Source organism: Enoplosus armatus, chromosome 7 (genome assembly GCF_043641665.1).
Source record: "Enoplosus armatus isolate fEnoArm2 chromosome 7, fEnoArm2.hap1, whole genome shotgun sequence".
In the NCBI taxonomy this organism is placed as follows: Eukaryota; Metazoa; Chordata; class Actinopteri; order Centrarchiformes; family Enoplosidae; genus Enoplosus; species Enoplosus armatus.
Window position 1 is genome coordinate 7,451,888 of NC_092186.1, and position 72,089 is coordinate 7,523,976.

Sequence of the window (72,089 nt, forward strand, 5' to 3'; positions counted from 1 at the left end):
TTGATCCCTCACAGAGCAGAGCGGTTTTCAGTTGCGGTCTGACAAACACTTGACATCAGAGTCTCACTGTATCACTCCTCAGTTCCTCCTTGTGTTCTCAACCTTTCAAACCCGATTACACGTGATTGTTCTGTTATCCTCTGAGCATGCTCGAGCCACCTGTCATCCTTCTTGCCACTTAGCTAAATGTGGTTTTCATCTCTCTAACATGGTTTAGATTTCTCCTCTGAGCTGAACCGCATTCTCCTCTTTCCATGACTGTGAGCTGGCCCACTGTGAACTGGATTATGGTGTTCAGACGCCCATTGGCTTGCAGTGGGACTGTTTATTTGGAGAACTGGCGCTCACACTGTCTCAACAACCTCCCAGTCAAGTGCACCGCAAGCTTTAATTACTGGAGTTTGAAATGAGGCTCCATTAAAATGAATGACCTTCATTAAAGTGGTATTAAGGGACAGATGCCTTAGCTGGTGGGGTGAACATGCACCGGGGGGGGGCACTTGACCAGACGTACAAGTGCCTGAATAAACAGCTCGGCAGGGTTTTTCTTTCTTTTGCTCTCTTTGAGCGAAGCCCCACTGCGACCGCCATCGAGATTACAACCACCTGGCTGTGCGTCCTGCTCGCCCCCTACCCCAAACATTTTAATCATGGATGAAATTCATTTATATGTTGCGATAATTGTGCCTAATTGTTTCTTTGAAGGGGACTGAGGCCAGCAGCATCTGGCTGACATATGGCTCGATGCTTGTGAGAGTAACTTTGTGCCCAGCAGGAAACCGTGGGCCTGATCGGCCTTCTATCGTCCATTTACCCTGAATGAGGCTGAATCCAAGCCGTGCTTCTGAGGTAATGATGCCGACCTGGTGGCTGAGTTGGACGAGGTACCTAAGCACTCAGCCTTCCTCCACATGTGTTTGAACCCCACTAAAGGTGTGTCATCGCCAGGATTGGCTGGAAAATGTTCTTCTCTTTAGGAATTCGGCAGCCTCGACTTCCCCAGCTGGGCTTCCCCTTTCTGGTTGTACTGTACATTCCATATGGCCGACAGACCTAGTGATGGTATGCACAAACACACATACTGCGCTTTAGTGTATCCGTGCAGTAATGAACACACAAAGATGCATGCATTCAACAGACATCTACCCTTACATGCCAGAATCCTTGGAATTACCTTCATTATGGATGATTCTGCACCTCACGGTTTACATCCATTGCCAACGTTCAGTGCAGGAAGTGACGTGCCCTTTATGTAGCAAGGTGGAAACTAAGAGAGTGAAGGTCAAGGCTGTGGATGAACGTGTAGCACGTCCAACTTTCATACAGGAAACTGTATGAGAATGTATGAGTTTGCCTCCCGTCACAGGCCTGCAATCAAAGGTGTAATCCTCATGGCTTCAGTCCTGAAAAGGGTACATGTGTCTGTTTACACTGCAGCCAAACGTCCATGTCTTTGTTTTGGCGCATTTTGATGAAGATCAGTGCTAACCACAGTGACAAATACACTGCAATTCCTGTGACTACTTCACAATAAAAGCCACCCTCTGTGTTTCACCAGTTGAATGCTTTTAATGTGAACTAGCCGCAGTAGGAAATGTTCTGTTAGAATTAGAAGTGACTTCATACGGCTACGATATGGTTGAAAGGAATGAATGGTAAACAGTGAGGCTGTTATTGCTGAGATAAAACAGTAACACTGGATTACATGCAATTTGAATTGATAACCACGCTTTTCCTAACGTTAACCATACACATTGGACATAAAAATAGTTGGCATTGAACACAACACAGGGTTTTACAGTACCAATGTTGATGTTCTAGTTGGCTCTCAACACAGCACAGGCAAGCTCATAAATGCACTGCTCTTCCGAGATTAAATGATCCATATGTGTGTGTGTGTGTGTGTGTGTGTGTGTGTGTGTGTGTTTCTCTCTCTCTCTCTCTCTTTCTTTCTCACAGACCCACTTTCATGTTGGCTACAAGGCACATGTTGTCACCGAAAAATGCACACAAACCTGAGCCATTCCCGTGTAAACTTAGCCTTCCCCAAAATCGTCCAGAGATACAAACACAGGTTGCCATTGAAGAGATGATTATTTTTCTCTTTCTCTCCTTGAGTGATATTCTCATTCACGCTGAGAGCCTGTCAGTCAGTCAACCCCCCCATCCCCACCCCCACCCATCCCCACCTCGTCATTCAGTGTCGTTGATGCTGACATGTCACATCTGGAAGCTCTTCCCTACATGTGCTGCATAGACATTTCTCTACTCACTTTCACTTTCCCAGGAGGCCTGATTGTGAAGCTCCTGTAATGATGTGAAAAAGGAGACTGAGATTTCTACACAACAGCTCTGGACTAATGAATGCATTCTGGACATTCACCCCCCCCCCCCCCCCCCCCCCCCCGATGGTACTGGGATCAGTTTCCTCAGTAGGTGGAGTATGAAGGGAGATCAAAATGGTAGCAATTTGCTGCGAGTCTCAGAGTCTTTAGCACCTCGTTTGTTCTGAGGGGCTCTTTGTGTAAGGCCAGAAAAGTGAAACCTATCTTAAGTTGGCAAGGATGAGACGCTTTGTGGCATGTGTGTTACCATACTAGCATCTGTAAACAAAGCATGAAATCTCAAAAAGTTTGCTGGACACTTGACACTTGTTGGCTTAGCAGGCGGCAACAGAGCCACCGTTTCCTGTGGAAAATCTATGCTAAGTGTGCTGCTGTGCTCTGTAACAGGCGAGGGTGTTCACTTGGCAGCAGGAGAGAATGAAATAATCATTAAAACGTCTGAAGGGTGAATGATGTCATACACAGCGAATAAATGTTGCTGTCAGGCCATATGAGACGTTTGCAGAGAGAGTGACACTTTAGGCTATAGTGTTTCACAAGCACAGATATGTTAGACACTGTAACATACACTGCACACAACAACATAGGTGTGTACCCACACAACACACGCACTCAAACACACATACACATGTAGCCCAGTCCATTGATGAAGGGTAGGATGATCTGCTTCCAGTTAGGTTGCACACTGTTCCTGTTCGGCGGGTGTACAAAGAGATGGATCCAATTTCAGGACATGCTTTTAATGAAACTCAAACTGAAACACGTTTCTGATTGGAGAACAAAGAAGGAGAATCAAAAGCTGTTGCAGAGGTGACCTGGGCGAGAGCGTGCCCAGAGCTCCAAACACCAGCTCCCCACAAAAAGCCAACTCCAAACAAGGCCCCTCCGAAGCATCCTGTTCCCGCAACAATGCAAAGCAGCCTGACAAACGTAGCCAGACTTTATACCTTTGCTATCTAGAATTACAATTTGTTTTGAAAACTCTATGACATATGGATAAACTACAATTTAGGTTGCTTATGACTTCCAGAGATGTAAAGGCTAAAAGCTGAGGCTACTGAAACCTTGGAAAGCTTTGAAGACGACAAAACTTATCGCAAACATATGTCGTCTTACGCAGCACACTCATGAATGAAAGAAAACGTTATTTCTCTGATGAGAAATTGTTTAACCATTTTGTGCATGATTGTATTACTGTGGAGGTTATGAAGTGAAAGATTTCGATGTTTAATCTAGCTATGTCTTAAGCAAGTTCATCATTTAGGGAAATGTGTTTATTTGCTTTAGCTTAGCATGAAGACTGTAAATAAGGGCTCGCCTGGCTTTGTGCAAAGGTAACAAAATAAGCATACCAGCACCTCCAAAGCTTACTAATTGACACATTATATTTAATTAGTTAAATGCACTTAAAAATTGTATAGTGTAAAGTGTAAAGTGTAATAATAGTAATAGTAGCATTTTTTATAGAAACTTCCTGAAGTCGTGTCATCTTGTACATAACCCCCCATAAAACAGCAGCTAGCTGTTTGCTTGTTTCCAGTCTTTATGCTAAGCTAAGCTAGCCGGCTACTAGCTGTAGAGTTGTATCTACCAGATGGATATGAGAGTGGTGTCAGTCTTCTCACCTAACTCTCAGCAAGAAGGCAAAAAATGTGTATTTCCCAAAATGTAAACGTTGATATCACAAATATATGAGTATTATGCTAATGTTGAAAGAGCAAGATCTGTCAGAGTCAACCTAAAAATGCTCCTTCCAACAGTCTAATGCTGCCATTTATGGAATTAAAACCATTTTTGAAAATTGCTTCATCCTTTGTACCTCAACCCAGATTACACTGAGAGCACAAATCCCTTTGAAATGGTCCGTATCAACGTCCCAGAGGTGATCTGAAGTCCATTCTCCCGGTCAGACCAGGAGGAAGGTTCATTACTTTCTCCACAGAGACTGCTGTGTTTGGTGGTCCGCTGCCCCGAGGTCCCCGAGCTCAGCCTGCACCTGTGGCCGGCCACGTCCAGAGCTGAAGAAAAGAAAACAAATGCAGTAAATAACTGCCCTTCTGCTTAATGGAGCTTAAGAGTGGCCTCGCTCATTTGCCGTGAAGAACACAGGGTTTGAAGTGACTTATAGCACAATGGCTCTCAGATAGCGCTTCATAGTGTGAGCGGTCTCCAGTTGTGGTGTGCATGAATAACCTTGCGATGGTATCAGTTTAAACTGTGTGCTGGATTTAAAAAAAAAAAGGGGGAGGGGGTGTGAGAGAAAAGACTGTAAAGGTTTGGTGCAGAGGTTAAATATACGGGTTGCCCACATTTGCCAGGAGAAACAAGCGGAAAAGTCCTACACAAACATCATTGTCTGCTACTGAGGCACAAAGACTGAGGGTTAGTGCATCAAAGACTCATTCAAGGACATGGAGGTAAACTGTCTCAGATCAGACACAAGCTGAAACTTGAGAATGTAAATAAGGTCTTTCTACGTTCACTATCTGGTTCATTTTAAAGAAAGGAAAGCAGCTTTTCTCTCTTTTCTTTTATTTGGTATTGTCTTGAAAAGTCAACACAACTGCACTGTATTTGCAGACAAAACATTATTTTCTGTACTAGTTGAGAAGGAGGATGTGAGGATGGACTTCACCACTTCTTCTCCCTGTTTCGCTCTGTGGACTGGGATTTTATTTATAACAAGGGTGTAATTTATGAGAATCTGACGGCCCTGACTACTCCATAACCCGGGTCAGACTCACTCATTCTTCAGCGTGACAGGGCTGGGCTCCTGGAGTTATGGGATCAAGGCTGATGTCTTACAGAACACCGCTCGGGGGAGCAGGTATCCGCACTTCCGTATTTTATCAGCTCTCCAACAAGTGAACATGAACACGGGCCCCTATAAATCATTTGCTTCTGATGACAGCCCAGAGGCAGCAAGGCAGAGCATCGTCTGATGTCGTACATGTGTGCCATCTTTCTTTTTTTTTTTCTCCTTAGAACAAATGTAGCATGACAGACGGAGCTCTCCTCACGCCTCTGTGTGGCTATAGTACACCTGCAGAGTGTGACGACTACATGACTGCAGTTGTGCTACAATTAGTGGCCATTTTAGCTTTAGTATCTGTCACCACCTTGTACTGTATTAGCAGGACTGCGAGCAAATGGAAAGAGAGTAGGGTCTCCAGAACAAATGTATTATAAGAACTAGACACTCAAAGATGGTACCCACTCACTTGAATGAAAATTGCTTCCCAGGTGCATAAGCTAAAAAAGTGTTCTAGCTTCTGGGGTTGCTTCCGTGTTGTGTCTCCGCTGGCCCCGCCCAATAATAGTTTGCCTAGTTTGTAGTTCAAGGTGTCCTGTCAACACGTTTTCAGATGGGTCTTTATAATTGTGGTCTATGATGTTTTTTGGGCCGCAGGGGATTTTTTTCATTGGGGGGGACAAACTGGCAGCCGCGGTATGGGACGCGTCACTCCATTTAGGGTCCCCAGAAGTGAGGTGTGTCACGTTAGCAGTCTTTTTTTTTCGTCTTCTTTTATGAAACCAGATTTGAAAACGTTCTTGCTCAAGATTTTAAGTGGTGTAAACATAATGTTTTTTGTCAGGCAAAAAAAGGCTAAATATTCCATCTTCTATTGTCTGTTGTTTGGTGTAAAAAAAAAAAAATGCTACTAAATTACCTTAAAAATACAACATGGCTGACGTTTTATAAAGTGCAGGTGAAATCAGCCTGTTGGAGAAGCTGACATTTATGTTAGCCCTATAAAACCATGAGCAGCAGATTCTTACATAAAACATCCTCTGGAATAAAACTGAAAACATAAACCTCTCTTGTGTTGTTTGTGTCAGAGTTGGATGTAAAATAGAGACAAATATTTTCCAGAATATTTTAACTCATGTCATTGACAAACACAAAATCATCATAACACATTATTTGGACCCTACTGTATTTTTTCCACACTTTGCTAATGTTAAAATGTTAATGTTACAAACATTAAAAAAAGAAAGAAGCTATATTTGCCCTGTAATACTTTTTATTTTTATTTCACTTAACCGCTGAAACCAAATGGGTGTGGGAGTGAACCAGCCGTCTTTCATGCAAGAGGTCCATGACCTTGATTCTCTTTCCACTCTTTCTGTGTGATGAAGAGAAAGTGAGAACACAAACACGCACGCTTGTTTTTCAGTGTATGTATATCGTGTGGGCTGTGTGTGTTGTGTGTGTGTGTGTGTGTGAGGAGGAGACAGATATGGCCACAGTCAACAAGACAAGAACAACAGATTCATTACATTTGTTTGACCAATAACTTCCTGTGGAAGATAGATGTGTTTTGGCCCGAGCAGCTGTTCGCTCTGACAACAGTCTCTCCCCTCACATGATGTTCCTGTATGGCAGGGGAATTATCATTCAGTGCACGTACATATGTATGTGTCTGCCTCTGTGTGTGTGTGTGGTCTGGGTTAACAGGTTCAGCGTGGCTAATTCAGAGGGCCCAGACAGAAAACCCAGTCCCACCTTACACTTTTCAGAAGGGCCACAGACACTGGAGGCCTTTCTCCACGAAGTTAGCGTCCTTGTGCATGTTCAGCTGTGTGCGTCTCAATGTGTGTGTGTGTGTGTGTTTGACTGTTCGCTGGACCGAAACCTAAATCAGCACATGAAAGGTGTGTATCTCAGTGTTGCTTCTCCTGCTTCTCTGACAGGAAACAGACCCTCGCTGCAGTATTTGGTTTCTCCAAACTCACACAGGGACTCCATTTCAAACATGGTACAAAATTCAAAACAGAAATGTAGCATGAGTGGGGACAATAAGGCCAATGGTATGTCACTAGTTAAATTTAATTACACACACACACACACACACTCACTGCTGTTCTAAATCCATCAATTTACCATGAATGAAAAAAATGAAAATATTTTGATTGTGTTGAAATTGTCTTTTTCATTCATCCAACACACCGATGTTTCAAATTTACTTCAAAAAGTTCTTAAGCAGAGTTTAATCACTGAATTTCACTCTGCTTCAGTCTATGCAGAGTGAATCCTCCTCTTAGTGTTGTCTCTGTGTGTGTTCTTGCAGTCATTACCACTGGTTCTCCAGCCCAGCAGGAGTTTTGGTGTTATTTGCGCTGGGCAACTCCGGTTTCCCGAAAACGGCGAGATTATGGGGGCTGACACAATAACAGCGCAGGGAAGGGAGGGAGGAGGATGAGCAACAGTCCGACCAAAGAGAAAAGAGAGGAATTATGGCGTATCCATCATCACGTTGGCACAAATGTTTTGGCTAGACCGGTTGAGTCTTCTCTGTCATCGCTAATCACCTAACAATAAATCCCAGAGCAGCACTCGGTGGGAAGGAGAGAACCAGAAAGACGAGTCTGGTGGTAGGAGAGGCAGCCTTTTACACAGCATTTAAACAGACACAGACCAATAAAAAAGAATGGGTTGAATTTGGTTCCTGGCAGCTCATCATAGACATTTTCCCCATTGCGGGTCACATTGAACCTTGGCAAAGGTCAAAATCTTATTGGATTTGCCGTTTTGTTGTATGGTTCCTGCCAAGTTGAATTTCTGCTCCGACAGCTGAACTTGAGCACAACTTGGGCATTGTTTCTTTTTACCCCTGCAGGCGGCTGTTGTGGTGGATTTTGTAAGATCGCACATTGTAAATGACCAACCTTGTCTGACTTTTGTATCTGCTCTGTTGTTACAATGCAAAGCCATGAAAAGAGACACGAGACACACTAGCCCAGTGTGTTTGAAGTGAGGACAGCACTGTACTTCCTAATGAGGCTGGGGAGTGATGGCACACAGCAACAACGTGCTGACAGAACTGACCAACACTGAAGCTCCAGAGGTGGACCGGCACACTGACGGATGTCTCTAAACCTCCAGCCGTTCAGAATGAGCCCCTATGTCCTGTAGCTCACTGCGGGGCCTTTCATCTCCTCTATTTCTTCAGTTAGAAAAAGCCAACATTCTTGTTTATTGGAATTAGCAGCTATACTTGGCATAGCACAGGGTTTAACCTCCAAAAGAGGAACAAAACTGGGAAAAGGAGACAATTCTCCATCATTCTTCTGGAGCGTTTCCTGGCCAGCTTTAAGCCTCTGTATATCGCTGAGTTCTCGTCTTTCTCACGAGTCTGTGTCCAAGGCACCATTGTGCTCCAGTTCTTCAAATGTGGCTCCATTTCCTGCAGGCAGTTTAAACAAACAATCAGGGCACGCTGTTTCCCCATCAATATACATCTATTTTGATTTTGCAGGGTCTTTCCACGTGGGAAACAAAATTCGATTTAAAATGATGAGTCGTATTCCCAATTTATTCTCTAGAAGTAAAATAATTTTTAGTTTGAGGCATGATATAGTTATAGTGAAATTCAGAATTTATTGATTTTTTGGCCACTTGTGGGCAACGGAAACAAGCTGTAAACACAACACTGACATACTAACACCGCATGATGGTGATTTTGGCTATTTACACACCTAGCTGACACGTAGCAACATAAGCATTCATTTGGAGTCGTGTTTCTGGCAATCTTGTGAATGCAAGTCCAATATTCATTCTCCTTTTAGGCCTAGTCTGGTCTCCACCAAACTCCTGAGGGACATATTTGACTCTTTAGCTGCTAAATGCTCCACTATATTCACTAGCTAGTCGCTAACTTTGTCTGTGGGTTTATCAGAGATTTTCCGTGGAAAGCAGCTGCCTGCTCCTGCTGGAAACGTTATGAGAGCGGTGAGAGTGAACAGTAAATTCGTCAGCCGTAAAACCAAAACAGTGAGCTTAAAGTACCTAAAACCCTCCTGTGTGCAGTTTAATGATAGTTCCTCTCCCAATTTCCTCGTAATGAAATAATCCCTGTCTACCTGACCTGATACCCCCTTTGCCTGGAGTGGAGTCTGAAGATTAAATTAGAACCACCTTGTAAATCAGCAAGCAAGACAGAAATACCGTGAGTGTGTGTGTTTTCCTCAGACAGGCAGGTTTTTCAGCTCGAGCCCTATGGCCTTGTGTCAAGCATTTGACCTTTTGCTGGTTTTCAGTGTCAAGGCTTTTTAGGTACCCAAGTGCCACAGTCTGTTTCCATGGAAATGTGGCTTTAAGGCAACATCCATCACTGGTGAAAGGCTGACCCAGAATACCCAAACACACCCCGCCCTCTCGTATTAAAATTCTTCAGCATGGCACTCTTCGCTGGGCACACACATTCCACATTACCCTGGTCAAGGGAAGTGGAGGGGAAGGCTACCTGTTGCTGCGGCAACGCCGGCCAAACACAGAGGTCAGACAAGCGTGTCCGTGTCATTCCTAACGTGACAGTGGTTTGCCATAAACCCGAGCCGGCGTGGTAATGATACTCCTGCGCAGTGGGCGGGGCTGGCGTTCGGCTCTGTGGACGCTGGTCGGGGCCCAGTCTGGCCGCACTCACAAATGGGGAGGCAACACAGGAAACTGGGGCTTCCAGTAAAAACATGTAATTAGAAACACATTGACTGGGAGCTTTGGCATGATACACCCAGCAGGAAGGGAGAGACACATGCAGGCAGGGATGCACGCGGGGGGAAAAAGTTTGACTGAAGCGGAGGACAAGATCACTGGGTCACTGGGAAAGTCCCGTGAGAAAATCAAACGTCGTGAGACGAAAATGGAAAACCAGAGACATGGACGGTGACAGGCAAGACACATCGTTACAGAGCGATAATCAAAAGCTGAGATATCTCAACACCCAGTCTGACCTGTCAGCCAGTTTAGGACAGACAAGACATGTGGCAGACAATAATATTCCACTGTTGGAAATCCAGACTACTACTACTACTGTTTACAAGATGTAACATAAGTGCCACTGTATTGAGAGTGCGTCAGTAGGGCCTCGGAGGCCTCACCACTAACAAGTAGGCGGCGGACAGCACAAGCTCAGCGGGCAGCGTGGGCCTCGGCAGGGCCGGGTGACTCGGGCCACGCCCTGCAGGGCCACGCGGTGAACCGAGCTCCAGAGGGAGAGCAGGTTAACCCAGCCACATGTGATCTGAGAGTCATCGCTAACCACGCTCCTCTGGAAGCCTGACAGAGGCTGATAGGAGACATCATGGAGTGTTTATTTCTACGCTGTGAGCAATGGAGCGCGAATGCAATCTAACATGAATACCACTAATTAGTTAATTGTTCAACAAACAGCATACACTCAGAGGTGAAGATAGACAAACTGTAATAGTTGTGTTTTTTAGGAAGCCAAACCCCACACATTGCAAGATTTATTGAGTTTGAACAGCGGCCCATGTGAAACTCCACAGAGCGACGATGAGGACGACTCGCCACTCCCGCTTCACTCCACCGCTCACGAGATCCTCCCAGAGTTCAACCCTGAGATACCAGAGAGCCTCTGCAGGGGACAGACGTGAGAGAGAGAGTCCCCGCATCCACAGAGAGAAACCATCAGAGGCGCTCTTTAGTGTGTGGCTTTACAGATCAGGCGAGTGGTGACTGTGGCCTCAGAAAGAAGAAGAAGAAAAAAAAAAACCTTAATTAGCCCTCGCTCCCAGCAGACTGCCAACCCAAGAATAGGGGTTAGATTAACAACGAGGACTGAACACTTTTAATCAACTCTCAAAGCGTTTCCTTGTCCGCCCCCAATGTCAACAGTTCACAAACACATAATTAGAAGGAGCAGAGGAAATGGATGTTTGGTAGGTGATGAGGTTTTATACATTTCAAAATACAAAAGTGTGAAGTGAGAATTCACAGTCTACAGATGCAGAATAAACAGCAGGAACATGTGCATTAATCAAAGGGGCAGAAAATGAGGAAGCAAATGGGTCTGGATATGAAACAGGACAGAACGGCACTTCTAACGAAATACTGTATTGAACAACTGTTAACTGAAGACAACGTAAACACATACTGTAAGGCACAATAAACCTGGGCCATTCATATGAAAACACACTCAACAATTCATTATGACAATCCACACACACACACACACACACACACACACACACACACACACACACACACACACACACACACACACACACACACACACACACACACACACACACACACACAGTACTTTGAATTTTCTTTTTGTCCCTAATACAATTTGGGGACGCAGAAACAGTAACACACTTTGAGCACCAAAAGGGCCACGGGAAAGAAAGGAATAGGTGAACTTGTTCATCTTACATCCAACAGTTTTAAAAAGTGTCTGCCAGATCACGTTAAATTTAGAGAAAATCAGATATGGGGGTCTTTTGAAATTACACTGTTCACTTCCCACCAGTTGTCCCATAGTACCACGCAACTTTTCTTGGGGCCATTCATAACCTTTTAAAAAAGAGGGCCCTAGTATATCTGAAAAAGGGAGCATGAAAGACTGAGGACAGTCTGTTTATAGACTCCACCATCCTGTTTTAATACTTCTTGGTTTTGAAATAATAAACGGAGCAACGTGGTTTTGAAGTATGCTCTTGGGGCTTAACAGAGTCTAAATATCAAACATGTTTGGACACCAAAGAACAGGTGCTGTAAAAATGTAACAGAAAGGTGTAAACATGTAGAAAGCGCACAGGTAAAACAAAAAAGGTCTTTGGTCACAGGTGTTCTTTGACACATGGCAACTGGCCGTTGATGTACAGTAAGGCATTCAGACAGCGGGTCAGTAAAGGCTACAGTGGAAGAGGTCAGGCCGTAACAGTATGAACAGTAACACTGGTTAGAAGTCCGAGAGACTAGAAATGTCAGACATTTCCGTGAGCAGACTCGGCAGCTCTCGAACATATTTGGGATTTTGTTTGTTCAAATATAAACAGTATGACAAAAAAAAATTACAAATGTACATAATACTTCCAGCCAAATGCTTTCCATACTCCTACATGTATGTATCTTTAATAACAACATTCCTGCTATCTATCCATCTGTGTATACAGTATGTATAGGCCACGCTGGCTACATGAACTTTATCTGAGGAATCAGCTATCATGTTCAGCCTGTGGTTCTGTAATTGGCTCTAGCTCTCTGTTTCCCCGTGGACGTTCTCCATGTGTACTTTGAGGTAGTCGTTCCTGGTGAACTTCTTATGGCACAGCTGGCACTCCGCCATGGGTCGGTTAGGGTTGTGTGTGAGCTTGTGCCTGCTGAGCATCTTCTTCAAGCTGAATGAAAGGTCACACACCTAGAAAACACGAACAACACAGGGTTTTAATAGTAGTAATTAAAGCAAATAAACGCAAACTCTCCCGTTCACTGTAGAGTTTAGTCTATACACAGACACAGCCGGAGACACAGAATGATTTGTAAATCACACGTGGCGGACCTTGGCGACAGAAATCGCTGCTCCACCAGTAGCGAGAGGGAATGCATGCAACTTAACATCCATCATAAATGAGCCATTTTACACTGTACAAATGACTCCATCGTCCTCTATCAATCATGATAATCCGCCGCTGGCTGGCGTTCAGCTGCAGTTTAACATGCTGCTTCGAGAATCACAGCATGTGTCCTCCTCACTCCATCTGCGGAGAGCTTCGGTGCAATGAATTACATTCAGAAAATCTTTCACAGGCAGTTTACATCTGTGGGTAAATGGGGGGGGGGGAATAAAAGGCCTGCGAGATATGAATGAAATCAGTTTTTTGGTTTGAACACAATCATAATCAAAAAATAAGCAGATTCCTGTCATATTATTATGTAGTCTGTCCAAACATTTCTGAGTGGTTCTGTGTTAATAGTAAGTCTCTGTTGTAGCTTTACTATCCAAGTGGAATTTAATGTAGCTCAAACAATCTACAAAATCTGATCCAGCGTCAGTAGAATATCAGGAATTGTATAAAGTGAAACAGTGACAGGAGCTGATGAGAGAGGGGCCTCCTCGTCTCATTGTAACCCAGATGTTACTGGATGCTTCTACAACATTTTTAATGCTGTTATGACAGACGCTGCTTATGGAGCCCCTCTAGCTTGTCTGGAAAATGTTCCTGGAACTGTGCGATTCCCTTTGTCTGACTCGAAATCCACCCCAAAATAAAATCCACATGTTATTTCTATTATCTTCAATAGTTTAGCGTAGAATTATTTACATGAGAATCGCTCTTCCACAGCTGAATGTTGGATGTCGCTGGGAGACACTCTGGTGACGCTTCACTGGCAGTGAATGGGATACTGATTCTGTGGTCTTAAACAACAACTATAGACGATTCTCCGGGGATTTAGAAGGAGATGCCACCGAGTGAGGCTTATTAGGGTGTTAAAGCTCAGACGAGAATCTGAGGATGATGGATTAGACGCAACGTTTTTTGATGTTCCTTTCGAAGAATTAAGATATTTGGAATTCTAGAGTTATGATCTCAGACTATTGTCCATGACTGAGCTGTCCAGAACAAAGGTTTTCAAAGTCTGACACTGTGGACCCCCCTCGGACAAAATCAAAACAACTGCACCTCCCCCATTTGACTTCTTTTTGTCTGAATGTCCACAGGTTTTCAACACAGCAAATATCTGAGCAATGAGTAATGTCAACAAAAATATTGAAAGTGTGACATTTGGATTTTGTTACTCCTGTTATTATTTTTTGTCTTACTTCTATTTAAGGGATAATCATGATCATTGTAAGTTTTGGACACTGTGGGCTACAACTTGAGCCCAGTTTTTATTTTAGCCCGTATTTGTTTACATTTTGGCAAACTGAAAGCATTAAAAGGAAGCCGAAGTAGCTATTATCAGTTCTTGTTTGCACTATACCCATGGATGTACAGACAGCTATCACTGGATACTTTGATACTGAAGAAAACTTAAAAATGTAATGATTCTCAGTTCCGAGTTATAAGGTTCGTCTTTTTTTCTATGATTTCAAAGAGGATTAATAGAAGATGACACGCGATGGACATCTGCGACAATGATATCCTCGGAAAGTGTAAGTCACACCGAATCTAAGATGTGTATCACCTCTGTGTGTTCAGACTTGACTGAGCCCCCAACGTTTTGAGAGTTAGAGAGAATTTCATAGGATTTTCAATATCAGCGATTCCCAAGTTCCCAAATTTCAGAAATGGCAATAAAACCCAGCATTCAAAAAGTCTGTTCCGAACATGGACAACATCTTCTGTCACATGCCCCCCTCCCCCGTCTCCAAGAATAATTATTACTCCTACAGTATTATAAGCAGAGGGTAATTTCTCCCTCTGATCCTCTCAATGTGTTTACGTGAGATCAGCCCACTTGGCCCCTCCAGAGAAGCAAGATCACTATCTGCCTCTTACTTAGCCCCCCTCAACTGTTCCCCACATCTGGCCTTGTTCCATCACATATACAAAGACAAACACATGCAAGAATCAAGGGAAGACAGTGGTGGGTTTAGAGGTACAGTGGAGGTGGTTGGACACACTCACATCACATTGGAAAGGTTTCTCTCCTGTGTGGGTCCTCATGTGCTCGTCCAGTCCTCTTTTCTGGCTGAAGGCTTTGTTGCACTCGCTGCACTTATACGGCTTCTCCTGCAGCGACACACAAGATAGACGCACCGCATTTAAAGAAGGCACTTGATCTGTCAGCGTGCAGCAGAACAATACATAAAACAATACTTCCCCAGCTCGGTCCCATATGGACAAAACCTGGAGGAAGATATCTGTCCATCATGGCGTACACAAGCGTAATGACACACACATGTGCACACAAACAGAAACGCACAGCAGAGTGGAAAACACAAGAAGATGTGGAAATATCCCAGAAACATGCACACACACACACACACATTCACATTCACACACTGATACCCTCGCACTTCACACCCCGGCGCTTTCCCTGTGAGCTTATGAAGATGTGAAATGAAAGATTGTACAGCCCCTGCAGTAGGGAGGAAATGACCGGCGTAGGGGCCATCAAAAACACATGGACTCCTCTAAAGAGTAAGGAAAACATGGCACAGAAAATCCCTTTGAACATGTATCAGTGCGCTGGCACTCTGGGGCTGTAGAATATCACTCCTCTGTCTCCACACCTCATCAGTTTACCAAAGAACATTTCCTCTGCGCCTTGTGGAGGCCTGTCTCAGTGTCAGTCAAAGCAGCTATCTCACTGTGAGTGTGTTTGTACAGAAAAAAAACTCAAAGTATGTGTGTGTGTGTGTGTGTCCATGTGTTTAGCATGTCGGACGGCCTTGACGAGTGGGAGTGTCCTACAGTCGGAGGGGAAACAGCGGTGGCACCTTAAAAGACTTGAGGAGAAGTGAGAAGCGTGGAGATAGCGGGAGCTGGTTCCCAGTGTCACTCTTTGGGGAAGCTGTTTTTGACAAGCCTGGCTGATAGCAAAAGGCTCTACCCATTTAAAGCTTAGTTGCCATGGGAACAGGGTGAATGCAGGAAGTAAGGGTCCTGGGAAAGGCGCTATCATGTGGGCGGGGCAAGGAGTGCCCACTGACACAGGATACAAAAGGAGGTAAAGATCAGGTTCACTGGATGTGGACGCATGTGTATGAGTGGCGTTAAGTATGCAACTGTTTGTGAGCGTGTGACTGAATAAAGGGGAACAATGGAAAGCAGTGTGTGTGTGTGTGTGTGTGTGTGTGTGTGTGCAACGCAAATTTCCACTTATATCTTCTGCTTTAACAAGGATCACTTTTTCCATAAGGGATGAAGGGTTCTTATATGACAAAGAAAAAAAAGACGAGGGTTCCAAGTTCAGAGGTCAGGAAACACATGGACGGACTTATGTGATGTGGTGTACCCAGAATGCATCACTATGACCCCGGTAACATCGAACATCTGTACCTGGTGACCTTCACTCTTCAGCAGCTGTTCAGCCTTTGACCTTTGACCCGACCTTTCCTCTGAATCTGACCACTCGAAGCAAAGAGCACGTCTACAAATGCAAAGATGGAGTTTGGTTTATTTACTCCACGAGGGCCAAACGTCTCATGTGTCATGTTAAATATGTTGGTATTTGTAAAGCAGCATGCCCACGGGAAGTCATTGTGCTCCATTAGGCTTCAGGGTGCCGTTAGAAACTAACAAACAACTCATAGTCGAAATGGTCTGTAATGTATTGTGTGAATTAAGAGGGCAAAAGAGCTACCAACTCACCACTAGCAACGGCTGGGACTTTTTATTGCAAAATGTGGGAAAAAATTTAATGTTTGCTCTGTATTGATCAGCCTGAATTCAAAATGTACAGTGCCTTCTGCTTCAGTGGGGATCTTCCTTAAGTCCACTGGGGCTCTGATCAATCTTACGCTCTGCTGCCCTCAATATAAAACTAGAAAGCTGTGTTGAAAGAATACTCACAACACTAAACCGTCTGAGAAGTATTGTGGATTTGACACCAGAGATGGAAAAATCGTGGATAAAGGTGAGGCTGCTTGCTGCCTTATAAAAATACAACTGCCAGAACCACCACAATTATTTCAGCAGATTAAACAGGCACAGATCTGATCTCATTGAGCGAATGTTCCGTCCTGCTTGGTTCATTTCCTACGTGCTAAGCTAATGGTTGACGCATTTTAACTGAGTCATTTTATTTAAGTTCTAAATAATATAAGTAAAAGCTTAAAAAGGATGTAGCAGTACGGCCGTCTCCTCTTATAGTTAATAAGTGAGACGTAGTTAACGTTACATTACATTACATTACATTACACATCATTTTAACACAGTAATCAGTATCGGGAGAGAAAAAGTCCAATCTGTGAATCCCTGCAACAAATTGCGGCACTGCTGCAAACAGTCCACATTTATTTAGTTATGGAAAGAAAAGTTTAACCATAAAAGCCTCTCTGAGTTAAAATATATATTTTTCAGCCTTCCTTCGTGCCCAAGAACAAAAGATGGAACCTTACACATACAAAGTGCGTCTGTAATCATGCAACATGCAGCCACATCCATTTGCGTCAGAGATCAAAACAATATTATAAAAAAAATCTCTTTATATCGAAAATGTCAGCAGTTCATGTACAACAAATGTGTTCCACTTTAGTTTGCCGGTGATGTGGTTTGTGGTATAAACACACAAACTCCAAACGCATCCATCTCAAATCGTCTGTACATTAAAAAACGAGCTGCGGCTCTTTCGGCCGAATGACATTTGCTTTGCTCAACAGTGACTTCATCTGGCTCTGCTGTTTGTTACTGCTCAGCCCATATTTCAGAGCACTGTGAGCAAAGGCAGATCTGGGAACATTAGGAACGAAACATCAGTCAGTTTAATCAGCAGCTCGCTCGAAAATTATACCTGCCTGTTTCTACTGAGAGACGTCAACCTGGGCAGGATACCTCCATTATCAACACACTGTAACAGCAGAGCGCTGTGCTCTGGACAGCATTAGAAGAGGACAGATCTTTGAAATGAACAGTGTTGACAGGCCCCGACTGTCACAGTCATAGCTGTATGAATTGATGATGGAAATCGATGATGAAACATATATTAAGTCTCATTTTTCAAAAGTGGCACTAACACACACACACACATCCAGATGCTCGCGAAGAGCTCATGGAAAGTGTCGCTGTGGTGGAGAACTTCATTGGGTGGAGACGTGACGCAGGCAAAGGAGCGCCGTCCCGACCCAGGAAATGACCTCATGACGTCCAGTGAGAGGCCTACCTTTTCCCCTCTCCACCCCGAGCCCTGACTCACTTTACATTTGCATGCTATGATGTCTGCATGTGAAAGTTCATTTTCTCTTCAGCCTGTGTCTACGCTACCTCTGCCTTTTGTGCCAGTAGGCATTACCAGACGACTTATTAAAGAACCTGCAAATGTGGGAATGACCTCATGATTAAATGGGTAGGGAGCGTCACGTATGTGAGACACAGAGGAGGCAGGACTTCACTCACTGGGCGAGGTGTGTGAGAACTTCTTTATGCACACTCAGACTCACTTCAGACAAAGACTAAACAGAGAAACTGAAGCGTAGCGCTCCAGATCGAATGATAAAGTCAGTGGGACACCTGACACCGGGTTAGCATCCCTTTCTCTCTTCCCGTCTCTGCAACTCCTGCATGCATTGCACTCATTTTGTATTGAGGAATATGGTAAAACATTAAAAACTGTACAATTAGGTGTTGATAAGCCTTATTCACAGAAGGCAATTTGAAAAGCACAAGTGTTACTTAATGGGATTCAGCTGCTTTGTCTGGTTAACAATGCCACTGCTTTCATTACTTCAGTAAATATATAATATAATGCCATGGCAGGTAACAAAATAAAAAAACGGAAATACACAAATGTGTTTGGGGAAGCAGAGATTGGCCAATTACAGCGTGCTGGAAACAAATGTCCGTGGTTGGTCGTATAGTTTAACAGTGTTAGGAAGCGCTGGATTTGATACGCCAGAGTAAATACTCTATACATACAAACCATCAATATGCATCCAGTCAAGCTTAACTAATAAAATTATGATTGTACTTATGATACGATAGACTGTAAAATGAGAAAGATATTTGTGTGTGTACAGAATGACAGTTAGTGGAAATGGAGAATACAAAATAGTTTATACACAGACAATAATAACTAAGTGTGACAGATAAGGTGGGGGAAGGGGGTGAACTTACACGAGTGTGTGTGCGGATGTGCATCTTCAGCCCATCGTTCTTGCTGAACGCTTTGTCACAGTAGGGGCACTGGTATGGACGCTCACCTGGGGAACAAAAACCGTGAGACGTCATTCACATACGATGGTTTAAACTACAACTGTGAAACAGGAGGACATACTCAGGGAGACAGGAAGTCTTTCAATCAATGCGATATTGCACATCTGCTCATGTATGCCAACATGACCATCTTAAGGACAGATCTTTGATGTCAGGTAGAAAAAGAGAAAAAACACGGACATTAATGTATCTTGGCCATGCTGAAAAGTGTGATGTCCTGCCTCACAGATGGTTCAGGTGTGTGTATGGCTGCCTCTGTCCTGTCCCTTCCTGCAGGTGTTCTTCACATGTGACCCGGCTACTGGTAGACCAGATACCTTTCACTCAGCCATTCATTTCTGATGCACACTGACTTTCCACTGCAGAGCAAAAAGCTTACATTGGCTACACTTCATGGCTCGCTATCTGAGCTACAACTGGCCAACAGTTTAGGAGCACATCAGAGGCAATGTGGCTTATCCCAGTTGGATCAAAAGCAGTCCAGCCAGGCTCCTACAGATCCTATCTGAGCACACGGCGATGATGACAAAGGGAAAGTGACAGGCTGTCAGTCAAACGGTCCGCTGACACATGGATCTGTTTACCGTGTGCTGATCCACAGGCCAGATAGGAGCACCAGAGCTGATTACTAATCTATAGAAGGGATATGAGGTAACCTACAGAACCGCACTTAAATTAAAGACTCAGACAGGAAAAAACAGTACAGAAAAATTCTGGGTTAAATAATTGCTTAATTTATTTCAAAGATGTACCCTTTATCAGGAAGCTAGTGCAAACTTAATACATCTACTGTGTCCAGAGAACTGGAAATGGAGCAGGAATCAAACTTAAAAAGGTCCTCTTCCTCACATTATATTAAATGACTCTCTCCTGAATTTATATATATGCCTGCAAGTGTACACAGTACAATCTAATGAAACGCTGCTAAAAATAGATACCTACAGCTCCACATTTGCGTTCATTCCTTCAGCACAACAATCTCATTTCTTATCAGCTTCACAGTAACATAATCTCTCTTTAGTGGCTAATTGTTGAACAGGCAAGCAAGTAATTTTATTGATGGGGGAGATGTTCTGCTCCTTTAAGTAATAAGGTTAATTAGCTGTGTTTCCTTGGGATTCAAAATGCAAAGATGCTTATTAAATCAGAAAATCCATCTAGGGAACATATTAGAAGAGTAATATTATCCCACTGCTATAAACACGGCTGTGTGGAGGGAATGTTTCTCTTCTGTTTCTTACAGTAAGTAAGGGAGGGTTGATGGAGGTACACAGTAAAATATTGAATGGCCATTTTTAAATGTTATTTCATTAAAAGCAAATGTCCAAGCGCATTCAGGCATTTATCTTGGCAGAAACCAATGCTTTTTGAGGAAATGTGCAGATATTTTGCACTGAAATGATTTCTCTTGAATATTGCTGCTGTTTTATGACTAGATGAGACTGGCCAGATGAACTCATGTATCCATTTGTGGGGTCTGACTACTACAATTTTGTATTATTCCAACTTTCGATTGTCAAAGGACTAAAATGGTTACATTTAAATAATTCCTATCCCACCAATCCTGTGTCTTTCAACAGAGAAGCTACGACAGCTGTCATGTAGCAGATGTACAAGTCGGGTCTAAACCTGCCATAAACCTCCCACAACAGGGCTTCAGAGGCGCACAAGGAGGAGCGCTGTGACACAAAGTGATAAAATGTGTAACCTCACATTGGTGTGGAAAGGGTTAAGGTGACATATGTGGACCGATTACGCGCATTGAGACATGTGCAGAGGGCAGCTCGCCATTCTGTCCCAAAAATCCCCCTCTGTGCAATTTCAGCCTCTAGGAGGCCTTTTGTTGACAAACAGGAAAATCTGAATCCCAGATGTGTTTTGAGAAAGAGGAGAGCAAATCCTATGTCTTATGTAGCATGTGTGGTATCGGGTTAAGGCCCAGCGCTAGCCTTGGGGATTCCTGGGGAAGGCATTAGTGTGCTAATAGCACCGGAGCACAGGGTGCCAGCGTACTTCTGTGGCTTGGATCACATCCCTCCCAGGAGCTGGCTATTGTCAGCTAATACACAGCACAGACAGCCACGCCCTGCGAACGCAGAGGCTTGCAAATAAGTGCACACCAATTCACCTACTTAACCTATACACTCTCCGGTTCTGGACATGTGTGCCTCATCTGGAAAATGCAGAAACAGAGAAAATTATGTTATTCGATATTCTTAAAGAGGTCATTCATAAATATGCTCCCTTATGGATCTACATACCAACAGTCATGGCTTTTCCACTGGTTCAACCTGCTCGGAGCGAAACAAGAGCAACTCAATCCCTTGGCGAAACAGGAAATAAACAAATGCTACTTGGAAGCCTAAGTAGTAACATTCCTGCAACATGGGTCTCTGTTATTCGTGCGAGAGGCTCGGTGTCTGTTCTGCTGAGTGTTACTGTAACTGGAAACCCTCCACTTATTCTCCAGATTGAGCCAGATTGTTTGGGGATTATGAGGGGTGGCTGCAGCACTGAGCCAGGGCTTTATGTGTGTGGAGATGGTAACTGATTTAGCATGTGCTGAAACAGTACACCATCTCTTTGACCCTGGGTGTCTCCCCCCAGCCCCTGCTGTGGCCCTCACACTCCTTGTCTGCTAATCGATCCGTTTGGCACCCCCTGTGTGTTGTATACGTGTGCGTACGGCCGCGTGTCTGGTTAGCAGATGGTCGGCTTTGTCGTCTTTTGCCTGCCGCACAGCGCTCGTGTTATGGAGAGTGCTTTGTAGCTTCGGGGCTCCGGTCTGAAAGACATTAGTGCTGTCCGTCAGAAATTAATTCCCGGCTTCCTCCAGTTCAGCCAGACAGTGGCCCTCCACTGTCCTTCTCTCTGCACCGTGTCACATGCCGACAGAGGTAATGTGATATCAGTGTGTTGGAGATGATAAGAGATTGCCTTTGATGAGCCGTAAGAACGCCCAACAACTTTTACACTTGACCTTTCCAATATACCCGGGGTCTCGGTAGATTTTTCCACTTCCGCAAACAATTCTCTTGAACTTGCCCACGTGAAGGTGTATCAGACAGACTCGCCTAACCGCACATGCGTCTCAAAAACACAATCCTCAATCCAAATTAAGCATCCGCACGGCACCCAAAAAGAGTTAAAGCTGCGATTCATCACAGGGGCAGACAATAATTCAGTGCACGGTGATTTTACTTTACAAGATTGTAGCCATGACCACAGTCAAGACAAACAAAATCATCCGTGCGCAAATAGCTTCAGTGATTCCAGAGTTCTACCAGATGTCCATTTGAGGGCAGTTGTTCTGTCGTGAGATCACTTAAAGCTGCAGTGTGTAGCTCTTTAAAACACCAAAATATGGCTGTGTATGATTACCGTAACAAATGGCCCCATGATCGAGACAATTAGTATCCTCTGTCCAGTGCCAGCGATATATCTAGTGCGTGTTTATAAAATTAAAATAGCACTTTCCAAGAACAAGTTGTGATTTTTCTATTTCTTTTTTCCTTTACTGGAAAGGAAACAATATTGATTGTATTGTAACCCATATTTACACAAAGAACAGTGGCCCTCTTCTTGTTTTGTGTCTCAGAGCAATCTCTATCACAGCAATTCAATGAAAAAACACATAACTGAAAATGCAAATAAAATGTTTTATAGAAAGTTTTCTGGCACCGGCCACTTGTGTAATTATAAATGTTTCAACATTTAGATGGCAATGATTTACTGATGTTAAAATGCTTCACGTGGTACACAACTGTAACACAAGCCTTTAATTCAGTGAGGCAGATCTACTTTACTTGTCATCTGTAGTCCAAAAGTTAGACCATCCACTCCTTGCTCTAAGACTCTGAGGAAAACCAGACATTTGGCTGTGGTCTGTATGTATATTATCTACTGTATATAACCTGGAAAATAAGGTTTGACAATAATGATTACGCAGTGGCCTGGACCAGTGAGAACTTGGGCTTGTTGATGTGTCAGTATAGATCTGGTGAAGTTGCCACTGACTCCTTCTCTGTCCAACACATAAAAGGGGCACATTAAAGATTTCATTTTACAAGTTGTATCATTTCAACCTTTATAAGGGAGCTTTATAAAGTCTGAAAAAATAACCCTGATGATGTCAGTCTGGGGGCTACAAATTTGAAAGACAAGATCAGCAAAATGTAAAATTCGGTGATTTTAGGTGATCTTTAATCACGTGACCAAAAACAGCCCTGCGTTAAAACAAAGCAAGGGGGCTGTACCGATGAGACATGAAATATGATCCAGGATGATCAGTTTGAGTGACAGGCGCATCATGAGTTTGAAAGCTTATATGAGATGCCAGACGCTGCTTTATAATACTCAGAGACAGGATTTTACAGCTCTTTCATCTTTCATTGCGACAATCGCGAGGCAAATCCAGCATTCCCGTTACACAGTGACAAAGCTCCCAGCGCTTGTGCGTGTTTGACTGGCCGACGCAGTGCCTTGCAAATTTTGAGCCAGTCGGTCTGAACACGGCCTAAAAGTCAGGATATCTCTGTCTCTGCAGCTTCAGTTTTGCCCAATCTGTTTTTCTCCAAGTCCACCAACTTTATGGAAGTGAAACCAAATTGCTGGCGAGGCCCTTTAATGCCGCGATGTGTACAGCACCTTCATATTATTCTGATGTTTGTAGAAAAATGAGACAATCCCAGTGAAAACTGGTGCGGTCTATGTGTTGCTTTCTGTCCTCCAGATAAATTCAACACATAGTGGCTTTAATAGACCCCATCTCAGACAGCTGCGTAGAGTTGACACATTGTGGTGGTGGTTTCTTTTTGTTTTATTCTGTCTCATGTTTAATATGTCTTTTATTTGTTGCTTATGATGATTTGACTACTGAACGATGTGCAAACACACTGGAGAGTCCTTGGCCCGACTGAGCATGTGGAAAAAGTCAAAGTTTTGATTCACACACAAACACAAAACACTAAATCAGCGTTTTCAAGGGTTAAAATGCCACACCAGTTTGTTGTAACACAGCTCTTGGGTTTACACTGATCACTGTGCCCAAACATGACATGTCCTATGATGTCAGTATGACACCGAGGCCCTGGCTTCTGTCAACTTTTCCCCTGGCACAAATCATTTTCATGACCCCACTATGGTTATTTACCACATCGTGGCACACATGGTGGGAAAATCCACTCTTACTGAGCTGTGATGTGGGAGAAGGACACATTTGTACCATAACAGGGCCAAAAAGAATAATTTAGAGAAATGATAGAAACATCCATCATGACTACTGAGTTCCACAACGTCCTCATCCAAGTTTTTGACAGCTCTCATTTTATGGGTTGTCGGTGATCTCATAAAGGCTGCTCTCTGAGAAGACGCCTGCCTCTGTGGCACTACAGCTAATTTGTTTGAGCTCTACACGATGCTCTAACCAAATCAAATTGAAACAAAAATCCAAGCCAAATATACAGTGCATGTCTTGCCAGCAACTTAACACTCTCAGGTTGATGTTTTAAAATTTCTCTGTGATCTATTTCTCACTTTACCCATTCCTCTCATAATGCTCTCTAGTGTTTCATGGTAAAGTGATAGGGGAAGGAAATCTCCAAGGAATCCTTACAAAGTCCTCTGTGTTTAGCAGGTAAATAATCAATGCTGACTTGTTCCTGTGAAGCAGGAAGACAAACAAGACCCAGCTTTCCTGTCTGCCGTCCAGAGAAGCCGCCGATTTAAAGGTCTTTACCGCAGCTGGTGGCCTTCTTCAAGAGGTTACTGACAGAAAAACTAGCCGTCTTTAAAGTTTTACTTACATTAACAGGGTCCATTTTATGATGTACACATTCCACATTTATCACACAATCGACATTTCCACAGATGGGTTACATGAGCGGTGTGCGCCCACGAAGTTACTCTTCACTGTTTGAGAACAAGAAGAGTCTTGTCAGGATTGTTGCTCAGGGAACGACTCACACTTTTCACCAAAGCTTATTTTTTCCCCCCTCACACAAAAACACAACAAATACAAAAAAAACCCAGTCTATAGAATGAGAGGACAGATTTACAGCCAGTCAGGGTCAAGGGTCATCCGGCTGGATGCTTTCTTGGAGTGGTCTTTTCTCTCGTTACTCCTTTCTTTCTTTGAGGTGTCCCCTCGGCTCCCACCCCTCCCCCAGCATTCCTCTCTTTTGTTTATTCTATATAAATACAATCAGACTGGGCCGCGGCCCACACTGCAATACATTCTCTCCTTCTGTTGGTTTGTCCTTCACACATACACATGTACGAAAACACACACATACGCAGCACCCGCACACACACATACAAAGGAAGCTGTTGACAAAGCGTGGTAGGCTTGTCAAAGGGCCATCGTCCTGCCACCACTCAAATACACACACACACACACATTGAGAGGCTACACGTATGATTTAAGCTCAAAACCTTTATAATTTGATTTCTGGTATCCAAGAGCACGAACAAGGGAGTGAATAAAACACGATTTAAACACTGATTGTATTAGCTAATTGATTTGTTAATTAAGGGGGGCTATGTGGGCTGGTAATGATGACATGGCTCTACGTGGATTCAATATGAAAATCAGAGGATCAAGACACGTTAGCCGTCAAGAGTCAGAAGCTAGAAAGCAAGCAGAGCAAAGTGACGTCTTCAATCCTCAGAAAACAACAGACAATCAGAAGACACCATGAGAGAGAAGAAGAGATGAAGTTCAGTCAGGGTGAGGAAAAAGGGGGAGACAGCCAAGAGAGGGGAGAGAGACAGAGAGAGAGAAAGACTGAGTGACGAAGTTTAGAGGCCAAGAAGTGTGTGTGTGAGTGAGTGTGTGTGTGTGGCCGTGCCAGGTCTCTGCACCAGTCTGTTGGTAAGGAAACGCACAGGAATGTGTAGCTTTCCAGTTTAAGGCAGTTTAATGAACATCCAGGGCTCTATTTTTGTGGCAGTGCAAAGAGTGGAACAAGCCACACCACATCTTGCTGGAATTTTCTAATATTAAAATGCGCTTTGTTCATTCGTTTTTGTTAAGAGCGGAGAATCACACAAAAATGCAAATGACATTCAAGACAAAGTGTTGGTATTTAGTAGCCTGCTTCCAGACCTCTCATCGCCACCCACATCTTCGATATGTTCACCGATTCAAATACGTCTTGTGTTGACAGCTCGTTCCTCTGACTGGACAATCTTCCCACATAGTTAGCTAGCTACCTGGCCACATCTACTACAAGTTGACATAAATAACAACTCTTAAATCTGCACATCTCTTGATCACCACGGAAATCTACAACTGCTCCTGCTGCCTCTGCGTTGACTGAGACTTCAGAAGTAATGTTGCAACAGCAGAATGGTGGGATGAAAGGAGAGATAGCCACACATGGACAACCTTGAGTTTAAAATCATTACACAAAAAACGGAAACTAACATGAAGTCAAGACATCTAAATAAGTGAGACATTCCCAGTGGGAGGGCCTGGCTGTCTGTCCTGTCACTGACATCAGTAAGCAGCTCTTCTATCACTAATACTGGAGTAATACTTTCAAAATAATCTGCTTACTGACTTGCTGCATGTATATACATGGATCACTACAGTGCATGTAAATGCATGTTCTCTGATTAGCTGCGTAACCTGGTTTCTGGAGTGCATGTAAACGTAGCGATGAGCACAATGTCAGGCTGAATGAACGAAGTGAGTATTTAGGGGGAAACAGGTCTCTGATGATCTCTATGAGACAGATGACAGAGGACCAGTTCTGCCTCTGATGTAGCATCATACAGTTGATAATTTGGTGATTCTTTTAACAAGGGCAAATAAAATGTTTATAGCAAGGGTGAATCCAGTTGTGTCTTTCATAGCTCTATGGACACATTATGATGGTACTCCACATCCTCCACAAGCGATGTTAATGGCAGCTGATTGATGGTTGATTTCACAAAGCGATGCACTGCGGCGGTGGAAGGCCACTGACCTGTATGGCTGCGGATGTGGACCCTCAGCGTGCCGTTGCTGGCAAACTTTTGTCCGCAGTATGGGCAGATCTTCTCCTTCTCCCCCGTGTGGGTCTAGCAGAGAAATGATCAAACAGACACAGTATGTTAAGAAAAACATTTGTAATGTGTCATATCACATCCTTCCTGCATTACACAGTAAAATGTCATCTACTGTGATTAGCTGGAATCCAATGTCAGAACTTATCTCATCAGAACATTATCAAACATAGATAATTTAACGTATTTTTTTATTTGGTAAAAGCAACTTCAGATTTTAGACTCCACTTTAAGCATTTTCTTTGCTGCTCTGTCTGATTGGCTAAAGAACGAACAACATTTGGTTTTCTCCTATAAAGCACCACTAACTAGAGGAGGACTCAGTGAATGGAGATGCACATGTTCACATGACAGTGGATCCACTGAGCTGCCCAGGAGGCAGGATCAAAGAACACAGACGATGCAGAGTTGCCAGGGTCCAAAGCCCAGGGGACTAAAGGCCAGGAGTGCACGTATGCATTAATCTCCTCCTCCTCCTCCTCCCTCTTCTTCCTCTCCCAGCAACCCACCGTGTTGAGCTGAGTGGGCTCATAAGGGCTGCACATGCAAACAGGGAAGAGGAGCATGTGGAAAGAGTGTACTACCTCCTCTACCTCCTCTACCTTTTCCTCCACCCCTTCCCCCTCGCTCCTCTCCTTCTCTCTCTCCTCGTTGAAACGTACGTTTTGAATTCCTCCTCCTGGCCTGCTTCCCGAGAATAATTGTGAGTACGAAGGGCTCCAACTCAGAGCGACAGTTTCAACAGCAGTACAACAATACAGGAACACCTCCTCTCTGGGCCCCCATCCTTTCCTCCATCACCCCACTGTGTCCCTCTGACACCTCGGGTGTTTCGTTACAAAGGCTCCATCCACACACAGACACACATGCTCACAAAGACACACACACACACACATGCACATTAGCAAACACATGCATACACACACACGCTCACTCACACATTATCATGCACAACAAATCCACATATATGAACACGTGTGTCCCACATGGAGACGGTGTTGCATTATTTAGTTAGTTGTTTGTACAACAGAGAAAACATTGTTAGTATTCTACCTTCATACGCAGACAGTCATGAGAAGCGCTAGCACTTTCCCTTGGGAACGCCGCATTCCATATCATAAGTGTGTAATTTATTGGGAGTTGTAGGTAATTACTTAGTTTTTTTACATATAAATGATCTGTGTGTCTGTAACTGCTCAAAAACCAACCCTGTAATTTTCATTCAGGAGTGAATTCTTCCAGCCCAGCCGCTGACAGAGGTGAGACTATCTTGTACAATGCGCAAAACATACAATGCATGCATATACATGCTGACACACACACACCCTCTCGTATAACACCAATCCAGGGCTCACTGAGAAGAAAGCATCGACTGTAACACAAGAGCGCTCCGTGAATAACTCCTGGCCTGTTCTGCCAGAAATGGACGGCATTAACTGTTCATTTACACAACCAACTGCTGCTGCAACAACACCACATATGACTAAAGTTCAGGGAAACAAAGAAAGAAAAGTTATACATCTGTTGTGTCCTGTCCTGAGTAGGAAGTCAAGTCGTTCAGTGTCATCTCCAATCTTGAATTATTTTTTCTTAAAACTTAAAAAAAATGCCTGGTTCAGGTGAGATAATTGCATGTAACTGCATCTCACAATTAATTGATTAATCAAAAAAATGAATAGCAGATTGGTCTATAATGAAAATAATTGTTATGTGCAGTCAAAAGCATCATAATCTTGTTAGAATAATGGAGGTAAGCTCTTACTGTGATCATAAGAAACATGGCTTTCATGATGTTCAAAAAGTTACTTATCTTACTCCATGATTTTCGTCATGTGTGTAAAATCAGACATGGTGCACACAGCTGCAGTTTTGATGCTTTCATGATTTTGATGCTAACGAAACATGGCTGTGAGAACTATCTGTGATTATTTGGGGGCCAAAGTTTGCTGAGACAAACAGTATCAGAGTGTACGTTAAATAAGACCTCAACAACAGTATGGTCAAAAGCAAGGTTACTCCGCGCATGTAAACACAGCCAGCGAGTTGTCGTCTCCTGGCAACCTGGCTTTGATCAAGGCCAGATCGCTCAGCAGCCTCCAAACCCCGTAAGCAGCGAGACAGTTCAACATGCCAGTCTTCAGCCCTACTGTTCGGAGACAACCTCCAAGACATTTTCTTTTGCCGTGTGCCAAGAATCTGTTTGGTTTCAATCTTGATCCATAACCACACCGGACGTTGTCAGATTTAGGGCTCATAATCTGTGGAGAGATCTGTTTGGGGCTTTGAAACCCTGCGGAGCTAATGGACTAACTGCCATTTCTAATCAACATAGGAATTGATTTCCAAGCCTTCATGGGCAGCAACGGTCAAGCTGGATGTCTCCGCCAGCTTTGACAGTCCAAGATATTAGTGCAGTTAGCTGCATCACTTTCGTGAGACGAGGAGCAGGACTGGAAACAAAGAAAACATTCTGGTAAAGTGGATGCTTGGGCTGCCCCTCTTAAATCCAGTGTGATAGCAGAAGATTGATGATGGAAAATCTGATTTAAAACTGCAATTTAGTGGAATGCTTCCATTACTTTTACCTCAAAACAAATTTTATCCTTAGTAACTATCTGTAGTCACATGCAGCACTTCATAAAAACTGTGATGTTTGAACTGTGTGCATTTTCAAATGAATACAAATAAAGATTTAGCTTGAACTCAATTTCGGGACAAAGAGACAGCCCTCGCTGACATGCAATCACAGTTTATGATTGAGGTTGTCTGGCTCGGGCTCTTTCCGCTCACCTTCTTGTGGCTCTTGAGGACTGAAGGAGTGACAAAGGCCTTCTCACACAGGTCGCACTTATACTTCTTATGGCCGTCGTGCACCACCTGGATGTGGACATTGAGCGTGTCCTTCCTCTTGAAGGTGGCGTCGCACTGGTCACACTTGAATGTCCTCTCACCTGCGGCACAAGGGTAGAGGAACATTTGTAAGAGCCATTCCCAGTGATCTATTGTTGTGCCTCTAAACACACAGTCATCACGCACAGCAAGAGGGGAACCAATTTCGCCGGGGCGATTGTGCAGGCAGAAAAATACAAAGAGGGGCATTTCATTGCACCAGACAACCCCAAACAATGGTCTTTAGAAAGGTCTGGTTCTGTTTTTTTTAAACAGAAGTAGTCCTTTATTGTGTATCTGTAGCTGACATCCCAAGGGAAACAGTAAAACAAACTGCTCTGCCATATGTTTCATCTGAATGTCAAATGGTTCTGTAAAAAACATGCCTCATTTTATTAATCATCCCACTGAAAAGCACTAAAACGCCAGACAGACAGTACTCAGACAGTACGTTGGGGCACAATCTCAGCTGTTCAGAGTGCAGCCTGATGTTTTCCTTCACGCCTCTGCTCTCTGCCTCCTTACAACAGCCTCTATTGTTGAGGAGTAGTTGTTTCCATTATATGGAGATCATTCAATTTCCACAGAGCGGTTTGGAGAGAGTGTGTGTGTTTGTGTGTGTTTGGCGGGAGCAAATGGTTACAAGCTTGTGCTCATTCTCCTATTACCAAGGCCGATGATGGTCAGCTCAATAAAACCGAACACCAGTGAAAGCTGGTGGTTCCATTGTGTTTTTAATCAAATCGAGACATTCGCTTGATGATAATTAATGTCAACAACACCCTCACAGAAAGATTTCATTATTACTTGGAACAGGGCTTCAGTCTGGTGTTAAACCATGCATGCGCCTACACAGACATGCACAGAAAGCAATCAGACACACACAGGATTGTTCTCGAGGTCTCACAACACCTACAAGTCCACAACTGACCTTTGACCCTACATAAATATGCTGTGCGTGTTTCCCTGGGTGAGAACTGCACATACTGACAGATTTGTCCTTAAGTGGCATGTACGACTGATTTAAGAGAACTTTTTCTTATATTTGGTCGTTCTCCAGAGGGGGAAAAAAAACAATTGTTTTGCTTAAGAGTCATATTGCTTTAATCTGAATGAATTTGGAGTGTTACAGAAATCTAAATAAACATAATCCAAAATGTATCTTGGCTTGCCTATTCACTGACAGGCAAGGCGTTATTTGTTTTTTGCATTTTCTGAATCCAGTTCAGCAGCTGTTAGGAAGATCCTCTCACTCCGACAGCTGCCTGAGGGTCTACATGTAGGTCTAAGTCGCTTTCCAGGATCATCCTCCATTATAACACCTGACGCTGTGACATCAGCTCCTGTATGATGGCAGCTGTATTCACATCTAGGTAATCGTTTTCGGGTTCTCCTTATACAACTACTGACACTGTTACATTGTGTTGTGTTTTCGTCTGCTGATTCCCGACAGCAGGACTTGAACCTCCACAGTTTGAAAGTCTTCTTTTTACTCCTGGTGGCGCTTTGTGTAAACGAAACTCACCCACAAACAGAGTGTAGAAGGTAGCCTTATATAGCAATATGTGAGCACTGATTATATTAATGATCAAATCTCACAAACGTGCACCTCTTCATGAACACGTGGCATCCATTAAGTGGAAACAAGTCCAGTTAAGCGAGTTTACTGAGTCCACACTTGGAACACTTGTACAACCAAACCTCACAGAAAAATTTAGATTTTAGATAAGAGTGTGAAAATGTTCTTGCATGGATTTCACCTAGAAATGGGACAACGGCTGTGCTTCATTCTCTCACTGTGAGACAATCGCCAGAGAGCTAACGAGGTGTCCTAACATTAACTCACAAAGACAGACACATTTATTCAATGGCATGTCTATTCTCTCACCTAGAGTGAAATCACACACTCGATCCTCCCGCCCCACATACTGTCTCGAGCTTAATACATAATACGAGACCTGGTATTATATAGCCTGCCTCCCGAGACAGCGGCAGGAAATGCCTTGAGCTTTACAATCTCTTTGTTATCTGGCTCAATTTGAGGAGCAGCGCTGCATCCTGCCAAGGCTCGACTGCAGCTCAACTGTCTGGGGAGAAAGTTTCTGCCGGAGCCACAGCACCCAGGGTCCACTAGACAACCTGAACCCTTTCTAATGCCTCCTTGGTGAGATGTTTGATAGACTTATGATTTCTAATGTTAATAGAAATATCCACAGGAGTGTGGATGAGCTGAAGGCCAGTGAAAATATATCACCTAAACTGGTAACTTAAAACTTTGCTTCTAAGAGATATCAAGATGGTTACAATTCTACATGGCAAAAGTACAGGAGGGATAAAATAAATAACAACTTTTAACAGGGCTCATTTAGTTATTGTACTTTATGTATAACATATTATAATAACTTGATTTGTGAAAAACCTACATTCAATACAAAACAATGAGGAGAAAAAATAACATAGACTTTCTTGACATTTCGATCTCTTTTAAATGTACGGATAGGGCTGCAGCTGCAAAACATAACACATTCTTCCTCTTACAAGTGAAAAGTTGAATTCAGAAGCAATAGAACGCACCATTACTCAATTAAATACACTCTTGGTCTGGTATGACCCATAGCTTATGGTGGCTAATGTTAGCTAATGTTAGCAAAGCAGGTAAATATTGCTGTATTACGCTCCTTACTGAGTCACTTTGCTTACTTTATGACTTGTTTCCATCTATGCTACTGTTACATTAGTTTAGCATTTAGTATTACTGTGACTTGTAGCCACAGTGGCCGCTGTTCAGCCAAAGTTACATAAACAATTACAAAAATAATTTTCTGTCAATCGATTAATCCACTAATCGCTGCAGCTCTAATGATGTGTCCATGTATTAACTGTGTGCCGGGTCACTACAACACACTCATACTTACTGTTGTGGATGAGTAAGTGACGCTGCAGAGAGAAGGGGGTGCGGAACAGCGCTTTGCACTCCTCACACTGGAAGGGTCTTTCCTCCGAGTGGGTCTGCAGAGGGAGCAGAGCAGCATCAGCATGTTTATAATGTGTAAGCAGAGCCGCCTCCTTCCTCAGTGTGGATGTTGATGAAGCTTCTTAAATTGATGTGAGAAGATCATGCAAAAAGCCTCCGCAGCCGGTTTGGTTTGTTGACTTGATGAAGACAAGAAGCTTGAGGGGCTTTAAGTTCAAAGTGCTTCTGTTTTTCTGCCCTCCCCCTCCTCCATGCCCGACCCATCTATCTGAGTGACACCTCAATCCCAAAAGTAAACATGGGGGACCTCAGGGGTGGAGCAGGCCAGAGACCCCACAGATAACAGCCACCAACGAGACCCTGATTGATTACAGCCTCGCTAATAAGTCTAGCTTTGAAGTGACTCTGGCTTTCAATTAATATTTCTTCTCTGCAAACACCAATCAGATAGATATAATGGTATCATGAAAATAATTACCACTCTTGTTACACTCTAATTACAGTAACAATTAACTCACCAGTGGATTATTATTGAGTGTGATCCCACATTTGCTCACCTTCTTGTGATTCTTGTAGACGTTGCGGTGAGCAAACTCTTTCCCGCACAGCTTACATTTGTACGGTTTGTCCTCGCTGTGGATGATCTTATGAGCCGTCACCTGGTCCAGACGCTTGAACGAGCGGCTGCAGATCTCGCAGGTGTACGGTCGCTTCTCTGATCATTGAAAGATAGAGACTGACGCATTCTTGTAAACAGAGCATGATGCATGAAGTTGAGGAGTGATGCATTTAATGCACCGTTTTCTTACCTGAGTGTGTGATCATATGGCGTTTTAGCTGGTTTGTAGAAATGAACTTCTTGTCACACGCGTGGCAGTCAAATATTTCATGTACCTGCAACAAAAGAGCAGATGAGAGAGTGTTTAAGTTTTGTTCTCGCTGATCATTTTTAAAAACTTAGGGTAAAGAGCATGTAGAAGCTGAAGGATCACGGCCTGCGGTGGTCAACAGACACTAAATCTTGTCCACTTTCATTAGACTGATGTCTACAGACAGAAAAGCAATTACAGTGATGAAAAGTTTCAATCCCTTTTCTGCTTCAGAGCATAGCCCCCAATAATTGCACATTCAATAGTTCCCCGGCGTACAGCTACAATAGCATATGCTAATGCAGCGCAGCTCCTCTTGTCACAGCTGCTACTGCAAAAGCTTGTTCAGCTAAATGATGATAATGGCAGTTTTAAGCTGCTTTGGAGCTAACGTGTCATTATGGAAAGTTTGATTGCTCTTCTGCAAGAATAATACTTAATGCCCCAACGTCTTTGATTGAAGACACCAGATATTTTTGGGGCAGAAATGTGCCATATTTGTTATAACACTTTGTGTTTAAATAGGCCTCGATTCTTCTGAACATCTTTATTAAATGTGTTACTGGAAAAAAAACATAATAAGTCAAAATCTGATCTCTGTGATGCTGACCCAGATCTATAGAAACATATTCTGCCTTTCAGATACCCGATTTTATAACAGACAATGGTTCAGACAACAGTACATGATTGGAAATCATTTCTGCCACATAATAGCAGAACTGGCACATACACACAGGAGGAGGCCACACAGGAATATAACATACGCCTATTTTAAAATGCCCTAGAGATCTGAAACTGGAGAACACTGACTCATAGACAGGTGAAGTAGGTTAAATGACGCGCTGCAGAACTATGTCACAACTTCCAGGTGACTTTAAATGTTGGACAGTTTGAAAGTGGCTTGATGATGAATAAGGTGGCAGGGAGAGAGTAATGCCTGTTGATTCATCTGGATGATGGATGTTGACAAGAGAAAATGAAATTTCACAATCACCAGCAGGGAGAATTAATGAAGCGTGTTAGTTAATGAATGACATTAACTAATACTCTTCATTAGAAAGACAACTTGCATAATAATCTAATGCCCAACATCTTCTACAGCGCTGCCCTGACCTGAAGCAGGAAACAGCTTTCAGTGAACTGATTAATCCATAAGGGAAAAACTGTAGTTTACAGATATTTTTGTTTTTCTTAATCTTGATTAAACCTTTGATTTGGTGTTACATTTCCCAGTTACATTACTTCAATATCAACAGACAGGCAGGAGTTCCCATATTCAATTTACACATTTTAATCTCTATACAAATAAGCACAGATTGTTCAAGTGCAGCAACTTAACCATCTTGGACTTTACTACATCAGTCTCATGTATGCTCGCCAATGACTTCATGCAATTAAATGAATTCCTTTAAATGGAAGACATATTAGCCTTCTTTGTGCACAACAGAGTGTAACCTGGAAAGAACTATCCACTAAACAGCAAATGTCAAAGCTTTCATGAACTGAACATAGGTTGATACTGACAATGCAACAGTACCAAAACACATGCCTATTTGTATGAAAATGTTTTAAAATAGTATTTTAACAGCCCAGTTCAAATCTGTAATCCATCAGTAAGAGGGAGAATCCTGACGCCAAGGTTAAAACCAAATTGTCCGCCAGCAGAGCCTCTTAAATTTCACAAGATGTGTGGGATGAGTCAGTGAAAAAGAAACCACCCCTCTGCTCTTTGTCACCCAGAATACATTTGCAACAACTTGATCATAAAGACACCCTCACGCGGAGAAGGACTAACCCAACAAAGTGAACTCAGAAGCTCAGGAAGCAGAGACGAAACGCCTGACTTCGAGGTAAGACCGGGTTATAGAAACAGTGGAGTGTGATGGATTCCAAGAAACAGCAACAAAAAAAAATAAACCAGACATCTCTGTAAAAATGGATCATGCAAAACGGCGTAAGCTGAGTAAATCCTCTCAGACCCAATGCAAAGTATCTGGTTGACATAATGTGAGCTGTAAAGATGTTGTGGAGCCTCACCTTTCTGTGTTCCTGTAGGTTCAGAGAGGAGGAGCATTTTCTGTTGCATATGGTGCATGTGAGTTTCCGACGTGCGCTCCCTATAAAGAGAAGAAAAACTGGATGAAAAACGACCAAACCTGATCTTCAGGACTGATAACGGTGGGCAATCATGACAACAATATCAAGACAATCATCACACAGCAACAGACAAATACCACAAGTTTTACTGGACACTCAACTCTCCTCATAATAGGCCCAGCATCCCGCCATTTTGGGACCCTCCCCCTTATCCCCATCTGAATTACATGCCCCACATCTGACAAGTCTGATCCACTTCCCCCCTCGCCCACACACACAAACACACCCCTTGTCCTAACCACATTGGTAAAACACAAAGGCCCGGATCTCAACTCCATCAGCCTGCGAGATGAATGTCTTAATCTTGGGTTGATACTTGATTCACGTGTAAGGCTGCGCAGATCCCCGCTGCCCTACATCCCATCATAAATAGCTATGGAAGTCCAATTATCTGAAGGAGTGAGCCGCCCCAGAACTCACAGGTCAGCAATTATGGAGCGCAAGTAATTAGAGATGTGTCTCAACATTGCAGAGATTTTAACTGATCGAGGTCAAGTAATGTTACAGCAGTTCCTTGAGTGCTGAGGCTGCTAATGGACAATTAACTTCAATACATGACGTCTCGAGAAAAAGAAAAGTGCTATGCATGTGAATATGTGTGCGCTAGAGAGAGGAAGAGACTGAGAAAGACATACAGGGAGGGAGAGAGATGCCAACCTGTGTGCACATTTCCTTTATGCTTCTTCAGAGCGTCCTTGCTTTTAAATCTCTTGCCACAGCTCTCTGCTTTACAGATGAACCTGGCGTCTCCTTTGCAGGCTTCCTTATGCTGTTCAAAGCTGTACACACAGAAGAAGAAGAAAGACAATCTAACTGTGCGTCTTGGGAAATACATGGCATGTGTCCATTGTACATTGTACTGTATACAGGTTAGAAATTCCCTTTGGTCAATGCATGTTACCTGGATTCAGAGCTGAATGTGTTGTGGCAGAGGGAGCACTGGTGCGCTTTAGAGTCACCTGATGGATCCAGTGACTCAGAACAATGCAAAACACTGGGGAAGGATTCAAAATAAAAAACAAATTAGGTGCCCAATAGAGAATGAAACAAACAAGGGTGACGGCTAAAGAGAAGTAAATTGTCAAGAGCAGATATACAAGACAAATTCATTTGAATAATTCTTACCAACGCTATCATCCGATTATCAAGTTTTACCTCAAATTTAAACCGATTTTGTAGTATCTAATTAAATCTAATTGAAGGAATAGTTGCCAAGAGTTAGATGAGACTCTGCTTTGGACAGAGCCAAGCTAGCTGTTTCCCCGTTTACAGTCTTATGCTAAGCTAAGCTAACTGGCTGCTGGCTGTAGCTTTATATTGAACGGACAGATGTGAGTGTGGCATCTTCTCATTTAACTCTTGGCAAGAAAGCAAATACTTGTATAAGCATTCCTATTTCTTTTTCATTTTATAATTTTTCTTGTGGAACCAGCAACGACCTCATTCTGAATTAATTGATTCTTTTTTTGTATTAGAAGCAAATAAATGAATACCCTTTGAAAACCAAACTGAATGTCTTTACCATAACATATAATCTAAAACCTACATTACTGAAACTGAACAGACTTCTTAACTACCTGCAGATTCATTGTTAGAACAGTAAAACGTTAAATCAAACTACAAGCAGTTAAGTGATGGAACAGAGAACCCACTGGCGCTGCAGAGCCTGTTTGATGGGGAACTTCTTGCCACAGTTCCTGCATTTGAAGTCCTTCTCCTCTGTGCTGGGCCTCTGGTGCAGACTCTGGAGGTGGGCGGCCAGGATCTCCTCACTGGGAAAACTGCTCTCACACAGCAAGCAGGGGTGGTCCTCCTTCTTTATTACTAGTTCTGTAGCGATGTGGCACACACACAACGAGCAGAGAGCTAAGAGGCAGAGTATGCTGCTTTCTGTGTGATTTCCTTTGAAATTAATATGACACATTAATCATGTATTACAAATAAGGCAATATAACTCCACTGTACCCATTTCAACAAGATGCTTGGCGTCTTTACTGTTTTCGTCTTCATCTTTGATGACCTCCTCCTCTTCCTCCTCCTCCTCTTCCTCCATATCGCTGTCCAGGTAGCCTATCAGGAGCTCTGTGTCTGTCTCAATGTCGTCCACAGCCAGGTAGAAGATGTTCTCTCCATCCTGAGAGACAACAACATGGTTGTAATCTAGTAATCACTAATAACGATGCCATGGAGCACTGGCAGACCTGTATCTGGTAAATTTGAGAAGAATGTAGCTAATGTGAAAAGCGTTCTTGATAAAACACAGTTATAACCATTTATGGTAACGCACACTGAGTAACTACTGAGGCTGTCTGAGGGTTGAACTCATTACACCCAGACAACAGTCTGTTAAGCCTGATTGAGGCCACAGGTCAAAATCTCAAACCCTTAAAAATGTCGTCATTAACTCTCTTGTCCTTAAAGGTCATGCTAATAAAATCAAACCGTAATTTTGTTTTAACTATGGGATTCTAAATATACATAAATAATGATTAAGAAGAGGAAAGCCACACAATAAATGTCACTGTTGATGGAACACAGAGCTTTAACACACATGGATGACCTTTAAACGACCAATCACTTTGGGCATTCGAGTATTAATGGCAGGAACTTGGCCCTTAGACCTGAAAGGTTCATCTCCTCTTCATTCCACTGCTATTTTTCTTCCACCACGAGAGAACAATCTCTTTTATCTTTCATACGGGAGCAGAAGAGGTGAAATTTCCCAGATCCAATGTGGCTAAGGTTGTGTTCACAAGTGTGTGTGTGTGTGTGTGTGAGAACCAGTGTTTTGAAAATTCTTCAGATTCGTGTTGTAGTCATGGGCCTACCTCCTGTTGTTTGTGCAATGTCAATATAATAACTTTAAAAAATGTTCTTGTAGTCTTTTGGAAATAGAGAGAGAATCATTCCCCTGTGGCTGCAATAACTCCAGAATCAACAATCACAAAAACATTCCCTCTGCAAAATCATGAGAGAGGCTGCTACTGTATTAAACCCTCTTCCAGTTCAAGCACTTCACACTGCGATATGTACAGAAAACAGACCAAAAACACATCTCTCCTTACCCAATTTTACATGCCGTTTACACCACATTTTACAAAACAGTTCAGAAATCTGGCTACATAGAGAATTTAAGTGATTTGTTTTGCAATGTAAATGATAAGCATGTATCCTGTGACAAGCAATTTAATCAAATTGATTTTTCCGTTTCCACCTTTCACCTATTTTCATTATTTAAAAAATCACAATGTTCAATGTGAATTCCTTCTAAAGTTCAGTTTGAAGCTGTGCTGATTTGTCACTTTCCCACGCTTTATCCACCATGTTCACTCTCTCACCACTGATCGTATTGCAACATATTTAATATCTATGTCATCTGTAATATGAAACGAAATGTTCTTTTTTTTACCTACACTACTGTAAAAAAAAAAAGAAAGAAAAAAAAGACTTTTCAGATCTTGCTTTGATGGTTTTCCAGGTTGAAAAGAGTCTACAAAGTATATTTCTTTAAATCGTCTACCTATATAAGTAAAAATGTCTCTTTACAGCCACATTTTAAGAAAGCTGGTCCCGACAGATGTGTATTGTCTGTAAAATGCATTGTCTGTCTTTTTAGGTAAGTCTGAGGGATTCCTTGTCGGCTGAGAGGAAATATACCTGTATGGCTGCCAAGTTCTTCTGTTCTTGTGAAGGCGCCTGATGGACAAACCGCAGCCAGTTGGCATAGCGTGGGTTACTCGCATCCAGAATATACAGTACATCTCCTTTACTGCCACGGACCTGGAAGAGAAACAATGCATGAGCTGTCAGAAGTGAACAACTGATTCTTCTTCTCTCTCTTGGTTACATGGTTTGTCTTCTGTGCATCAAACTGTGCTGGCCTTACATTTGAGCACCTAATCATGTGCACAGGCGTGTACCTCACAATGTGGCAGCTACAGATAACTACATCACAGCAGCTATTTCAGTGGCTACCATCAATGGCTTCCCCCACAACATGAGATGAGAGCCGGTTTAAATCAGCCAGTGTAGTTAATTGATCCGCAATGTAATTAAATGTTCTCTTTGTCACAGAAAAACTGAGGACATATTTGGACAGAACTGCAAGCAGCTGTGTCTTTCTCCCACAGCTGTCCTATGATAAAGAATGTGTTTTGTGCTTAACTGCAATACGAGATGCAAGGAGATTATCTACAGCACTGTTAATTACCACATTACATATTCAATACAGTTTTTACAGGTGAGGTTAGTGCCATCATGCTGTATGCTCCTCTTAATCAAACACAACATAAAGTCACCTATGAGTGACGCACATTTGGTTCACACTTGTTTTAACTTTTGAATTCCCGAAACCTTTAGACATGTAGACAATGTATGTGCATTCACCTCCCACATAAGCCTGGTGTCCGAGCTTTCATCCAGCTCACCAGGCAGCTTTTTCTCGCCTGCAAAGGGGCCAAACTTTTCTCCCTTTAAAACAAACAAGAGGGGTCATTTGTCAAACATGATGCTATTGCAAAAACAAACTGGCAGCCAAAATGAATTATATTAAAACATTACACACCTCAGTGGACTGTCCACAAACCATGATTTTTTTTTTTTTCACTGTGGGTAAATGTTGGATAGCTAGTGGGCACGCCTACTGCTTAATGTGACATGTGAATGCATCCTTCAGTGCTGGACATTTTTTCCTTTTGACCTTCAAGAAGTGCCAAATAAAAAAAAAGCTCTGGGGGGCGTGGTCAAAATGTGTTGCATTCATGTTCATCCTCAACCTGCTTTACCACAGTGGGACAGATTCAAATAACAATGTCCTCCTTGAACGTGAACACATCCCTTCTGACACACGAGCCCATTCATCCTCTGAAACATTACACAACTTCATTCAACCTTCTCTATGTAACCACCTGACCAGCCGTGGGGAAATGTCGAAATGGCGTAAAAAAAAAAAAGCTGAACGTAACATTCATGTATATTATGTACTGCGTTGGTTCACTGAACAGCGCGCGACCCTTCTTTGCCGACATGAACACATTGTTATGTAGTGAACGAGAGAAACAACTGGAGTCACTGCAGCTACGTGGCACTTCACGTCAGAGCAGCCTTGGGTTGAGACTGAGACTCTTAAAGAACAAGGCGAACATAAAACCTATCTACAACGCTTAGAAGTTATTAGAAAAGTAACATTAAACGCTCCCCGCGTGTAAACTCGGTTACAAAGTTGCCCAGTCAGAAACAACAAACCTTTTTCACTCGCCTCGCCGTGTAAAGACCGATTCCATCCTGGACCTTTGACGATTTCAGAGAAAATCTGTCTGGCACATACATACCCAACATTGTCATTACTCGGAAACGCTTCCTTCAATGACAATTAGTTGGCTATCAGATATGTCAGCGGAAGTGAATAGGCATTGTCAGTGTGAATTTAGAGCAGATAGTTTCTTCGTGAAGCGGTCCAGGTTGAACTTCTGTTGCTGCTGCTGCAGGAAAGCAGAGCGGCGTCCTGATTGGTCCAAAGTTTGTAACCAGAAGCTACCTTTTCTGTCGTGCAACTCTCCAGCCTGTGTGTTTCATTCAGCCTGCACTGCCAGCCTGCCCAGGGTGAAAACACTACAGACAGTAGTGCTGCATTGGAATAGATAGACTAACATAAGATAGGGTGCCCCAAAATATCATAAATGATGCGGAAGCCCCCACCTGAGACGACTGAGTGGTTGGATATGATTTTGTGAGGGAAAGGGATGCAGATAATTCTTCATATTCTGTGAGCCTGTACCATATTCACTCATTATATCAGCATCGTTTAATTTTTGTTGTATAGGAAGGGTTAAAATATAAAGGAATTAAACGTAGTTTGACCACCCATTTGAACCCACTTTAAGAGCCACTGATACAAACCACAGTGATCTGACGATTAATAATCTGAATATTATTTCCAGAGTTATTTCTATTAGCATATATCACATGAGAAAAAAAATGACATTTCCAATTCTGGGGCTCAAATGCACTTTTTTGCTTATGTTAGAAGATGGTTGCCAGTTTGATTATCATTGCAAAAGCAGATCCATTAATACTTGCAGGCCATTTCAAGGTGAATAGTTACAGAAGCTACATTACCTTCACTGCACATGCGTTTTCACACAGCTGAGAAAGAACACTCACAGTAATTTTCCTCATTCACCATTAACCTCTAAAACCTCACAATATTGTAATGGCTGTGTGTTTTGGCTTGAATTTATCTGTTCAGTAATTCAGAAACCACACTGTACCAACAAGCTGCAGACCAAAGGTCTGACTGACCCCTTCAGCTTAAAAACAGCCAGCTCAGCAGGCCAGCAACCACAGTTTACCAACAATCAAAGGCTGCTGTGACAGACGGTTCTTCTGGCCTGAAGCCGGCTGCTCAGCGACCATCTGAACCATCTGAAGGCTCCAAATGAATTAGAGGACAAAAATCTATAACCTAAGCCCTGCTACTGTACCTTTGTTTAGGAACTAATTTGAAATAGACTCAGAGTAAAGCTTACAGTTCATTTTTGAGGCTGAGAAGACAGAGTTCAAACTAAACGATTGTTTTTAAAAGGAAAACTTGAAATTTCAAAATAAAAGTCCACAAAGTGAAGCCAGATGACTCCTTCTTTTTTCTTAGCTGACTAACCACTAGCTCTGAAGGCTCAGCAGTGGGTGTGGTTTCAACTGTATAGAAAAACACAATTCATGGATATACTTGTGTGAAAACGTCTCAGGCCCCAAGCAGACCTCACATATATACATTGTGTTCCTTTTTTATCTCTACTCACCTCGATTTGTTGACTTTCACCCTGAGCAGAGAGATTAGCTTCATCTATAATCACTGTCTGTTTGTGTGTATTCTGTTTTTGAACACCTCTTCAGCAAAAACTTCCTCCTTTAATCAGCCATGTGTCAGTGTTATGTTGGTTTTGTTTACTGTGTTTATAGCTCGTGTTTATGCCAATGGCTTCCTGTTGTGTTGCGGCTCTACGCCGAACGGCTTCGTGATTGGTCCAGATGACCGATGATGGTTGACAGTTACGGCAAAGACTGAATCATGATGTACATGTTTACCTCAGAGTCAATGAGCTGGTGTGCTCGAGTGTCTTAGTCAGACTTTACAGACTGCTGCTTTTAAAGGGTTTAAGCTTCAAAATGGGGGTAAACATGTCCTTCAATGGGGATTTTTTTCCCCCCAGATCACTATTGTATTTGAGATGGTGTCATCAGTGTCCCGGGGTCATGTTCCAGGTGTATTTCAGAGAGTTAAGCCATAGGAGAGGGTTACAGGGTGACAAGTCTGATCACTGCACTGAGAGGGCCTTTGTGTGCATCTGCCCCACCCATGTCTTCCTTGGTCCATTTCTGTCCCCCCTGACCTCTCTGTCAGTGCCTTGGCCTGTCGGGGCAAGGCGATTAAATGTCATGACCCCTTTTTTCCTCCGTGCCCTCTGAGGACCCTCCATCCCATTAACTTTCACTCAGCTTTCACTAAGATCCCAGGGTTATCCCCACCAGCTCTGATCTCCAACACCTGCACAAAAGACACGCAGAAACACACAGAGAGAACTCTACGGCTAATGCCGGACCCCCATTACGAGATGATAGCAAGCAAGAAGATAATCCCAATTTGGCCTTTTTAAGAGTCTCTGCTGGTCTGCACAGATAACTCACTAGCTTTTCTGCTGTGTGGGGGTTTAGGACTTCTCACTCATGATTGAGACTTGGGCTGAGGCGAACTGGGGCATCACATTTTTGATCTGGGACAATCTGAACACAGTCCTGTAGTTTGAGCTAGTCATCAATCAACACTTTATTGTGATTGTAATCTGATAAAGTCCGTCATTAACTGTGTGATACAAAGTATTTTGCGGTTGGATAGGATTCAAACAAGATTTATAGTCTACAGCCATGCTAGTGGCTTCGTGAGGTTGCACAGTGGTGCTTTGAGCTAAATGCTAATGGCAACATGTTCATGATGACAACGCTAGCATGCTAATATTTTCTAATTAGCGCTAAACACAAAGCACAGCTCAGGGTGATGGGAATTAGTTTTGGTTGGTTTTAGGTTGAATTTTTTTTTGTGCCAGATGGAAAGTGGATCACCAAAGGGATTATAATTCATCCTGAGGGGAACATGATTGTATGTATTGAATTTCATTGCAATCTATCTGATAGTTGTTGAGACATTTGACTTAAAACCCCAAATGTCAACCTCATGGTGGCGCTATTGGAAAAGTCAGGGGATCATTAGGGTTCGTCCTCTGGGGACCATGAATGCCTGTACAAAATCATGACAATCCATCCAGTAGTTGTTGAGATTTCAGTGTGAAAGTTGCAGTCCGACTGACCAACAGACCGACATTGCCACTCGAATGCTAATAGCATTGCTAAAAATCCTTTAGTCTGGACAGCATCTCATTTGGCATTGGAGCACACTTAAAAGTAAAACCTTAAAAGTCTTCACCACCTTTTATTGTAAAGCATGGCCTCTCAGTGGGAGCACATAGCATGAAGACTTTCTTCCCAAACAACTGTCAGCATTTCTGACTTATGCAGCCATGTACGAGTGAAAGAAGCTTTCCGTGAGTTCCCTTATAAAGTGATGACAAAGACTACACATGGACAAAGCAGCAATAGCAGACAATGACGCATTGAAGACTTCAATCTACCATGATAAAGAGTTTTGTTTAACTGAACAAAGATATTTGGAGCATTGATCCCGCAGGACCAAGACTTTGAACCTGAAAGTACCCATGCCATGGAACTGAGCCACTCAGTGGCTGGACTGCCAGTTGAGTCTCTGAGGGCCAAAAACTACAGAAACCACATTTAGGACATGGTGAAGGAAAGGATTGCATTGAAATAAATACTTTCAGAGTTTCTTCTTTTCTAAGTAAATATTTTCACTGGAGGAAAACCTCAGTTTGGCAAACATACAAATGGTTCCATACAAGATTTTCCAAATGGATGTGTGCATTTTTCTGAAATCTCTCAAACTTGATACTGTAGATTGAGGGGCCAGACCACCTTTTGTTTCATGTTTCACAAACCCCCGCAGTCCCTCACCACAGCTCCCTATTTCAAGGCTGTCGCTGAATAGCCAGCAAACCATTTCCTGAAGCTCCGAGGTCACTGGATAAATGATGTTTTCATTTGACAACCCCAGGTCGCCACTAAAGGAGGGTCTTCAGAGGGAGCCTTTTGAAATTACAGTACTGATGAAGCGTGAGAAATTACAGGCACTTAGAAGTGATTTCATGAGCACAAGAGAGCAGGGGGACCACCCCTATGAAGCTCGGACGAGTGGGAGCGATGGCAGTGAGTACACAAATACACAAACACACAAGGCTTTTGTGTGCACACAGCTAACACATACACACACATAGACATCCACACCCAAACACGCACAGAATCACATTCAAGCGTCCTCATCAAGGGATCCTTAAATGCACATCATGTGTACAGGATTGTTCATATCTGTGTATGATAATAAAACTGACCTACAGTTAAATATACAGTGGGATTAAATCGAAGTCATGTTTAGGAGCCAGCCATTGTTTTTTTTCACTTCTTGAGTTATCCTAATGGAGATCGGCTGAGACGGGCAATGCCCGAGGGCCACTGGTCCCTCTCCACCCTTCCTGGGAATGGGCTCTTGGTCAGGATGGGTTTGGAAGGAAGCCTCAGATTTCTGCCTGGCCCTCTGCTAAATTAGAGCTATGTAGAGCTGGTTTGGACCTGAGCCTCAACAATGATCTATCCCCGGAGCCGCTGAAGGGGAATCATTTTCATCATGGTCTCCTCCTCTTTACTTCGCAGCTGGGGCTCCCTCTCTGTATGTGTGTGTGAGATTTCAAAAGCGTCATAATTTCATTTCACACTGTTTACTTTGGAGATTTCTCACCAGTGTAAGGCTGAATCATTTAATTTAACCGCTCTCTAGTATAGTACCAACCCCATATGTAGATGGGAGGAGCCCTTCATTCAGCACTGAGCTTTTTACACACAACAATGTTTCACTGCTTTCCTCTGCCATAGGAGTTACACTCAAAGGCCTTCCAGCGTGTCCGTCTGTTTGCTGTCTGTCTCTGTTTGGATTCTGTTCCGAGCCTCTTCTTCCTTTTCACCATCTCTGTCCAAAAGTGTCACTCAGCTCTAAGATGAGCAGCAAGTGCATTCACCGCTAGCAGCCAGTTAGCTTAGCATGTCACAAAGGCTGGAAACAGGGGGGGGGGACAGTTGGCCCCATCCAAAGGTATGGAAAAAAAAAATCAATGTTCCAGGTCTTCTAAAGCTCACTAATTTAAAGATTATATGTTATTGGTTTAATCAGTAAAAACACTTCAGTTATTGTACGGATTAAACAAACAATATATAACGTGTTAATAGGTGAGTTTTAGAGATGCTGGTAGACAAAGTTGGTAACCTTTGTTTTACCTACCTTTCCCCATGAGTGCAGTCTTTATGCTAAGCTAAACTGTAGGCTGTAGCTTCATATTTACCTTACAGGAATGAGGGTGGTAGCATTCGTCTCATCCCATTATTTAAGAAAATGAATAAGCATATATTCCGAAAAGCTTTTCTTTCAAAACTTAATAAGATCTCTGTCCCTCTGGGATCAGACAAATCTGCCTTTCAAAATACAGGGGTCTAATATTTATGTTGCAAATGTATAACACATGATATAAGTTAGTCAGCCACAGCATTTATAATGTCTTTTTAATTGAGATGTTGCGAAGTTGTTTCATTTGCATGGGCTGGTCTTAACTAAGAGCTCACATGAGTCTGAATCTAATCTGGTGGCAAGTCAAACTAGCCAAACCAGGAATCAGAGCCAGGTCTTCCGTGCGCTGCTGTGATTACTCCACCACTTACCCGAGCACTACATGTCTGTCTCCACTCCTTACCCTGCTCCGCGCACTCACATATATACAAAACTCTCATACATCAAAGCCCTGCGCTCATTACCACGCAAAAGATAAACATGGACAGCCCTGCAGATGGTTAGCTCTCGGATAGGGGTTTCTCTGTATATGTATGTTTGCATGAGTGTTTGTGAGGAGATCTCTTGAAGCATGCTGGCAGAATAGAAGTGTCTGTACATTTTATTTTTCCATCCTAGACCTCTTGAGTTGACCAGAGAGCAGGAGATTCTTTATAGACGCCAAGGACTTCACAGCAGATCTTATTCACACATGCGGGATAACATTTGAGCAGCGCTCACCAGCTTTATTAGTGGCAGTTTACAGGGATATCCATGACACTCCCACAGTTCTCTGGAAGCTCCTCCACATTATTCCAGGGCAACGGCAGGTTAATGGAAGCCAGGTGGAGCCTCCCTGCATTTCCTCTGACCAGGAGCGCTTGATTGACAGTGAGTTGTGGCGATGAATCGGAGCGCAGCTACCCAGAATCAGGGTCGGGATGGAAACATGGCAATTCAAGAGCAACAGCTGCTTTCCTTGGCCACAACAGAGAGAGCATTTCCATTCACCTGAGACTACTCTTAATTGGAACGTGTGGATATGTGCACTGATGTGTGTCTGGCTTTTCTCTTCGCTTATTTGTGGTTAACTGTGTCTAATGGTTAAATAGTATTGCAAGTCTACCAAATTCTACCAAATTTGAAGCCTGTTTTAGAAGTATATGCACTTAAACAAGAGTAGGTGAAAAGAAACGTTGCTTTAGAGGTGGTGGTCTGTTTAGTGTCACCTGTTTTTTTTGTTTTTTTTTAAATGGTGTCATTTAAAAAATATCCAACAATAAACAAAAAAATGTTTTGTTTTGATTAGTGTATTATTATAGCCTTTTTTGCTGTAAAGCAAGACTATGTAACTTTGACCAGAAGAAATAACTCTTCCTCTTACAAATGAAAAATTGAATTTCTAAGTAATGAAACGCACCACTGCTCACTTTAATACACTCAGGGGTTTTACTGCTACAGTCTCACTTGGTCTGGTATGGCCAGTAGCTTATGGTGGTGGCTAATGTTAACATTCTTAAAACACTCTTAACAATTCAACGGTTTTATCACAAAAGTAAAACAACAAGTAAATATACTGTGTTTATTGAAATGCGTATCTGTGACGGTGCTAAAACATATCGTGGCAGTAGCACAAGTAAAGAAGGCTGACTGAGTAGTGTCAGTTACACAGCAACATCTATCAAAAGTTTGCTAACATAAAGTACGCTAACTTTAGCTAACATTTATCACCATAAGCTGCTGGTCTGAACCGATATTCACGTGGTGCGTTTTATTGCTCAGGAATTCAACCTTTGTAGATTAAAAGGGAGGTTTACATATTTTTTTTCAATCAAAGTTTACGTAGTGTCACTTTAACGACAAACACAACAAAATGATTTGTTATATTTGACACAAATTATATCAACAAATAAGAGTTATTTCATTATTGCGTTGTATTGTAGGTCCTGAATCTTCAGACCTGTTCTTCCACCTCCTCCGTACACCATTTCATGTATAAAATGCAAAGTTCCTAATCGACAACAAACCTGTGTAGCCACATTTGTATTTCATCACCAAGGAGATCAGTGCACAGAGCTGCAACACCACATAAAGTATGACTGTTTTTATACAAAAACAAAGATTACAAGGGGACCATGAGAAACAGATGGTCGGTACTCCCTGGGCTAAACCAAACTCACGCTTCTGCTCTGACTTTCTTGTGCAAGAGCAGTCCTAAGTAGGCTGTTTGTTCAAAAATTCCTCAATATCAAAAATATGAATGGTTCTCCAGCAGAGACAAAGAAATGTACTCATAAGTATGCTGTATGCTAAGACGCACTGATTTATTACTGTACATCTATGTGAATGTACGTCAATGAGACACTGATTTGATTGCAAACAATGGTGCCATGAGGGAATATTTTTCTAGCGGAGCTCAGACACCAGCTCATCTGGAAGAAGAGGCCTTCAAAGTTATTTCCAGCGAATAATTCATCCTCCAAGTCTGTCTTTTCTTGTCACAAATCATCATGGGATGAAGTTATCATTTCAAATCGTGAGTATCAAGTTCTGCTTATGCAATCCTAACTTAAGTGTCGTACACACAAACACAATACGCAGTGTGCTCTTTCATCTCGGAGCCATGACCGTGATGTTAACTGCTTGGCAAAAGAACATGACACCCAGGGTGACAGAGGGATTACTTGTTCTATATTTAGTGTTTATGTACATGAATATTGGCAGGACAACTCTGTACATGTGACACACACGCACACACACACACACACACACACACACACACACACACACACACAGCGATACAGTGATAATAACACAGATCTCCAGCACAGAACACATTTACAAGATGGGCTCTAGAGCAAACACTGGCTGAGATACATAAGGGAATGTCTGAACTACGACAACTTCCTCATAAAACTGGAATTTCCTCGTAACAGTTATTATTGTCATCAATAAAAACAGACAATCAGAAAGAGAGACGAAAAGTATAAAATAATTTAAAGTCCTCCTAAAACATGTAGTGAATATGCAGTGAGAGATCTATACAATGCGGGTAGCTACTGCATCTCCTCCGGTCAACGTGATTTGAAACTGAAGGAACGCACAAACATGACAGACAAAAGAAAATGTCATGCAGCAACAAAGAAACATACACGATGAAAGATGATCTTCTTTGAAGTTCTGCCTCCCCAGTGGCAACATGATGTCAAGATGACAAGCCTGGTAACGAAGCACCTCACGCTATGGGCCACCCAGAGGTGCCACAGTGAAATGTAAACATAAATATACAGGTTGATATCTCTCTCTACAAACAGTTCAGTCACTGCCACAGGCCCATCCGCTGTGTGAGTAGTCAGTCTGTATACACTCCTTAGTAGAATATCACTTAGAGTTAAATAAACTTATTTAATATATATATTTATAATAGATTTATTCTTTGCATAGTCATTTAGCAGTATTTCCTTGTTTTCACCAGTTTGCTCTGGTATTTCACTGAGTGGCCACTGTGTCCCACCACATAAACGTCCAGCAGGTAGGTCTTGCCTGGCTCCAGACCTGTGATGGTCTCTGTAGTCACAGCTTTCTGCAGGTTCGGGCTGTGGAAGTACTTGCACAGGACCTTTTCTGACTTCCTGCGGGTCTCTGGCCCGGTACACTGGTTTTGTTCCCGGCGTCGCTGCTCCTCGCCGTAATTGTCAGCCACCTCCTTGCGGTAAATGCAGTATTTGTTGCGGTCCTGCGTGCCCAGCCAGGCCACGGTGACGGAGGAGCAGGTGCGCAGCTTGTCAAAGGCCTTGATGCGCGTGTCCTCCGGGAGTGACGGGAAGGGCTGCTTGCTGCTGGGTCGTGTGGTGGCTAGCACCTTCAAAGTGGAGGCCCCCTTCCTGCTGCCCCGCAAACGGATCAGGTACTTGGCTTTTGGCTTTCCCCGCAGCTGGAACTGCCGTACCCCTTCCACGTTCTGGGAGAGCAGCAATTTGCCATCGCGCCTCACCTGCACCTGCACAGCATCCAGACATGTGTGGACAAAAAGAGTGACCCTCTGGTGGGAAGACACAGGAGCAAAGCGAAGAAACTTGCTGCCCTTTCTCTTGATGAAAACATCCGATACTTTGCCGTCCTTGAGCTCCACTGTCTTCTGACGAGCCTCCTCTTTGGTGCGGGCGAATGTTCCCACGTATGCCGTGCTGGTGTTGGTTGCAGAATTCACGGCAAACACATCAAAGTAGTACTGTGTGTCTGGCTTCAGGTCTGACACGGTGAAAATGTTTTTATTGCCGATGCACACCTTCTGAATGTCTGATGCTCTGGGCTTCGCTGTGTACGCTCGTGAGATCTTGTTACTTGTGAGGCCTCGGTCCTTGCCAAATCCAATGTCAGAGGGGACAAAGCCAAAGTGCGCAAAGTCAAACGGGCTAAAGTCTCGACCAGGCTTCGGAGCCAGCATGAAGGCGTCGTCAGCGGTGATCTTAGCTTCAGCAGCACACATGCTCTTGAAATTGTGCTCTTTGTTGATCACTACACAATACTGGACAGGCTGGCCCATCAGAGAGCCCGTCGGTGTCGGCTTCCAGGCCAGGGTGACAGTGGTGCGGCCCAGTGCCGTCACATCCACGCGAGGGTCATAGGGCAGCTCCGGGTAGGGCTGGTCAGACTCTGGAGTTGTGGTGGCGTACACCTTGAAGTTGCTGTCTTTCTCTGTGGACAGCAGCTCCAGCTGGTACAGGCCAGATGGCGTGCTGGTGGCCACGTAGGACTCCACATCGTTACCCTTGTAGGTAAAGAGCTCCGTCCCCTCGTCCACAGTCACCTGCTGTTTCTGCTGGTCCAGAGGTTCAGGCTCTCCTGGAAAACAAAAAGGCACAACGTGATGTTGACCGAGATCTGTTGTCGTGACCTTTACAATATTTTTTCTTCTATTTCTTTTTTGGCTTTGATGAAAAATAATTTCCACCCATCCTAAAAATGTTGAATGTGTTGATGCTGTGAGGTTATGATGAAGCTCTGCAAGCCTCACAGACGATTAGCCCCTCACATGGCAGCCATGTTTTCACTCCAAACATCCCCAAAGATCACAAGCCGGCATTCACTTGGCCTTTTCCGGGGAAGCTGTGCTACAAAGACGCGCCTTGTAGCTTCTACGTGAGAGAGACAGCCCCAAGCATAATATTATGTTTGTAAACCAGAGAGTGTGCTCAGTGGTGTACTAAAAATTAATGCTCAAAGATCGACTCCCACTAGAGACATTTAGCAAAAAGAGCTGCAACAACAGGAAAAAGTTCAGTGGTTCAACTATTGCTCCATCACGTCCCGTGAAGTCAACGAATGGCACTGCGTGTGTCAGGTCCAAATCTGTCATTATTCTTCTACTTACAGATGAATTCTTTTCACTTGAGGCAAGGTACATGTCTTCAACAGTGTAACAACCCAATAAATCATTTTGTAATATTTGATCAGACAAGAGCACAGACACACACGCAGGTGCTCGCCTATTTATATTCAAATATATGCTCACATCACACATCTACGCTCTAAACCGCCACTTTGGTCATCTGGCAAGATCTCCTGTGCTGAAAGGACACGCTCCAGATGGAGAGAGTTTTAATGTGAGGCAGAAAGAAGGAATGGAAAAGAGGAAGTAAGACAGGCAGACAGAGTGCAGCAGGATTTACCTTAAGAAGACCAAGATAGCTTAAGTAAAGGGACGTAACGGCTTTGATTCAGTAGGTTGACTAGAGTGGAGCCCTTCTCTGAAATTATAGACGTCAGGCTGGGCCGAGTCAGACATCATAAGTGGTCAGACTAGACACTACGACTGTGACTTAATTAAAACCCACGCAAAAGACAAAGCCTAACATCACTGCGTAGGTTAATTGTGTGTGGAGGGATAGCAATATTTTCCACATAACGTGTCATTAACCTCTTCCACTGCTGCCTGATGTCAATTATACCTGATGCCTCTCCACTGGTCTCTTCTGGCAGCTCCTGCAGGGTGAGTTTCCACTCCAGAGGTGCATCACAAGGTGTCACGGTCACAGACAGGGGTGTGTTGTCTTCTTCCACCACAAAGTAGTACCTGTGAAAATAATAGGTTAAAGGGACTTGTATTGACATTTGCTTCATGACATTTTGACGTTATCCAAAATAATGAGTGGGTTAAATGCAGGCTGTAGCAAGCAGTGATACTACTGTGCCGCTGACCTTGGTCTGTCCTGGTCTGAGCTAACAGACACTCAGTTACACAAGCACGACTTTTCTCATTTATTATTTAGTTTTTGCATCAACATAATAGATCATGTTACAGAGCAACATCTGATGTTTCCTATCTATTTACAGTAAGTGGCCATCAGCAGGTTGAATGTGTTGTTCGGTGATTGTTATGGCTCAATCAGCAGCGGAAGGTGGAACTGGCTCCTTCACTCACAACAACACGTAGAGTCTGCGTGTTGTTGTGAGTCTACGTCGTAGACAGTTTTAATCATTAGGATTACATAATTCATTCAGTCTTACCTTTTGGGTGTGTCCCTGAACAGGTAGCCACTGATCTCGGCTCCATCCGGAACGACGGAGGAGTCGTGGAACAGCGACTTGTCTCTGATCTGCATTTGGAAGAGCCCTTCGTCTCTCGTGGGCAGCTTCTGGGCCAAAGCTCCCAGCCCCATCAGCACCAGCAGCACCACACTCCAGCCTTTGCACTGCCTCATTCTGAAAGACACAGAAAAATCACTTCACTTTCATTTACAGTGTAATATACAGCAAAGTTTCGTTGGATTTTAAAGGAATACTTCAACATTTTGGGAACTGAGCTTATTCTTTTTCTTGGCAAGAGCTAGATGAGAAGATTTATACCTCATGTCTGTACAGTAAATATAAAGCTACAGCCTGTAGCAGACTAGCTTAGCTTAGCATAAAGCCTGGAAACGAGGAAACAGCTAGTCTGGTTCTGTCCGAAGGTAATAAAAAAACAAGTTGGTTACAGGGAGAAATCACTGCTTTCGGCACATAATCCTCCCCAAAACTAATTAATTAACTTTCTTGTTTGAATTAAACTCATGATATACAACTTGTGAATTAGTGAGTTTTAGAGGCGCTGGCAGGCGCGGGTTTTCACCTTTGGACAGAGCCAGGCTAGCTGTTTCCCCCTGCTGCCAATCTTTATGCTAAGCTAAGCTAATCGACTCCAGCTTTATATTTAATGTACAGATATGAGAGTGGTACCAATCTTCTTATCTGTCCTATAGTTTCAAACTGTTCCTTTACAGTAAAACTAAACACTTCACTGTCACATACACTATGGTATTGTATACACTGCTACACTTCACTTTTTATTTAACAGGGACAGTCCACATTAATAAACATTTCTAAATGCGCCAGAGTTTAACCAAGAGGCTATTTTCCATCTGTAGTCCCTCTTAGACGTGCTGGTAGGTGAATACCTTTGGACAATGCCAGGCTAGCTGTTTCCAGTCTTTATGCTATAAGAAGATAAGATAAGCTAATATTAAGCACACATACATAAGAATGGTATCAACGTCTTATGTAGCTCTCAACAAAAAAACAAATAAAGAGTATTTCTCAAAATGTTTAACTCATTTATTTCAGTATCGATGGTTCATATCAGTTACAATGTGTCCAAAATGTCTATTTTTGCGATGGAAGTTCTGAATAGCTTTTTGTCCTATCATTCCTTTCATTCGGGCAGTAGCTTAAAACACAAAACTGCTCTTCTTTAGCAACGCTGAGCTTTGGCAGCAGTCATTACAGTGTTTTTAGTAGGTTTCTGCTTTCATCTGTTCCCACTATATATTTTATTTTATGTTAAAATGTGTTTGCTTGCCACCTTTTCCTTTTAGCTTTAACCCTCATTAACATTTAACATTAAAAACCGGGTGACACTATCTGTGAGTGGATCAATGAGTGAGAGACAAAAAGTAAAGGGGGGGGGGGTAGATTTAATCACAGACGTGTGAAGGAAAAGACATTGTTAGAAACTCCAGGGAACAACACTATTCCATAAATCGCTTTACTTAAAAATCCCCAAATCTATGTCACTTAAGTTTTATTGATGCTCGTATATAAAAATGTTTAGTGGTGCAGTCCACAGATGGAGCTGTGGCTCGGGACGAGGTGCAGCTGACCGTGGCTGAGAGCCTCTCACGTATCCCCTGTCTATTGATTTTGCCCCATTGATTGCAGCTGATGGGAACGCCAAATCCCCGGTGATTTAATCAGTGTAATGATGGCAGATTAGCCAGATACTTTACTGCCATTTACTGCAAGCGAGATGGTGTCCTTTTAATGACCCCTCTCTCCCTCTCCCTTTCCCTGCTCACCCTCCCTTGTCTTTCTTTCCCTTGATCGCAGTTTTCTCATCAACAACTAATCTCTTTTCTTTTTCACACTTGTACACAAACAGTACCTTTAACTTTACTCTCTCTTCACATTTTCCCCTTGCTCGCTGCCTCCTCAAACAGAGGCAGATAAGTAAAACCAGAGGGCTCAGGCCTGGACCTGAACCTGCACACTACAAACATTTCCATATTATCGTCCGTTAAAAACACAAGCAGGGAAAAAAAGCCCTTGACAGCGGCTGTCAGTGTCTTCGTCGCTGCCGTTGTCTGAGCCCAGCCTCCCCCGTCGGACCGCCAAACTTCAGAGAGCAAAAGGAAAGCCGCCTAAGTGGTACTTTGAGGTTTGACTCACACAGAGAGTGGAGATCCTTATCGCCTCAGCTTGTCTCATTCCACTTCAGAAGCGTGTCACTTGGAACAAAGACATGTCTATTAATACTCAAGACAGCGCTGAGGTGGTATGTACAGAGCCGCTCAGAGCTGTCTTTCATTCCAACATCCCCAAACACCACACAGACATAGCGGGGGCCCCCAGCCTCGGCCAGCTCTGTCCACCACACTGATGTCATTACACATAATGTCTGCTATCACTCATACAGTAAGGGTTTTATCACCACTGTCATTAGCACATTTGATGTGTGACTTCAGTGCGCTCCTCACATGTGACACCAGTGATTTAAACCCCATGACTGAACCTTTTACTTCTCCCACATGCACCGAACCACTCAGCCTGTATTGACTATATATATATATATATATACATATATATATATATATATATGTATATATATTGCGGACAGATGACATCTGAATATTAGAGCAGTTGTGTTGGGTCACTGCGGTTTGCGTGGGCCAGCGCAGAGTCAACATGGTCACACAGGCTGGGTCTGCTTTTACGTGCGGGCCTGCACCATTCTCATGCCACAGAGTTTCCTCACCAAAATAACACATCAAAAAACAAAAAAAAAGGGCTGCATCTGGAACAAATAAAGTCTAATGTTTAATTACAACAGGGAAGAATGTATGATCGCAATTTGGGGAACGGGTAATTTTAAGGCAAGGTCACCCGCAATCGTGTCAACTTTGTTTTGCTGTTGCTTTTTTATCAGTTTATTTATACATTTACAGCTTTTTGTTTCACTTTTAGTAGAATTTGCTAAGCGTTTTGGGGCTGGAAACATCCTGTATATTCTAATTGGCAAGCTGTGGCAACTGTGTAATAGGATTAAAGGACAAATACGGCTTGCAATGGTTCCACCAATAGAGGAAATAGTGATGATCTCCTTTCCCATGGCTGCCTCTGACACATCTACAGAATCAGAATCTCAAACTGGAAGAACAAGATCTGGCATCCTTTCATTGGAATTACTACTATAACAGCTTTGACCCTGCCCTAATTTAGGGTCATTACACGCAAAATCATGTGCAAAGCCAAAACAAAATGTTCACACTATGTTTTACATCTCCTAGATGGGTGCAGTGTTTTCCAAGACATCAATCAGCTGCATAATTAGAATCATTCAAAATCTACTCATGATTAAAGAGGGGGAAAAAAATATCAGTTACATGCAACAATTCAGCCACCTGATCAACTCTGTGTGTATTTCCAGCAGGAACACACTGATTATAAGCACATTACTTCCACGTATGGAGGTGGAGCAGAAACACACGCATGTATCCCAGCCCCTTCATGTGTGTGTGTGTGTGTGTGTGTGTGTGTGCACGTATATGTTCGTGCACCAAACTGCCCCTGACCTCCCCTTTCTCCCCTCACTTTGTTTAACGGGTCTCTCCCTCTCTCCTTCCCTCCAGCTCCTTGTCAAGACGGATAAGCCTCCTGCCTGCTGCCACATGGAGCTCATTAACAGAACGGGAGGGAATAAAAGACAGTTTAATTTCAACACAAATAAAGAGACATTTCGGATTCCACCCAACAAGACGCCTGGCAGGACCTGAAGCCCTCTGTGTGTGTTTTCTTTAAGGAAGTCTGAAGGCAGATTTATGGTGGGTCCTCCGGTAGCGAGCTCCATCACTGCCGTCACTTCAGGGCCAATGTGGGGAATTGGAGTGAGTGGAGTGTATGGGGGCTGGGAGCCAAGGATGGAACCACACAGGACCTGGACCTGAGCTATAGGCAGGCCAAACCAAAGCAGGTCTGGTGCTCTTGGACAGCAAAAACAGCTCATTAATGAACTGGTAGAGACTGTGGTAAGAGCTCCAGTCCAAGAATGGAGATTTTTATCTGGTGTGTGTGCGTGTCCATATGTGTGTGTCCAAACCATCACATTCCTCCGCTCCACTCGGTGTATAAGTCTAAGTCATCACTCGGGACCTGTCTCCTCGCCATCCACAACATCACTCACAGTTTGAGTTTCTGAGCTATCACCAAAGCTGGCACAATAGCATGATGGAAAGGAGAGCCCAGTTTCCTTTCCTTCTCACCCTCCTCCTCCTCCTCCTCCTCCTCTCCCCTCCTGCCTCTTTATAGTCCATCTCTGGAGCTTGCATTTAAGGCTGCATCCTGGAATGTGTCTATGAGGAGGGTCAGGTCGCAGGGCCGCTTTCTGCGTAAAAACCATTCACATAGAATTGGGAGGGGGGGGTGGTGGCTCTGACTGATGTGCTGGCATTGTGGCTGCAAGGGTGATTAAAGATTGCAAGAGCAAATGCCCCATGGGAAAGTCATCCACCCACTGCCCATCACCCAGGGGCACACACATGCACGGGCTGCGTCGTGGGAAATGAGTCAATCATGCTCCCGTTCTGTTGCGCTTGGGGAAGCAGAGAAGGGGCGCACAGAGAGCCTGTTCAGCAGCCAGTGAGAGCCGCTCTGCCTCCGCTTGTGTCCATCTGAAGGAGCATAATGAGGGGCTTTTGCAAAGTGAATGTGCCCGGGGACTGGGAGCGGGGTGTGGATATGATGAATAATTTAACAAGGACATAAAAAAAATAAAAAAAACACTAAAGAAAACTTGCGTCCTTAATCTTCCAAGAGTGACTCTGGATGTGTGACAAAAGGGCAGCGCGGAGGAGACAGTATATACACCGCAGCCCTGTCACTTCTCTGGACGCGAACGGCTGCAGCAACACTGGCGGAATTCTTTCAGCCGGAGAGTTTTCATATGCAAATCACGGTTTAGTTACGGTATGCGACGCAGACCTTCCCATTTTAAGACTTCTTTTTTTTTTTTTTGTTCATGATTCATTCTCCTGAGAAAGTAGAAGGGAGGCAGTGTGGCTTCACCCTGCTACTAAATACAGTTATTCAAATCCCCTCTCCGGGCATGTCTCTCATTAAACACTGGCTGAGAGGAGAAGCACGGACCGGATCAGGAAAAACAACTCCCATCATGAGCCCGAACTGCCATTAAACTGCCTTTTAATTTAAACAACTGAGGCGCTGCTAAGTCAAATATATATTCCAATTTAAGTTATTTGAAAAACGTTCCTCATTAAGCGCTCCACTCATGGGCTCTTACAGGTGCGTAACAGCACCCAAGGGTGACGCGATGAAACACACATTTGTCCAGATTGCACTCTAATGAGAAACTGTGCGGTGTGTTTACACTTTGCAGCTAAAAGAGCGCCACAAGTAGAAATACTGTGCGTATTGATAAGTCGCCGTATTGGGTGCTGTGTCACCCCTGGGAGCATGGGAACCCTTGGGAGGCACAAAAGCAATAGGATTTTCTAAAGTTCATCAGTGTGACGGTCCTCGCCAGCCTGAGCTACATGTGCAGCCCAAACCAAACAAATGTGGGATTAGAAGAGCACGCGGGTGCGGGCGTGATTGAAATGTGTTTGAAACTTTTTAACTTCCCGGAGTTGTAAACCGCAAAACCTCTTCCCCTCTCTGTCTCCGTCTCTGGCAGACGTTTCAAAGGCACCACTTAACTCGGGGAGTCCGGCTGTGAATTTATGTGGCGCTTTTACGCGCATTAAAAAATAAAGAGCCTTAGAAAAGTTAAAGAAAAGACGGGAGTTGTTTTGTTTTTTTGCGGATCTAATAATTTCCTAGAAGCTCTGGATCGGACGCACCGCTACACGATCATGAGGGAAAAATAGACAATCTTACCTTTCAGAATATGAAGCGGCGAAGTTATCTGACGGATGGCGCTTCTTCCTCTCAAAACCACTCTTATATCACCAAGATAATAAAAAAAAACTGCCTTACAACTAAAGCGATTGAAAAGAAAAACAAAAGAAAACCCAAGTTGTCCTCTGCAGAGTCCAGTAGTCCCCTCAGCTTTCACTTCTATTGTTGGTGCCTATCAATCGGATTAGGCGACTGCTCTGGTGCGTGTTTGCAGTTTTCTTGCGGATTTAACTGGTCTCTGGTGGGCAGGAGTGTGTGTGTGAGTGTGAGTGTGTGTGCGTGTGTGTGAGTGGGTATCCTGAGTGCTGGCAGTGCGTCCCTCCCCTGCCGCGCTGCTGCTATTGAAACCTCCACTGGATTGGAGGCAAAACTGGTGCGAACTTCTTCCCCCTGCGCTCTCTGTAGGAAGACTCACAGAGAACCAGCCCACTCCCTCAGCACACCACCAAAGAAAAAAAACACAAACAGGGACCGGTCAGATTCTAGTCCCGGGTCTGACTGGCCCTCAGTAACTACGGAAGAACCAATCTGACAGAAACTCCACCTGAATGTTTGACATTTTCAAAGTAAAAGAACTGATGTTAAACTTTACTTTAGATCACATTAGGAGCAGACTGGGCGCAGTGAAACAGACAGTCAGATGTCACCAGAGCACACATCTAAAGACAGCGGGCTTCCCCTCACACTTCTTATTTCCTCGCTGATTACTCTGATGCTCCCGTGAAATTATTACTTTGGGCAATGGCGCCGTATAGGAGTCACGCAACCCTCCGGGCTACGGTGTGTTAGGCAAGTTTTATCTTGGGCCCTGATACCTGGGTGTGCGAAACAATCATAATACACTTCTTCTGATGAAGAAATGCCAGAAATGCGCAGAAATCTTTATATTGTGGCACCAATGCGGAGCTGCTGATCAGACTGTGGAAATTCCCAGTGAGACATTAGCGTTGTGGTCTATCTGATCCGAGCTGAAAGCCCAGGGAAGCAAATATTTATCCGAGATAAGAGCCATCGACTGTCTCGGAACTGAATTGCCCCCAAATTTATGGCTTGATGGGGGTCCAGGCAATCTAGATTTAGAGGATGCTGCCGTTTCCTCCCCCAGGATTACTGTCCTTCTTGTGCACGTAGCCGCAGGTTGCATTCAGCTGCAGGGCCTGGATGGATCTTAATCTGCCGGTTTAACCAGACACACTATCAATTCAACCTATACATTCTCTTGCATGATATATTCACGTTGACACAGGCGAAAAGTTAGGTTCTCAAACATTTGAACAAGGTGACACTCACACGCACAAACACGACTCATGGTGTTTATACGGAGCAGGTACACCAAGAACATACCACATTTCAGGAAGTGCACTCTGTTTTTTCTTTTAAAAACTGATTTGAACACATCTCTTTATAAATGCACGAGCCTGAGATTTGCCGTTCATTATGAGTAAGAGCAGATTTGTTGGACAGCAGACTGCAGGGAGCGAGAAGCTGCACAAAGAGTTGGTGCAACAGCGTCATCTAGTGTCTGCTGAGGACACCGTTTGCAGTGTTCCCTGAATTTCTGCATACAGGTTTTACTCAGAGAAGTGATCAGTTGAGGCTCAAACGGCTGCACAGAATACAGAAGTTTCAGAGATGTTGGAAAAACAGCCTGTGGAACCTTTCATGTTTTTTTCTATAACATAGAGAGAGGGCCTGCTGATGTATTTGCACATGTAACCTACACACAGGTGCACGTGTGTGTGTGTGTGTGTGTGTGTGTGTTGGGGTTATTGATGCCTGGGTTCATGATTAGTGCCGCTGTGACTTTCACATCCTTGGGATTAAAATAGATGCCAAATTGAATCTGCTATTAGCCACACCACCAAGCTGTGAAAAAGAATCCACTCTGGGGACACGTATGCTCACAATACCACCCCCCACCCCCACCCCCCCACACACACACACACACACACACACACATGCACTGACCCAGCTACATGACAGAATCTTGAAAATGTATCCACACCAGGGACAGTTTAGTACAGATGGAGGGAGGAGGGGAAGAAGGAGGTTGAAAACACTCCTGAAATGCAAATCCCTCTGCATTGTTTCAGCTTCACTGCAGAAACAAAACAAATCTAATTTTAACCGATTTACTGTAGAAAATTCACACAAAACGCACATTTTACCTTCATTCTTTTTGACAAAGTCAACTTGCACAGTTACACTCTGTAGCTACACTCACATCTGCTAGTTTCTACTGTCGGCGGAGTTAACTGCCTTGCTCAAAGGCATCGATGGTTGTCAAATGTCATATATTACATAAACCAATATTTTTAGAGACATTGAACTATTCTTATAACATTCAAACCCTTAAAACAAAATCTCATCTGCATACATTTTCACTGGAGCTACTTTCCGCTGAAGAAATAGTCCCCTTGACAATGTGTAACCTGGACACTTGGTACTGAAATGTGTGTAATTAATTATGTAACTATAAAAACATGTCATCACAGTCATGGTGACTTGGTCATTTGTGAACAACAGGAATTCATCCTGCATTCATTCATGCTTTCAATCATCATGAGACATGCATCAGGAAAGCATTACTATGTGGTTTGTGCCCTTATTATAAAGTGTTACCATAATATTTAAATGCTGAGAGCTCCACAAAGTCAGTTGTATTCATCTTCAGTGTATTTACAGAATGTAGAAGACAGGTAGCTCAAAAATATACCTACCTCCAGATAAGGGACAACATTTTTCTCTTTCTCAGCTTTAAGTAAGAAAAATGTCTTCAGTCATTTGTGTGAACCAACACTTTATCCAAGAGAGCTTATGGGGATTTTAACCCAGTGATCTGCAGCAATGATTAATGGTTTATTACTGGTGTGAAACGTGGAGATTGCCGGTCTGACTTGTTTGCGTTTGGATATCAAGTCGCCCCGTTTCACCGACCTTGTTTTCCACCCTGATTGTTTGCATGTAACATCAGCTCTGATCAAATGTCAGCAGCTGGTGTTGTCTTGCATTTCCAGCTACAAATGTCAGATTACTGATTTGTAATGAAAAATATTTGACTATATTTGTGCTATTATGAGTTATGGGAACATTTTGTGGCTTTGAAAATGTTTGCAGGTCAGTCCAGAACAACAGATGCATGCGGAGAGTCATTATGCTCTGGCCTCTGTCTGTTTGCTTTGGGGGATAACTGTCACTGACTGCGGCCTCACCTAACTGATCTCCTTACACTTCCACAACAGCTCAGGTAATCCATTAATGCAGGGAGGATGGAAAGTAATATCTTGCTGGCCTGAAATGCATTCATTTGGCGCTGAGCGGAGCCTGGAAGGTGTAATCTTCATCACTCACCTCACATCCATTTAACGTTGTCTGAGAGGCTTTCTGTCACAGCTGCAGAAAAAGGAGGATGAGGTGTGCCTTTTAGCGGCCTACCCGCCTAATACTGAGTTCATCATTAACTCGGCAGAGCTAAAAGCGCTCTCCAGGCAAACACCCACTCTGTAAACATTTCTCCCCATCACGTTGTCTCTTCTTGGAGGGGGCAAAGGGAAGAGAAACAATGTGTGAACTCTGCAAAAAGATGTTACACTCTCGCCATCTTTTCTAATAGACACACTGGTCCAAATATGCAGTTTGCACAATGGGTGACACTGAAGGCATCATCCCAGAGGCGCGCAGCAAGATGGAGTGGGAGGAGAGACGGAAGGTCACAGTTCAAGGGAAAGAATGAGGGAGGGAAGGATGGTGATGGGAAGCTAGGCTGTGTTGAGGACATCCTGTGCGAGTTTAACCCCAGCGTGTGCCCACCTGGCCTTCAAGAGATACCTCTGTCAGCTAATACAAAATGAACCTGCGAGTGGAGATAAGGGGCCTGAAGAGTGTGTTACTTGAAACCACTTTGAAGGTTTTAGCTGCTTTGTTGAGTTAGAGAGATTCATTATTTTGCAGAGATAAATGCATACAGTGCATTTGGGTGATATGAGCGGTTCCGCTTTTCTCAAATGAGTCTATAAACCATCCTTTAACTCACTCATTCACTCCTCTCTTTTTCTTCAAAAGCTCTTCTGGCTCTAGATACAAAAAAAAAATGAGACTAAAAGCCACAATTGAAACCAGATGAAAGAGGACACAAGTGAAGAGCGCATGTCGTGTCAGCGTCTAACTTCCTGTCATTATCCAATAAGAGAGCAGCAGTGTCAGCGTCCAACTTCATCCTATTATCCAGTGAGGGAGCGGCATGTCAGTACGGCCCGAAATACTCAGGGGACAGGGAGACATAAACAAAGAGCAAAGTTTAGATTCACAATCACACACACGCAGAGGCAGATTCAAACAGGAGTCTGTCCCGGGCCTTTTTAGTGAAACTCTAGAGCGCAGCAGCTCCAGGCGCGGTATGCCGATTGTAAACACAGCCGTGAGGAGGCAGAGACAAGTAGAGGAGGATCTGCTCTCCCCACTCTGCTTTCTGTCTACAGGCAAGAGGAGGACAAACTTAGCAGAAGCATTACATCGTCTGTAACATACTGCACAACTCACATTCACACGTATATGATCCAAACAGAAGAAGAAGATTTTCATACAGTCAAACCCCATTTTTGATACTATTAATGGTTGTCACTTTTTTTTTGCATTTGCATTCTGTTATTAGTTTTCTATTTAGTAGTTTTCATGATTTGTGGCGGAGTCCGCCATTTCCGCCCAGGATTCAAGTGGAAGGAAATCTTAACAATGACTACTTTAAACAAATTACAAATTAGCCACAAACACATTGATACTTGGTGTCATAATACCATCTATTGCTGCAATGATAATGAGTCATAGCTAATTGCTACAAAGTAGGGTAAAAAAAACAAGGAGGGCTGGTGGTTTTATAATGTAACTCAATCTCATTCTCATTCCCATTTGTCCTATTGTGAGACAATGAGGTGTGCTCCAGGATATAACAGCTGCACCCATGAAGCTTGCACAGTTCATACTGTACATGACAGCGTAACAAATGGCCTCAGCATGGCTATGTCATGTTAAACCACGAGCTGACATGTTTGACATATGCTTTGTAATCTCAGATTTGAATATAGAGAGAAGAAGAAAAAAAAAAAACGTATTGTGTATTTCAATTGGTTTCCCGGACAACAAACATTGAGAAGATTATTTTGTAAGAGACATCTGGAAGAGATGTTCAATACTGAAATATAATTGGAGAAGTGTGCAGTAGTATATTGGTGTAAACTGATACAGTTGGAAGATTGCAGTCTTTTCTTTTACATTCAAAACAAATAATGGCATGCAAAACTAAATAAAAACTATTCCATTTTTTTTTTTGAGTGTTTACTTTTGAGGTGCAGAGACAGCCATAGACTATTTTCAAATTTAAGAAGGGGCATACGTTCATTCATTTGAGGAGGAACTTAAATTGTTCATATGAAATCAATGGTTGAGCCACAATATGTGGTCATAGTTGAATTTATAAATATCACTTTATGTGCATTATCTCTTTAAAATTGTCATTATTTTTTAAGATTCTATTTTATTTAAACACAAAACTAACACCAGATATCAGAATAATGCTAAACTGACAGCTACATAAAGATAGATAAACAAACCAATGACAGAAAAACAAACAAAAACACCCTATTGTTTTGTTTCAAGCAAAAACACTTACTTTGGTCTCTCTTAAAAATAAGATTTTACATTATGCCATCACGGACACACACATTTTCAGCTGTTTTCAGCAAAAAATCCCTTAAAAGTCACTTTACACTACCTGCTCAGTTAGCACAGTTAGCAACTAGCTGGTAAACATGGAGCATTTAGTGGCTAAAGAGCCAGATATTTCCCTCAGGAGTTGGTAGAAAGCAAAAACAGAGCTAAAAGAGAGTGGATATTGGACTTACATTCGCCAGGTGGCCACAAATACAACTCCAAATTAATTATAATGTTGCTCATAATAACTGCTGGATGTATAAATAGCCAACTGTATGCTAGCAGGTTTGCCATATCAACTTAAACTGTGATGATATGTCAGTGCTGTGTTCACCACTTGTTTCTAGATAATATAAAATAAGATAATCCTCTATTAATCCCTTAGCGGGGAAATTTGCAATGTTACAGCAGCAAAGGGGATAGTGCAACAGCAAGAAACATAAGTAAGAAAAATCAGATATAATACATAAAAAACAATAAAGACAGTTATAAAAACTATAAGAACAATTATAAAGAAACAAAAATTCTAATTTACAAGTTCACAGAACGGATAATACACAAATGGTAGATATAGGTATTGCACCATTTGTCATGTGGAGATTGTTTCATTCATTAGTCCACATCATGCACAGCTTTATGCATTCCATCTGAAGGCCAAACAAACGTAACTGAATTCATTAAATTCAATTTTCTCCCCTTCAAACATGCACTTATTCCATATTCCTCTATGATTCTTCTTTTTCTTTTTCTTTAGTATTAACATTGTTCTAATTAATAAATATGACCAGTTTTTTGAAATTATGGCATATTTGAACTTTTCCATTCATCAAGGACCAGCCTGATCATTAACACAAGACCCATGCATAATATATTTGCCTGTATTTGATTCAACAAGAGAAATCACACGATTAATTTAGCCCAAGGCACTTTGGGAAGTCCCCAGACCCTCTTCCATGTATTTCAGTATTTTTCTTTATTTGTAGGCTGCATACTTTACTTACTATTATATAGACATAGAGTATGTGCAAGCAGATTCTAAATACTTACCAATACAAAGGTTTGTCCTTCCCCACACATGCAAATCAGGTTCATAATGACACAGAGAGAATAGTTCTGATTTCTGAATGCACATTTTGCATTTCCAACTTCCTCAGATAATGTGGCAAACAGAGAGAGGATCATGGCCATGTATGGCATTGCTGTGTAAATCCTGTGTTTCTCATTTCTCTGCCACAGTTTCAAAGACACAGGATTTACTGTACTTTGTTTTATGGTCCAGGAAAAAACAAGAGAACTGGAAACTTACATCAAAGGTAAACCAAGAGTTGCAAAGTTGGATGTGTTTGTAGCATAAAAGCTGTATAACAATATAATGCTGAGACATGAACTTGCACCTTTTAACACATCATAATGATGATGTAGAAGGTCTATTAATACGAGATCCACAGTGTCTCACAGATTTGGAGTCTCTAACATGCAGAGGGAGAATGTTGCAATCATCACAGAGACTTGAGAAAGCCCAGCGAGGTGCTCAGACTTTATTAGATTTGTTCTGTGGTTGTCAGGGGGAATTTCGACAAAAATACTTGAACGTCCTGACTGTCTGTTGAGGAAGATTTTTCAGTCGGTCCCAAAAGAGACTTTACAGGAAAAGACCATAAAATCCCTTCAGAGAACATTCCAGCAACAATATCATAGTCTGCTGGAGCAAGCCAAGTTTATGGCTCTGATATGAAATGCTGGAGATGAACAAATTTACCCACACACACACACACACACACACACACACACACCCTGGAGAGAAATTCATGGACATAAAATCCCAATTTGCTGGACTGAAAAACATATAAATGAAATGCCGTATAAAAAGATGTTTCATTGACTTTATTATGGGCACATAAGAGTCAAAGTGGCATTAGACAGGTTCCAAGAATTCAGTCCCTCGCTCCCAAGTGCCATGTCTGTTAAGGCAATATCTGGGACTTGTGAAGCATTAGGAATGGAAACACTGCACCCTCCTGGCCAAAGATGTGCATTGCAGCCATTTCTGTAGGATCAGATACAAATAGTCCTCAGTCTCTCATGTCTGGGTTAGCTTTATAGTTATTGTACTTCTTTCTATTGACTTTCTTATGTTGACTTGTGCTTGAATATCCCACATACACAATCCAGTATAATGATATTAACTTTACCTGTGGATACGTTTTTTTTTGTTGTTGTATGTTTGTCAGTATAAAACCATAGCGTTGTATTTTAAGTTACTGCTACTGTAGGTCTTTGCGTGCAGTCCCAGAGTCATTAAATGGAAGATGGTGACCATATTGCTTCAGAAAGGTTTTTTTTAATAGTAATGTGTAGAAACAGGTTGTAAATGTCCTGATATGTTGATTGAATTTATCTTTATTCCATGTTTTTGATGGAGGCAATGGGGGAATTTCATACTAAAAATATTGTAACTCGTATTACATTTGGCTTTACCTCAAAGTGTATTTTTGCACAGAGCGAGGACTCTGGATTTATTCCCAATCACTTCAATTGGAATTGCGTTAAGAGGGGGTCTCACCACAGCCCATGTACAGGAGGAATGATGACAGCAACCAGGATGTCAGTATTGTTTTAAAACACACTTTAAAAATGTGAACGTATCGTTTAACCCCAGCAGCCGATGCAACTGGTTTTCAAGGGCTGCGTGGTGTTGGAGAGGCGCGTTCCTGTTTTATAATCTTTAAAGTTGTAATGTAGCATTGAGCTTTGGCTGGCTGTGATCACCTTCCAGTTCAATAAAGTGACAGACAAACTTAGACATAACATAATTAGCCAAGACATGCTCACCTGACAAGGGTTTAATTACTGCACCGTTAAACTGGTTTTCTCTTGCTTTATCAAGGCATCTTAAACAAACCCCTCTGTAAACCTGCTCAGGGCGCCATCTGGACCAGCTGCCTGTCTCCATTCACCTTCTCCACAACCTTCTCTGAGCCGTCATTGGATAAACTGTCAAGCTGAGCTGCAGACGAGTCAACAAAGCCAGAGGAGGGTCTGGCCGGGGGAAGGGACTGTTTACTATACGACTGATAGAGCCTGTTTGGTTTGTTTGATCTTCCATGGCTGTCACCTGGACTGAGGAGATTTCACGGTTCTGTAGGTCACAGTTTGGACAATTTAAAAATATTAGATTCAAGCGAGAACCTTGTGTTTGCAAATGATACCTTGCACCTTGGAGCAGATTAGAATTATGGTTGAAAAAGTGAACTCATTTGAATGAACCTTACACAACACTTACCACCTGCAACTATACTTGGCTGGGCTTTTAGTATTCTGCAGAAGACTGTTGTTGTCCTCTATTACTCGCCAGCTCAAGCTGCGTAAACAAAATGAAATTGGATATACAGTATGTGATATCCAGTGTATTTTCACTGAGCATGCTTGTTATTTTGTGTGTGTGTGGGCTGCTCCACAAAAAGCTGCACAGTGGAACCGCTTCCTTACGTGTTATTAACAAGTCTCTGATATTGATGGAGACATCATTGGTCCAGTGAAGTGTAGTCAACACTTTGCAGCAGAGAATTATAAAGCAGTTAGATTTGCTGGAGCTAACATATAATGTGAAACCTTTAAAGAGTCTAAAAACTGTCAATTGAAGCCTTTTTTCATGTGACATTACTGCGTCCATTAAAGAACACAGAGATGAGATTGTGTTGCAAGTTCAGGTTCTTACCACTGAGAGGCAGTGATGTGTAACATGTGCTGTTCCAACCACCTCTGCAGGTCAAATGAGTAAGATAATAGTGTCCTCCTGCAGGTAGAGGGGAGGGCTCCACTGCAGTCACTAGTACCTGGGTTCACATACTCTATGCAAGCAGTATTTATAGTAAAAAGCCATTTAGAAGAAGTCAGTTTGGTCCATATCAACAAGGTACAACAAGCAAAAGCTCCCCACAACAATGTCACTCAGACAAGAATGTTTCTGTAAAGAACATACCAAACATACCAATGAAAACCTGAAATCATCAGGGACTATTTGTGTACTTTCCCCCCCGGGGATCAATAAAGTATTTTTCATTCTGATTCTGATTGTCATTTTAGCTCTACAGTAAAGGAAGTGTAGGGTAACTAAAGCAGCTGCCATTTTTGTCCGTGGTGTAAAGGTTAAATTTTCAAATGTCAAATTAAAACTTTCCACACACAAACACATCCAGCAGCTGGCAAAAGAACTGCCTACGTGATGCCAATTTAAAAATACCCCGTACACCGCTTAATTTACAACGACAAGAACGTGAAACTGAAGTGTTAGTGCTCATTTGCATCTCCCCAATTCCCAGCTGATACTTGTTTTGTATTTCAAAGTGAACAAAAGACGTCTACAATTCATCTGCTGAGGGAAGAGTTAGCCTAAAACCCTCTGTTGTTTCTCTCCTCAGTCCTCAAACACAAACAAGCAGTCAGATGGTGACACACTCACGCGCTCACTCTTCCCCATCCACACTAAAATATGATTTGGCAGTAGCCATATAGAGCTGCTGGTGGGGGCTGTTTATGAGGCAGATCACACGGTAGAGCTGCATGAGTTCAGCTCTGAGCTCAGAGCAGACGAAGAAGATTCATCTCTGACACAGAAAACTATAGACACGTTTAACATTACATCTCTTTTTCGGTCATATGGGTTTTGAAGTAAGTCCGTAAAAATGGTGAAGCTGTGCACTTGACATGATTATGTAAATTGAGGCTTCTTTGCCGTCAATGGGCGCATGTTGAAGAGTTTTCAATTGGTTCACTCCAACACCAGCTTCTAATTAATGCACTCTCACTAATGCATGAAATCTGTTTTTCTTGAACAATTCAGCTGTTTCATCTCACACCAGTTGGAGTGGTATCAAATAAACATTATCATTATTTATCATTTTTGCTGCAATGAATGTCATGACTTCACATTTTAAGAGCGTCTGAGGTTCAAGTAAAGCCAGAGAATTACACATAACGAGATTTAAGATTTAAATCATCCTTTAGCTAATGATCAGTTTCAGTGAAGGAAGGATATAGAAATAGAAATGATCAGTCTGTTTTCATTAACATCCGTGCTCCTCCTACACCTGCTGACTTCCCACAAGGCATCTGGAGGCCAGGGACACCTGTCATTGTTGACCTCTGACCCCCAGCTGCAGCTCTGTGCTGGGGACACTTGAGATGCCCTCTGACAATGTATGGAGCACACGTGCAGATGTACATGCACAAACAGGCACACATGTACACGGACGCACACACACACACACACACACACACACACACACACACACACACACACACACACAGACACCTAATTACATTACCTGCAATAATGCAATACACAGACAGACAGGTGCTTTCATTGGCTGAATCAGAGAACACGCTGCCTGTGTGTGTGTGTGTGTGTGTGTGTGTGTGTGTGGCTAAGCGGGTTTCCTCTTTGTTTCTCCTTTAAACAGCATTACAGACATCCCCATATGTCTGAGACCCATGACATTACAGCCTGTGTGTGTGTGTGTGTGTGTGTGTGTGTGTGTGCCATTCATGTATTTGTGTGCAAATAAACGGCCCATGGAAAGCAGAGGACTGGAGGCTGTTATCTGTTCATGTGAATGTTTGCTGTTACAACAGAGCTCTGGCTTCTGTGCAACAACCAAAGGAAATTTACTCTGACATTAAGATAACACCATCTCTCTCCCTCACACACACACACACACACACACATGTGCAGTAGCCAAGGGAGTAGACAGATGTGATGTGGACACAATCACTGGAGAGCACTCATGGGAATATTGGGAATGGGATTAGCGACAAGAGCACTAGTCAGGAGAGCTCAAAGACAAAGAACAAGGGATTAAGTTTATCAAAGATGATGAAAGCTATCGTAAATTGTGCGGAGGATTTATATTTTGAGTTAACTGCACTGCTGTAAGGTCACATACAGCCCAGTGTGATGAGGTGAATCACACCCTTCCACACTTCTAATATGTGTAAAGCATGACAGATGTGCCTGCCTGGTCTCAGGCCTCCAGCCTCGGAGAAACCAACCACCTAATCAGTCCCGCAAGCTTTCTGCAGTGGGCCATAAAATGCAAATATGTGCCACTCTGATACCGACCTACTGCTCATCCAATCTCACAGAATAATACCAATCATAGATGGTGGCGTGGGGTGGGGTGGGGGTGAAGCAATAGTGGCTTAAAGGGGGACTGGTAGGTGTGACCGCTGGGGACGAGGCCCTGTTTGGATAAGAGATAAGCGTATCTAGGCATCTACTGTGGCACTGTATGTCAATCTGTTTGTAAGTTTGTGATCTAATGTGGGTATAACATCGTTACCGACACCTCTGGCTGTGTGTGTGTGTGTGTGTGTGTGTGTGAGTGAGATGACTGTTTGCAGAAGCTTTATCAGTCAGCGACACAAAGAGCTATTCAGTGCCCAGAGAAACGCAACAAAGGGACAATTTACTGCAACAAAGACACCTCCGTCCTGGAGGCCGTGCTGGGTGCAAGTCTGAACAAAAAAGCCCTCCCATGAGCCGGCATTAAAACTGCCATGCAAAATAATAACCTCAGGTAGGGCAAGCCTTGGTGTCCGCAAGCCTTGGTAAATGTGAAAACAATGGATAAGTTAAAGGGCTAGTTCACACAAATTACAAAAAAAGGCATATTTTTCCATTTATCTCGAGTGATATCCAGAAACACAGATAGATTTGATAGTACTTGTCCAGACTTGGAGACATCAATTGACAAATTCAACGTTACTTTACAGAATCAGTGTACCAGTAACCTGGATACTTCAACCTGGCTGTGAACAGTTTTCTCAGGTTCTACTTCTACTGCAGAAAGTAGTTCCCATGAACTCTGTTCACAGCAAGACACAAACTAAATTCCATTCAACTTCATGGAGGCAGAAATCACAGACATCTCACAACCTGGACAAAATAAACCAAAAACAATCTGCACAGGGAGATAAAGATGTGTTTTTTGAAATTTGGGTGAACCGACCCTTTAATCAGACAGAGGAACGATGGTCTAATGGTATTGACTGTACAAATCGGATTTTATTGAAACTGGCGGTTTCCACTGAGAAAGCAGGTCATTGGCATCTCTGAACCGATGACGTCTTTGAAATGCGAAAGCAGTTTTGAGTGGCACGCAGGAGGCATACTTCACGTATGTTGAGATAGGATTATAAGAGATGGAACACACCCCATGAATCCCAGAATAGAGTCATCACAGTTGATGGATTGGTCCAGGATGAGCTGATCAATGCTTTCTGCCCAACCCTCCGAGCACACAGAGTGAGACTGAGAGAGAGCCCTGAGTCAAACAGAGTAATCAGCCACACAAAAGGAAATGCAGATTACCTGTTGCTATGACGACTGCAGCTGCAGTGTGACAGCCATCCGCCCTGACAGAGACCTAAATAGAGCTTTACAAGCACAGTGAAATTTGATATTGCTTAGTGGGCCAGGTGCTTCATAATAACCAGCAGTAGCAACGAAACCAGTAACCTGGTTAAGA

At 43.0% G+C, this 72,089-nt stretch overlaps 2 protein-coding genes across 5 annotated transcripts; both read right to left on the minus strand.

Moving 5' to 3' along the window:
* Nucleotides 1-12,346: 12,346 nt before the first annotated feature.
* prdm5 (PR domain containing 5) lies at nucleotides 12,347-41,252 on the minus strand. Of its 4 annotated transcripts, none has more exons than XM_070909358.1 (16): nucleotides 41,154-41,252; nucleotides 40,296-40,379; nucleotides 39,567-39,689; nucleotides 37,875-38,043; nucleotides 37,562-37,739; nucleotides 36,811-36,903; nucleotides 36,567-36,688; nucleotides 35,790-35,869; nucleotides 33,693-33,777; nucleotides 33,441-33,598; nucleotides 32,825-32,918; nucleotides 29,811-29,971; nucleotides 26,942-27,035; nucleotides 18,873-18,958; nucleotides 14,724-14,828; nucleotides 12,347-12,511 (listed from the first exon to the last, which is right to left on the minus strand). In XM_070909358.1, the coding sequence occupies exons 1-16, from the start codon at nucleotides 41,250-41,252 to the stop codon at nucleotides 12,347-12,349; spliced, it is 1,896 nt and encodes a 631-aa protein (XP_070765459.1). The 4 variants fall into 4 exon arrangements, with proteins under 4 accessions (XP_070765459.1, XP_070765460.1, XP_070765461.1 ...); XM_070909359.1 differs by having other exon boundaries at nucleotides 37,562-37,725; nucleotides 37,870-38,043; nucleotides 41,154-41,246; XM_070909360.1 differs by lacking the exon at nucleotides 36,811-36,903 and having other exon boundaries at nucleotides 37,562-37,725; nucleotides 37,870-38,043; nucleotides 41,154-41,246.
* An 8,603-nt stretch (nucleotides 41,253-49,855) lies between these two features.
* On the minus strand, nucleotides 49,856-53,111 carry ndnf (neuron-derived neurotrophic factor). Its single transcript, XM_070909533.1, has 3 exons — nucleotides 52,918-53,111; nucleotides 52,359-52,483; nucleotides 49,856-51,252 (listed from the first exon to the last, which is right to left on the minus strand). Exons 1-3 carry the CDS (start codon nucleotides 53,109-53,111, stop codon nucleotides 49,856-49,858), a joined length of 1,716 nt encoding a protein of 571 aa, XP_070765634.1.
* Nucleotides 53,112-72,089: the final 18,978 nt, after the last annotated feature.

What these genes read in the sequence shown, in the direction of transcription:
- prdm5 (XM_070909358.1), bottom strand. Translation starts at nt 41,252, where the DNA reads ATGACAATGTTGGGTATGTATGTGCCAGACAGATTTTCTCTGAAATCG. An exon ending in TAAAGGAAATGTGCACACAG is followed by an intron (nt 35,870 to 36,566) that starts GTTGGCATCTCT and finishes TTCTCTTTATAG; the next exon opens with GGAGCGCACGTCGGAAACTC. An exon ending in TCCTCAAGAGCCACAAGAAG is followed by an intron (nt 27,036 to 29,810) that starts GTGAGCGGAAAG and finishes TTTCTCTGCTAG; the next exon opens with ACCCACACGGGGGAGAAGGA.
- ndnf (XM_070909533.1), bottom strand. Translation starts at nt 53,111, where the DNA reads ATGAGGCAGTGCAAAGGCTGGAGTGTGGTGCTGCTGGTGCTGATGGGG. An exon ending in TTCAGGGACACACCCAAAAG is followed by an intron (nt 52,484 to 52,917) that starts GTAAGACTGAAT and finishes TTATTTTCACAG; the next exon opens with GTACTACTTTGTGGTGGAAG. An exon ending in GACCAGTGGAGAGGCATCAG is followed by an intron (nt 51,253 to 52,358) that starts GTATAATTGACA and finishes TTTGTTTTCCAG; the next exon opens with GAGAGCCTGAACCTCTGGAC.